Source organism: Arvicola amphibius, chromosome 4 (assembly GCF_903992535.2).
Source record: "Arvicola amphibius chromosome 4, mArvAmp1.2, whole genome shotgun sequence".
In the NCBI taxonomy this organism is placed as follows: domain Eukaryota; kingdom Metazoa; phylum Chordata; class Mammalia; order Rodentia; family Cricetidae; genus Arvicola; species Arvicola amphibius.
In genome coordinates this window covers 111509675-111570622 of record NC_052050.1, presented here as the reverse complement: position 1 = coordinate 111570622, position 60948 = coordinate 111509675, and the positions used below count along the sequence as shown (strand labels likewise).

The 60948-nt window shown below is 43.0% G+C and overlaps 3 protein-coding genes across 3 annotated transcripts; all 3 read right to left on the bottom strand.

Moving 5' to 3' along the window:
- Positions 1-569: 569 nt before the first annotated feature.
- On the bottom strand, positions 570-1964 carry LOC119811591 (tripartite motif-containing protein 60-like). Its single transcript, XM_038325496.1, has one exon. The coding sequence runs from the start codon at positions 1962-1964 to the stop codon at positions 570-572; it is 1395 nt and encodes a 464-aa protein (XP_038181424.1).
- A 21316-nt stretch (positions 1965-23280) lies between these two features.
- On the bottom strand, positions 23281-28676 carry LOC119811590 (tripartite motif-containing protein 60-like). Its single transcript, XM_038325495.2, has 3 exons — positions 27235-28676; positions 26596-26802; positions 23281-23404 (listed from the first exon to the last, which is right to left on the bottom strand). The coding sequence occupies exons 1-3, from the start codon at positions 28674-28676 to the stop codon at positions 23281-23283; spliced, it is 1773 nt and encodes a 590-aa protein (XP_038181423.2).
- Positions 28677-53429: 24753 nt separating this feature from the next.
- Apela (apelin receptor early endogenous ligand) lies at positions 53430-54786 on the bottom strand. Its single transcript, XM_038324934.1, has 2 exons — positions 54711-54786; positions 53430-53518 (listed from the first exon to the last, which is right to left on the bottom strand). Exons 1-2 carry the CDS (start codon positions 54784-54786, stop codon positions 53430-53432), a joined length of 165 nt encoding a protein of 54 aa, XP_038180862.1.
- Positions 54787-60948: the final 6162 nt, after the last annotated feature.

Sequence of the window (60948 nt, the reverse complement as noted above, 5' to 3'; positions counted from 1 at the left end):
AAGGCTGCGGAGATGGTCCCATGAGAAAGGTGATGGCTCTGATTCCCAGGGCCGACGTAGAGCCAGACTTGATGGGAATCTATAATCTGGGAGATAGGAGGCAGGCAGAATTCCCAGAAACTCACAAGCCTGGCATATGCCATGTCAAACAAGAGAACCACTTCAAACAAGGAAGAGGACTATCCTCTACCCTCTCCATGTGCGCTGTAGCAAGCCCTTGCCCATCTACCCACACAAGAGCACGCGCACGTACACACACACACCATCCACACAAACCCAAAATTAAAAAGTGATCTTGTAAAATAAATTTAAAAACACTTGACAACTAAGTCATTCCACAACTTCTATGAAGCTGACAGGGCCTAGGCTGGTCTGTCTTCCTGTTGCTATAGATCTCCCGGGTGCTTGAATGGTCAAGTGTGTGTCATATTTGTGGTAGCACCACGTTTCTCAGAGTTGGCTGAACTTAGATTTGTTTTTGTCTTGTTTTGTGTAATTACAAGCTTCAATGGCCTTGCTAAATTAGCCAAAGAACTAAGGGCTGTGGTCTATAACCGACGTGGTATGGGTTAGGGTGCCAAGATTTTAAGAGGTTCAGGATCTGTTCCTGTACAGAAATAAGGCCAAACGGCGCTGGTAAAGGAATGATTGAACATGTAGAGGAGAGATCTGTCATTCATATTATAGAAGGAGAGCTCACCCAACTCATAATCCAAAAAGACGCCGATCCTGGTGGGCTGCACCACTGGCAGGAACTCTGTTCTTTTGGGCCCACAGGTGACATAGCCACTCTCACTGTATCTCCCAATTGCCCAGAAACCCTCAGCAACTGAGGGCTGATCGCTCCAGCGCCCGGGAAAGCAGCCTTGACATATACCCAATGTCCACAGGGCCTTGTTTCCCACTTTTACTTCCCAGAAGCAACGTCCTGAGTGAAATCTTGTACATCCCAGGAGGGCAGGCCAGCGAAATCTGTGAGGGCTAGCATCAACACTTTGTCTTGCTTCTTTATAAAGTACGCATTTTAAATCCTCAGAGATAACAAGCTGAGGGTGTGCTGTGTAAAGATTAAAATGCATATCTATCTGAAATTTCTTGATGATTCTGTCCAAGCCTGAGTACTGTGGCGGGAGACTGAGACCATATTGCTTTGTCCTGAATGACCAGAGTTGGGGGCGTTTCAGCTTTTCACATTTGTGGTAATCTCTTAGAAGGCTTGCCAGAAATGCAACATCTGTCTGCACATGCTTGGCCTGTGCCCCCTTCAACAGACCTTCTAATGCAGATAAATGCTCTGACAGGGTCCCAACATACTCATTTAGCGTTGATAAACCCACCAGCTCCTCAATGTGTATCTCATTTAGAAGCGCCTCATGCTCATTCTGCAGAAACAGTTTGACTTGCTCAAATTCAAAACAGATCTCTTTTTTCTTATATCCAAACTTCTTCCTCAGCTCAAGAGTTTTTCTGTGCTGCAGGGTCAGTGCTTTCTCACATTGTTTCGCCTCGTCCTCCAGAAGCTCCATGCTGCCTCTTAGCATCCTCCTGTAACGAAAGGCGGCTTTCCTCACACAGGAGACAGCGTGCATATGGTGTTTATCCGTGAACCTGCACCGGGGACACATTAACTCTTGATCCTCCACGCAGAAAAGGGTCTGAATCTGGTTGTGCCTCTGACACACAGTGTAGACTTCCCTCCTCCTCCCTCTGCTCACTCTTGGCAGCTTCCTCACGGTATCAGTCAAGTTACAGATCTGGGGGTTCCTGTGCCAGTGTCGCACGGAGAAGCAAACCTTGCAGACAGGGCAGGGGAAGGCATCCGTTAGATCCTTCCAGAAAATACTGAGGCACTCGTGACAGAAGTTGTGCCCACAGATAATGGTCACTGGGTCTCTGAAGAGAGCCAAGCAAATGGGACAGGTGCATGTTTCCTGCAAGTTTTTCAGGGCTATGGAGAAGTCCATTGGCCCGTGAGCAAAGCCGATGGAGAAGGTTCCTTTGTAGGGCCTGTCTCCTAGGAACTCAAGACACTGTGAGCTGAGGGTGTCCTTCCAAGTCCTTGCAGAATGAGCAGCTATAGGTTTCACTGGCCTTGTGGAGTGGTGGTATTCCCCGACACCTAACCAAATTGCCTGAATGAAGCTCAGTTGAAGAGTTGAAAGCTTGCAGATGTCTCACAGACTGGGTCGTGCACTTTCAGAAAGTACTCACGGGTGTGATGGACTTACATTCCTGTGGATGAGAGAAAAAAATGTTTTACATTTATAATTTTTAATTATGTTCATGTAAACATTAGTGTATTGAATCCCCCTAGAGCTAGAGGCTTCAGTGGTTGTGAGCCCAAGACAGCATGCATAAATAGGAGGACAGCCAACAGGATGGCCACATGAATCGAGGTGCTTGAGGCCAACCATGATGACCTGTTCTGTAGCCCTAGAACTCTATGATGGAAAGAAGGAACAATTCAGTAAACTGTTTTCTGACTGCCACATGTGGGCTATGGTATGTGCTTGAGTATAGGAACAAACCAAAGAACACACACACACACACACACACACACACACACACACACCAAAAAAACTGCTTTAAAATAAAGGTAGGAGGAAGGAAGCAACTCCATAAAGCTGTCCTCTGACCTCCAAATGCACACTGTGGCTCAAACATCCATACACATCAGGCATGTACCAGCATGTAAATATACTATGTGTATGTATATGTATATATATGTGTATAATGTTTAATATATAGCATGTTTTATACACACACACACACACACACACACACATACTGTTTTGGAGAAACCCACACGTGGGAACCCATGTGTGACTCAGTTTCCATCCGGAGTCATTTCTGACTCAAAGAAGTCATTTGAGTTCAAGCTTGCCTGCTCTACTTTTTCCTATAACTTTTAGGGCTACCTGAGACTTTTGATTTAACCCACAAGAAAAGAACACTCTATCTAGTAGACAGTTCACTGCTGACAACAAACCCCAGGAACATCAGGATAGAAAGTAAGGCTGCTTACAGCAGCAAGCACATGCTGGAGAGGAGGCTGCTCACTCAAGGACAGGAATGGTCTTGTGGTTAGATACTGACCAACCATCTGTGCTGTGCTTTGTTCTCCTTTTGTATATAAGTAAGTTCTGAAATAAACTCTGGGCTATTTGGCTGCTTCAGTATGACCAGACAGACCTCCTGATTCTATCTTGTCTTCTGTTTCTTCTGACTTTTCTTTGGTCTCGAGGATCCCCTATCCAGGAACCTAGCTGACCTTTTAGGAGTGGGCTCCTACAGGTGACACCCAGCTATGCGGCCTTCTAGGGAGGGGTGTCTTTGCAGGGACACTGCAGATTCCAAGGGCACTCAGAGATGCGGTAAGTATATCCCGGGAGCATCAGCTGTAAATATAAAAACCTCAGCAGTTCAGTGGTGTAAATACAAAAAACTAAGCAGTTGCATGGTGTAAATACAAAAAGGAGGTTAGCTGCGCAGCATGAAAAAACAAGAAGTAACTCGAGTATAATTGTAAAATAAGTAATTATAAAATAAGAAGTAACTTAAGTAATTTGTACATACGTGTAAAAAAAAGTAAATATGGTCCAAGAAAATAGCAAACGGGTGTCTGTACATTACATATAGATACTTTAAAGGTTAAGGGTACTAAGGAAGGACAACAGCAATTGCTTCAGTCTTTGAAATCTATAAAGGATGCGTGCCCCTGGTTCCCGGCAGAAAGGAGTGTGAGTCTAGAGATTTAAAACGGTGTGTGTGAATGAACGAGCGCCCTTTGTCTTGGTCTGCGTTTAGACTGTTACTATGCTGCTGTTTTGTGTGATCATGTCTTTGAAAAGTTTAAGTGGTACTGGTACCTGTCTGTCTGTCATTACTGTCCATTGTTGTCTGTTGACCTTCTTTGTTATCCTGGAAGAGATGAGGCAGGCAGCCTCTGCCTCTAGCCTCCTGTGCATTTTTATTGGATAGGTTCCAGAACTTTTGGGTCCTGAAAGAAAAACGTCTCTAAGGAGAGGCATGGCAAGGGCCACCTCCCTTCATTGTTCCCTGGCCCCCAGCAAGCCAGCAGCTCCTGTAGAGGGCAGGGGGTGCGCATGCTCAGGTGGACAGAGATACTACAGGAAGATATGCTTGTGTGAGCAGGGCAGCAAGTTGATAACTTGCAGTTGAGATACTGCATGGATGTGAGACAGAGAATCTTTGATTGTGGCCAGAGAAGTTAACAATTTTTTTTCTGGAATACTGGCAGTCAAGGACACTCTGTGCCCACCAGCTCTGCTCCCCATATTCCTTTTTTTAAGCCAAGTCTTTCTGCACTATGATGACACTCAAGGTCTCTCCTGCTGGCCAGCAATTTCTCATCTTAACCCTTCTCTGTCTTGACACTGCTGGAAAAAATGTTGAGTTATAACAACCTGTGTACTTTGGAAAATGTTGACTTTAAAGTAAAAGTTAAAAGATATATAGGTTTTAATCATTTAGATCCAATGGGTAACAAATACTTATCATCTTTAAAGGAAATTGGGTACAAATTATTATTAAGATAAAGAAAACTGCTGCTAGTTTCAAAAGTTTCACATTAGTACAGGTTTTTATATGTTAATGCAAAATTAAATTATTCTTATTGTGATACATACATATATATTGGCTCTTGTTTGAAATGTATCTATGCAATGTTCTAAATTGCTGGAAGAACTCATGAAGGAGACATTGATGGAGATTTATATTTTGTCTGAAGGACAAGGGGGCAAACAAGAGACTGAAATGACAGAAAAAAAATTCATCTGAGAGCAGACCAGAGACAAGGAACTCCACCGGAACAGGTATGCGGGAGCAACCGCTGAGTGAGTGAGCCACAGCAAGAGACTGCTGAGGGTCCAGACGTGAATCTGGGACCTTCAAGGGAGTAGACCTAAGCCAGGACCCCTGTGGGTCTGGGCATGAGTCTAGGATCTCCGAGGAACTAGGCCTAAGCCAGGACCTCTGCCAGTCTGAGCGTGAATCTGGGACCTCCAAGGGCGTAGTAGGCAGGAACCAGAGATCTCTGCAGGGCCAGGCATGAGTCTGGAACCTCAGAGGGGATAGGACTGAGCCAGGACCTCTGCAGTTCTGGGCATTGGTCTGGGACATCAAAGGGACTAGGCAGGAACCTGAAACCTCTGTGGGTCCAAGCATGAGTCTGAGACCTCTGAGGGAGTAAGCCTGAGCCAGGTCCTCTGCGGTTCTGGGCGCACCCAAGACTGGGACATCCGAGGCAGTAGACCAGAGCCAGAGACTTTTGCAGGACCAACTCCAAGCCAGGGACTTCTACAGGAGTGGATCCAGACCAGGATTTACAGAAACAGGTCTGATCTTGTAACCTAGGCCAAAGTAAGCCTGAGACGGCAAACTCCAAGGGAGCAGAGCAAAGCCCTGGAGCATTGAGCTATCTCCAGGAATACAGAGTAACCAACAGGGTAACTAGAACCATGGCACTGACTGTACCATGAGGAACAACCATCTGAGCTTTGGATTTACTGGCACCTAGATTAATCACCAGAATCACAGACATCCCCAACCACACCAATTACAGGAAAACATGAGTAGACAAGGTAAGAACACACTCAACACCACAAAGAACAACATGACACCAATAAAACCTCAAGACTCTATAACAGCAAGACTTGAACAACCAAATATAGATAGATGACGGAAAAGAAAATGACCTAAAAAAAAACTTCAGGAGAATGTTTGAAACTCTTAAAGAGGAAATGAGAAATTCCCTCAAAGAAATGGAGGAAGATACAAACAAAAAATTGGAAGACATCAGCAAATCTTTTAAAGAAAACCAAGAAAAAGCAATCAAACATATCAAAGAGAAACTATTCAAGACTTGAAAACTGAAATAGAAACAATAAAGAAAACACAAGCCGAAGGAATTATAGAAACAGAAATCATGAGAAAACGATCAAGAACCGCAAATGCAAGCATGAACAGCAGAATATAAGAGATGGAAGAGAGAATCTCAAGTGCTGAAGATACAATAGAGGAAATAGACTCATCAAAGAAAACATTAAATCTAGCAAAAGCTTAACCCAAAATATCCAGGAAAAATGGGACACCCGAAAAGGCCAAGTCTAAGAATAATAGGTATAGAAGAAAAAGTTCAACTCAAAACCACAGAAAATATATTTAACAAAACCATAGAAGAAAACTTTTCCAACCTAAAGAAAGATATGCCTATGAAGATACAAGAAGCTTACAGAACACCAAAAAGACTGGATCCAAAAAAAAGTTCCCTTGCCACATAATAAAACACTAAACATACAGAGTACAGAAAGAATATTAAGAGCTGCAAAGGAAAAATGCCAAGTAACATATAAAGGCAGACCTATCAGAATTACACCTGACTTCTCATTGGAGACAATGAAAGCCAGAAGGTCATAGTCAAGCATTATGCAGACATTAAGAGATCACAGATGCCAGCCCAGACTACTATACCCAGCAAAACTTTCAATCACCATAGAAGGACAAAACAAGATATTCCATGACAAAACCAGATTTAACAAATACCTAGCCACAAACCCAGCCCAACACAAAATACTGGAAAAAACCTCCAATTCAAGGAAGTTGGCTACACCAACAAAAACACAGAAAATTGATAGTCTCATAGCAGCAAATTCCGAAGAAGGGAAAAACTCACAAATTAATATCACCGACAATGAAAACTAAATTAACAGGAGATAGCAATCACTGGTCCTTAATATCCCTTAATATAAATGGACTCAACTCACCTATAAAAAGGCACAGGCTAACAGACTGGATACGAAAAACAGAATCCATCCTTCTTCTGCATACAAGAAATACATCTCAACCGCAAGACAGGCATTGTCTCAGAGTAAAAAGTTGGAAAAAATATTCCAAAAAAATAGACAAGCGGGTGTGGCTATCTTAATATCTAACAAAATAGACTTCAAGCTAAAATCAACCTAAAGAGACAAAGAAGGGCATTTCATATTAGTCACAGGAAAAAAATCCATCAAGAGAAAATCTCAATACTGACCATCTATGTCCCAAATACAAGAGCACCCTCATGTGTAAAAGAAACACTTCTAAAGCTTAAATCATACATTAAACTCCACACACTAATAGTGGGAAACGTCAACACTCTCTCTCACCAGTAGACAGGTCAGTCAGACAAAAAATAAGCAAAGAAATAAGGGAACTAACAGATGTTATGTCTCAAATGGACTTAACAGACATCTATAGAATATTCCATCCAAACATAAAAGAATATACCTTCTTCTCAGAACCTCGTGGATTCTTTTAAAAAAATTGACCACATACTTGGTAACAAAACAAACCTCAACAAATAAAAAAGAATTGGAATAACTCCATGTATCTTATCAGATCACATGGCTTAAAACTAGAATTCAACAGCAATACTAATTCCAGAAAGCCCACAAACACATGGAAATTAAACAATGCTCACCTGAATTATCTTTGGTTCAAGGAAGAAATAAAGGGAGAAATTAAAGATTTCCTAAAAAAATCAATAAAAATGACCATACAACATACCCAAATTTATGGGACCCAATGAAATCAGTGTTAAGAGGAAAGGTTTTTTTTTTTTTTTTTTTCGGTTTTTCGAGACAGGGTTTCCCTGTAGTTTCTAGAGCCTGTCCTGGGACTAGCTCTTGTAGACCAGGCTGGCCTCGAACTCAGAGATCCGCCTGCCTCTGCCTCCCGAGTGCTGGGATTAAAGGCATGCGCCACCACCGCCCGGCTAAGAGGAAAGTTTATAGCACTGATTGCCTACATAAAGAAGCTGGAAAAATTCCACACTAGTGAATTAACAGAACATTTGAAAACTTTAGAACAAAAAGAAGCAGTCTCACCTAAGATAACTAGATGGCAGGAAATGATCAAATTGAGAGCTGAAATCAACAAAACAGAAACAAATAAAAAGAATCAATGAGACAAAGAGTTGGTTCTTCGAAAAAAAATCAACAAAATAGGCAAACCTTTATCCAAACTAACCAAAAGGCAGAGAGAATATCCAAATTAACAAAATGAGAAATGCAAAGGGGGGCATAACAACAGACATAGAGAAAATACAGAGGAATATCAGGTCATATTTTAAAAACCTGTACTCCACAAAATTGGAAAACTTAAAGGAAATGGACAACTTTCTGGATAAATATCACTTACCAAAATTAAATAAAGACCAGATAAATAAATTAAACAGACCTATAACTGTTAAAAAAATAGAAACAGTCATCAAAGCTTCCAACCAAATAAAGCCCAGGACCAGATGGTTTCAGCTCAAAATTCTACAAGACTTTCAAAGAAGAATACAAATACTCCTCAAATTATTCCACACAATAGAAACAGAAGAAACATTGCCAAACTCTTTTTATAAGGCTACAATTACCCTGATACCCAAACCACAGAAAGATATTACTAAGAAAGAGAATTACAGACCAATCTCACTCATGAACATTGATACAAAAATACGAAATAAAATATGGGCAAATAGAATCCAAGAACACATCAGAACCATCATTTACCATGATCAAGTTAGCTTCATCCCAGAGATGCAGGGATGGTTCAACATATGAAAATCTATCTACATAATCCACCATGTAAACAAGCTGAAAAATAAAAACCACATGATCATCTCATTAGATGCTGAAAAAGCTTTTGACAAAATACAACATCCCTTCATGATAAAGGTCTTGGAGAGAGCAGGTATACAAGGAACATACCTAAACATAACAAAGGCAATGTACAGCAAGCCTACAGCCAACATCAAACTAAATGGAGAGAAACTCTCAGTGATTCCACTGAAATCAGGAATAAGACAAGGTTGTCTACTCTCTCCATATCTATTCAATATAGTTCTTGAGGTCCTAGCTAGAGCAATATGATCCCTAACGGAGATCAAGGGAATACAAATCAGAAAAGAAGTCAAACTCTCAAAACTGTTTGTTGATGATATGATAGTTTACATAATTGATCCCAAAAATTCTACCAAGGAACTTTTACAACTCAAACACTTTCAGCAATGTAGCAGGATACAAGATTAACTCAAAAAAAAAAAAAAAAAAAAAACCCCAGTAGCCCTCCTGTACACAGATGATAAAAGAGCTGGGGAAGAAATCAGAGAAACAACACCCTTCACAATAGCCACAAATAGCATAAAATATCCAAACAAGTGGAAGACTTGTATGACAAGAAGTTTAAATCTTTGAAGAAAGAAATTAAAGAAGACACCAGAAATGAAAAGATCTCCCATGCTCTTGGGTAGGCAGAATTAACAAAGTAAAAATAGCAATCTTACCAAAAGCAATCTACAGTTTCAATGCAATGCCCATCAAAATCCCAGAAAATTTCTTCACAGACCTCAAAAGAACAGTACTCAACTTCATTTGGAAAAGCAAAAAACCCAGAATAGCCAAAACAATCCTGTACAATAAAAGAACTTCTGGAGGCATCACAATCCCTGACTTCAAATTCTACTACAGAGCTATAGTACTGAAAACAGCCTGGTATTGGGATAAGGACAGGAGGACTAATGGAACTGAATAGAAGACCCAGATATTAATCCACACACCTTTGAGCACCTGATTTTTGACAAAGAAGCAAAAAAATATCAAATGGAGAAAAGACTCGGATTTTAACCCACAAACCTATGAACACTTGATTTTCAATAAAGGAGCTAAAAGTACACAATGGAAGAAAGAAAGCATCTTCAACAAATGGTGCTGGCTTAACTGGATATTAACATGTAGAAGAATGAAAATAGACCCATATCTATCACCATGCACAAAACTCAAGTCCAAATGGATCAAAGACCTCAACATAAAGCCAGCCACATTGAACCTTATAGAAGAGAAAGTGGGAAGTACACTTCAATGCATTGGCATAGGAGACCACTTCCTAAGTATAACCCCAGCAGCACAGACACTGAGAGAAACAATTAATAAATGGGACCTCCTGAAACTGAAAAGCTTCTGTAAAACAAAGGACACGGTCAACAAGACAAAATGACAGCCTACAGAATGGGAAAAGATCTTCACTAACCCCACATTAGACAGAGGTCTGATCTCCAAAATATACAAAGAACTCAAGAAATTTGTCACCAAAAGAACAAATAATCCAATTTAAAAAATGGAATACAGACCTAAACAGAGAACTTTCAACAAAGGAATCTCAAATGGCTGAAAGACACTTAAGAAAATGTTCAATATCCTTAATCATCAGAGAAATGCAAATTGAAACAACTCTGAGATTCCATCTTACACCTGTAAGAATGGCCAAGATCAAAAACACTGATGACAACTTATGCTGGAGAGGTTGTGGGGAAAAGGGAACACTCCTGCATTGCTGGTGGGAACGCAAGGTGATACAGCCCGTTTGGATGTCAGTGTGGTGATTTCTCAGAAAATTAGGAAACAACCTTCCTCAAGACCCAGCAATACCACTTTTGGGTATATATTCAAAGGATGCTCAATCATGCCACAAGAACATGTGCCCAACTATGTTCATAGTGGCATTGTTTGTCATAGTCAGAACTTGGAAACAACCTAAATACCCCTTGACCAAAGAATGGATAAGGAAAATGTGGTTCATTAACACAATGGAGTACTACACAGCAGAAAAAAATAACGACATCTTGAATTTTGCAGGAAAATGGAGCTAGAAAACATCATTGAGTGAGGTAAGCCAGACCCAGAAAGATAATTATCATATGTACTCACTCATAAGTGGTTTTTAATCATAAAGCAAAGAAAACCAGCCTACAAATCAATCCCAGAGAACCTAGACAACAATGAGGACACTAAGAGAGACATACATAGATCTAATCTACATGGGAAGTAGAAAAAAACAAAATCTCCTGAGTAAAATTGGGAGCATGGGGACCTTGGATGAGGGTTGAAGGGGAGGGGGATGGCAGGGAGGGGAGGAGAGAAAAATGTAGAGCTCAATAAAAATCAATAAAATAAAAAAGAACTCATCTATGTACAATGCTGAGTTTATAAGGAAACTATAAAAATGTTGACTATTTAACTATGTTATGCTAATTCTGATTAATTTTCTCCACTAAGGCTAGTGATTCTTCACTGAAGAATATTTATGTTAATTATGTGATCATGTTCATTAAAGGTGAAAGGAAGACTGAGGTCCTAATTACAAGGTAATAAAGGTAATAATTATATCATAGTGCAACCCACTAAGTTATAGAGGTCTATATAATTGGCCTCCTATAAAATAACAAGGCTAAAGCTTTTATCTCTTCAGACTTCCATAGACAAGTCCAAACATGCTCTTAAAAACTTCAACATCGGGCTGGAGAGATGGCTCAGTGGTTAAGAGCACTGGCTTCTCTCTCAGAGGACCCAGGTTCAATTCCCAGCACCCACATGGCAGCTCACAACTGTCTGTAACTCCAGTTTCAGAGGGCCTGATACCCTCATACAGACACACATGTAGTCAAGACACCAATGTGCATAAAATAAAAATAAATCATTTAAAAAAAAACAAACTTCAACATCACATCTCTGGTCGGTAAATGAAAACTGCAGTCTAACTGCTCCTATGATGGTTAGTCATAGGACAAAATGCTCATATTATGAGTCTATATTAATTCTAAGGGTCAAAGAAATAAAGAACTGAGAACATCAATACAGGTTGTAAGGATTTGAAGTCATAAAAGCTTGGAGATTATATGGGTCTGAGAAAATAGTCTAAAAATATAGATAAAATTTATAAGAAATAATGGCTTTATTTTTATATAAAAATTTACAAGATTTCTTTCCCCTTTCATAATATTATTATACTAGGATTTCAAAAGTTCAGAGTTTAGCATTAATAGAGTTCTGACAAGCTAACAGAGCAATGATTGCTTACTGTTTGGGTCATAAGCTCAAGACTTTAAATTTCTTTTGGTTGTCTTCTGGCTATAAGCTTATATGCTGTTTAATCCAAATCATAATTTTTGTTAGGACTCAAAGATATGAGTCTACTCTTGTTATTTTACAAATACATGTTACCTCTTTTTTCTACAATATGGATTTCAGTACAGACTAATAATGCTAATATATCAGAAATTTATGTCCTTTTATACAATGGAGATTCATACAAACCAGAAAATTTAGAAAATTATATACCTTGAATCCACTTCGCACAAGTTAAAATGATTATGATATTTTTTTCTCTCTCCTTGTCTTGGGATTCTTCCTTAATTTTTGAGAATATGAGTAAACAAATTTCAAATGAGTCCATGAATTTAACTTCTGTTCCCAGTTTGTAACTGTTTTACCAGGTTTCCACTTGACTGACAAATGCACACAAGTATCAATTTCTGATAACCTGCTCCAAATGACTACAAGTCCTGACCTTGCTAAAACCTGATGTGGACCAGTCCAGCCAATGTGATTGCTGTGTTTTAAGCTTGTCAATGAACCAGATCCTTCTAAGTTCCCTCATTGCTTTTGACTAACAATCTTGCCTTCCAGGGCCCTGAGAACAACGTCCTAAGGTCAGCAGGAAGTAATTACAGAAATGAACACATTGTCCCTGTCCACTTCTTGGAATGTTAGATTAAAAAAAGGAAATTTCTCTGTCAGTCATCACAGGGATTTTGGTCATTGATTTCTTCAATAAATAATAATTCCTATCTGGGTGCCATTAAACTAATGATGCTAAAACCTCAATATCAGTTTCTGGAACAAACTCAAATCCTTGAGATGATGTACTATGCAGGGGCAAGGAATTTTGAAAGAGCACATGGAAATCTTAATTAAAAATATAACAAAAAAGGGAGAATTAGGGTTATACCCACAGTCACCATATATGTGTTTTAATTTTAAAATTTAAAATTTTAAAATTGGATGTCTGTGAGCAATCTCCCATGAATAGATTTTTGGCATGAAAGCACCACCAGCATGAGAAAACCACCACACAATTTGCTCAAGTTCAGTGGAAAGATCCATCTACTTGTCTATGAAAGGGTCCCAACAATGTTTTGACATTGGGAGAAGGCTTGTTTGTGTCTTTTCACAGGATGAAATTGAAATTCAATTGGTATGGTGTGTGGAACAGAAAGATGCTGATTCTGATGTTCCTGAGTGAGACCGATTGGGCCTATGTTCCTGGCCCACCTATTTTACATCCTGCTGTTTGGGAAGGAAAGGAGATTGTAGTCATAGTCAACGACATGCAACCTTCCATACAAGACTTCCTGATTACTTGAAAATTTTCTCATGTTGGGTATAGTAAAGTAATTCCTGTATGTTTAGCAGAGAATATTGCTTTGGAGGGATGTCTTGTAATGTTTCCAAAGTTAATTATGGGACATGATAATGTAATTATTTTACAGAGTGATTGCTTCCTCAAGGTAACTGGGTAGATGATACTTCACCCCTTCAAAGATTTTCTCCATGCACAAAGGAACTGCGAGAGTCTAATGGAACTTTGTTGTGGAGACAATGCACTGGTATTATCCCATTAAAGTACAACCTTGCAGGCACATCACAGTACATTCTTGACTGGTCTGGAAATCAAGAAGACTACAGTGACTCTTATACTTTGTCTACAGCATAATCTCGGGATCAAGGACTACCAGCTGGAATTTGGTATTCCAGGACAAAATTTCCACAAACTTATATTTGGGAACTTGCTGCTGCCATGGGAAAAGTGACAGTACAATCCAGTTCTTCAATACCCATGCCCCTCACAAGACCCACACCCATGCTCTTGGTGACTTTACTTTCTTCCTGAACATATCTTTCCTTCCCTTAACATAAAAAAATCAATATTTAAAAAAAAATCAAGGCTGGGGCTGAAGCTCAGCAGTTTGAGTGCTTGCTTTGCATGCACCAAGCTCTGGATTTGGTCCCAAGTGTAACATATATATATATATATATATATATATATATATATATATATATATATACATACATACATACATATACATACATATATATATACATACATACATACATATATATACATATATATTAAACACCTGCAACCCCAGCACTTGGGAGGTTGAAATAAGGAGATGGCAAATTAAGGCCAGTTTGGGCTAAATGAAAAGAACTTGTCTCTGAGCAAAACAAAATGCAACTCAACACATTACCAACCAACATTCCAAAGTTCATAGTCATTCTAGACTACATAGGGAATTTGGGACCAGCTTGAGATACATGACACCTTGCCTCCAAAATAAATACATAGCGAGCCAGCCAGATAGGTTGGCATGCTAGCTGGCACTAATGACGCGGGAATGCTAGGCTCTCCTGTGTACTCACAAATTACTGTGCAGCCTTTAAAACTGAATTGAGCTGGGTGGTGATGGCACATGCCTTTAAGTTCAGTACTCGGGAAGCAGAGGCCAGCCTGGTCTACAGAATGAGTTCCAGGATAGTCAGGGATGCACAAAGAAACTCTGTCTCAAAAAAACAAAAATTTAAAAAAAGAAAGAAAAAGAAAAACAAAACAATTTATATTGAAATGCTTCATATAATAGTATGAAATAAGTCTGTAATACTCCATTGATTGGAGTTATCAAAATCCTAAATGCAACTAAAGAGGATTTCACAAGATGAAGTACCATTTTTATACTATCTATGATGATATGAACAGAAACAGCTGAACAGTGGGCTCTAACAGAAGTGTTGCACACCAGACTTCCACTGAATTGGCGACGTGGTATTAATGACCTTGGTTTCTGTGGGCTTTAGTCACTGTTTCAGGAAGTTGGGTGCAATAAATGAAAAGATGATCACCAAGCCGAACTGTAAGGGAGGGCTGTGGGGAGTACCCCGCAATCACTGGGGAAGGAAACTGAGGCAGGGTCCTTGCCAAGATCAAGGGGTGAGCTGCTTTCCCTATGAGAATCTGAATATATTTTAATTTTTTAAAGGGGTGTTTATTAGCTTATATGAGGAAGGGCATGCCATGTCATGGTCTCGGTGTGGACGCCAGATAACAGTTTGTGGGGAAATGGTTCTCTCTTTCCACCATGTGGGCCCTGGGGATCTGCATCAGAATGCCTAGAACTCAAGAAGCTGGGTAGGAGGACAAGTCTGAAGCCATGAAGCCCACCACCTTTCATGCATATCAGTCCCTGATTTTCCTGGGCCCTGATACCCCGTTTATACCCTTCATTCCCTTAGTCTGCCTCTACAGATCCAGGTCCCCTTCAGTCCCAAGTGGACCCTTCGCCCCATTTCAATAGTTTATTAAGATCGAGCTGCCTTAATCACTTCACTCACGGTCTGACTTTCCACCTCCCAATCCATACTCCAGCGCTGTAGTTTTCTAGAGCCGGATCTATACCTCAAGTCTTCCAGAATAACTTCTCAGGACCCCACAATGGCACCAGCATGAGCACCCCATTCTCACAGTTCAGAATATCAGGCGGTGCCCGCTTTTAATTTCAGCACTCAGGGGGCAGAGGCAGGCAGATCGCTGCGAGTTTGAGGCAGCCTGGTCTAGGACAGCCAGGCTACATAAAGACACTCTGTTCTTTTTTTTAAGAAAAAAAAAAAAAGACTACACAGCTACACAGAGAAACCTTGTCTTGAAAAACCAAACCAAAACAAAACCCCAGAATGTCCAGTTGATGGTGTGAATTCTTGTCCGCACCAGTCCAGTGTTTTTACCAGCATCTTTTGCGTTGCAGCACTCTAGATGTGGAGAGGGGCAGATGCCCCTGAGTTCCAGGCCAGCCAGGGCACTAAGTGCCATACGGTCCCGAAACAATCAAGCAACGAAAAAAGGCTGTATTATATTGGACCAGCTGGGCCAACGAGGTGGCTCACAGAGTAAAGGTGATTTCAGTCATGTGACGCGCAGGACCACCTGAATTCAATTCCTAAGACTTACGAAAAGCTGTACAGAGAAACTCCACAAAGTTGTCTTTTGACTCCCCACAAGCACCACGATACATGCCCATGCCCCCCCCCCCCAACTCTCACAGACACAACAATAAAGTGGTTTCGTTTCCTTCTGAAAACTGTACAGGCTGGCCTTGAATTCATTAAGTGTAATTCATCCAGGCCTTAAACATTGGATGCTCCTGCCTCAGCCTCTGGAGAAACTGGGATCTGACTGGCAGGCCTGCACGCCCATCCAGAAGTGATCGTGTCTTTCTTGATTAAATAACAATTAATTTTGAGATCAGGTTTTTTTATGTAGCCCTGGCTGGTCTGAAGCTTATTATGTAGATAGGCTGGCCTCCAACTCCCAGAGATGCCTCTGCCTCTGCCTCCAAGGGTTGGGGTTAAAAGCGTGGGTGACTACATCCGATTTGATTCGGTTTTTCTCAAAAGAGGCTCCAGAATCTAAAGAGCCCACAAAACGCACAATCTGTGCTCCTAAGGTTTCCGCACTTAAAACTCTCATCCATCCTTCCTTCCTCCCTCCCTCCCTCGCTCGCTCTGTCTCTATTTCTCTCTCTGTGTCTCCCTCCCCCTCCCCCTCCCTCTCCCTCTCCCTCTCTCTTTTTGTAGCTTTGGCCCTAGCTCTTATAGACCAGGCTGGCCTTGAATTCACAGCGATTCGCCTGCCTCTGGCTCCCGAGTGCTGGGATTAAAGGCGTGCGCCACCCTCGCCCGGTTTCCCATCCACACTTTCTATGCCCCGCCCACCCTAGTTTACCTGTACTGCGCACGCAGGCAGCCGCGCAGCACCAAGAAAGAGCTCACCACGGACCCCTCGGCTGCAAAGATTAATATCTGGAAGTGGGAGGGGAAAGGACCTACGCATGCCCAAATGGGCCCGGATAAAGAGGTGCACCTGATTTGATGATGAGACCCTTATTTGCATTAACAACCACAACTCCCCTGACCGCCTCAAGCATCGTGGTATGCACATGCCCCCATGCACGTCTCATACAAACACGATAACAAAGTTGGACAGGTTGATGTTGAAATAGTTCTGTAGCTCAGGTAGGCCCTTACCCTTTGGATTTTCCTGCCTCAGCCCACCACCAAGTTGGGATATGTGGCCCTGCAACACAGATCAGAAAATGATCCTGTATTTCTTAATATTTTAAAATTTATCTTTGTGTATGGGCGTTTTCCCTATGTCTGTGCACCATGTATGTGCAGCACTCTGCAGAAGCTAGGGAAGCATATAAGGTCCTCTGGGACTGCAGTTACAGACAGTTTTGAGCTGCCATGTAGACGGTAGAAAATGAGCACTGGTCCTCTGCAAAGATAGCCAGTGCTCTGAATCCGATGATCCATCTCTCCAGCCCTTTCCTATTGTTGTATTTTTATTCCCAGGAGCAACTTGGGAATAAAAGTTAGGCTAAAACATTTCATTGTAGCTGGTTTTACTTACTTTTTTTTTCAGGGTTTTTCTATAGCTTTGAAGCCTGTCCTGGTACTCACTCTGTAGACCAGGCTGACCTGGAACTCATAAAGATCCACCTGCCTCTGCCTCCCGAGAGCTGGGATTAAAGGAGTGTGCCACCACTGCTCGGTGGTTCTACTTACTTCTACCAGGGACAGAGAGATGGCTCGGCAGTTAAAAGAGGGCCTGGGTTCAATTCCTGGCACCCACAGGGCAGCCTACAACTGTCTGTAACTCCAGTCCCAGGAGATTGAGCAAGCCTCTTCTGACCTCTGAGGGCATTGCATGGACGTGGTGCTCTGATACACGTGTAGGCAAGCAACCCACCTATACATATAAAAATAAAGTTTAAGGAAAAAAAGTGTCCTACTTATTACATTCTTTTTCCAGATGTCAAAAGACCAGGGAACCCTCTATTGTGGCTATCCCCTCTCTGCTGGGGTCCCGTGATATAGATGGAAAGGCGGGGTTAGTTTTGACTTCCTAGAAACAACTAGCTCATGGGAAAGAGAATCCCACCCAGAGCAAAGCATTTTCCACAACCTTGGTGCAGACGTAGCCCTCTGAGAGGATGATGGGTATTGTAGTCAGTGAACAAGTGGGTGGGTCTGTGAGGACGCTCAGTAACAGAATCCCTGAAGGAGACTAAAATGTGTTTGTGGGGCATGGGGGTGGAGACAAAATGGCTGATGTGTACACAGTGAAGCTGAATAGCACAAAAGCAATGTGAAAGTGGAAAAGAGAATACTGGGGCAAGGCAATGTGGTAAGGAGGAGGGCCAGGGAGATTGACAGGTTGGTGGGTAAAGGATCATCCATAATTAAGAATGTAGTAAAATGCCCCAAAGGAAGACTCCTAATGTTTGCTTCAGCAGTGCATGCCTTTAGTCTCGACGCTCGGAAACAGAACCATCGGCAGGTGGTTCTCTGTGTGTTGACAGGAGCTTAGTCTACATAGAGAGTTCCAGGCTGTCCAGGGATAAAGAGTGAGATCTTGCCTCAAATATCAACAGCAAACTACGACTAGAGCTCAAAGACCTCACTGAATATTTCAAACCAGCTAGAAGATACAATTCCGAGCGTTCCCAGTATAAACAAATGCTAAGGGTCAGGGATGCAGTTCACATGGTGGAGTGCTTGCCTTGAAGGTATAAAGCTCTGGTTTTGATCCCCATGGGGGGAGGGAGCATGCCTTATGAAATCTGATCCTTACACATTGACACTCAAATGTCATATTGTATACCAAAAATTATGTGCAATTACTACATGTCAATTAAAAATAAAACACTAAGGGCTGGAGAGATGGCCCAATGGCTAAGTACATTTACTACTCAGTTAGGAAGATCAAGACTGCTGGCTGCTTTTCCAGGGGAAACAGAGTTCAATTCCCGATGACCCATGACACGCAGCTCACGAATGCTTGTAACTTAAGCTCCTAGGGATGTAACACCCTCTGGACTCCTAGAGCACCTGAAAACATACACACATATATGTGTGCGTGCACATGCGCGTATGCACACAAACACAAATACAATAAAATCTAAATAAATAAAGCACCAATTTAAAAAGAATGAAAGAGGCAAGCTTGCCACAGCTAGACCTGCAACTGCAGAGGATGTGGGATGAGGCATGTCCGTGATCAACTGTAGTGAGGAGCTGGGGGCAGGCCTGCTTTTCATCCCACCCAGATCCCACATGGCTAGCTTTACACCCGAAATAACAACACACAAATTGTATTCATTTAAACACTGCCTGGCCCATTAGTTTCAGCCTCTTATTAGCTAATTAACCCATATTTAGTAATCTGTGTAGCACCACGAGGGGTGGCTTACCGGGAAGATTCTAGCCTGCATCCATCTCAGAGAGGAGAGTCACGGCGACTGCTTGAGGCATCTGCCTCACTCCCAGCATCCTGTTCTGTCTACTCCACCCACCTATGTTCTAACCTATCAGGCCAAGCAGTTTCTTTATTAAGTAACCAATGAAATCATCAGATAGATAGAAGACACACCTACATCAATCAACATTTTAATGATTTGAAGGGTGATCTTCTGGGTGAGGACTGCTGACTCTTGTCCAAACTAGACACTCCTAACGCATGGAGAACATGGTAGAGGTACAAGCCCCAAAAGGTGAGGTTCCATTGTTGATGACTGTCACTTTCAGCTCTCAACCCAATGGAAAGACACCTGGGAAGAAGGAATCTTAGTTAAAGAATTGCCTCTATCTGATTGGTCTGTTGACATATCTACGGGGCATTTTCTTGATTACTAATTCATGTAGGAGGCATCAATTAGGACTTAGTCAATGACAATGAGACAGTGTCTCAAACAGGGTAGAAGGTTGGAATTGCCACCCCAGGCTGTCTTCTAACCACTGTGGGCAACAGCACTCTCATGTCCACATTCACAGACATTACACACACGGGTACACACAATAAAATAAAATTAAAAACCAAATAAAGGAACTAGAGAGATAGTTCAACGGCTAAGAGTACTTTCTACTCTTGCAGAGGACACAGGTTTGGTTCTTGGAATCTACATAGGGTGGCTCACCACTGCCTGTAAGTCCAATATCTGGGGATCTAACACATCTTATGGCCTCTACAGGCTTCTGCATTCATGTGGTGCACGTAAACTCTTAAAGACACATACACATAAATGAAAAAATCTTAAAAAGAAAAAAGACAGCGAGGTCAAAACAAGATCGTTCCATGGATAAGGTGCTGGCTGCCAGTCTGATATACGAGTTCGGTCACCAGGACCCAGGTAGTGGAACCAATGCCTTCAAGCTGCTCTCTGACCTCCACAGCAGACTGTGGCACTAACCTACAGGCTCAAATAAACAAATGGAAATGGAAATTTTACATTTCAGAATTAATTTGGCAGGGCAATAAGACAAAGAGTTCCAGTCTAATACCAGAGGTGTCTAAGCATGGGTTTCCATTTGTTTTGGGGACAGGGTCTCCCTACATTGCCTAGGCAGGTCTTGAACACAAGATCCTCTTGGCTGAGATTATAAGAGCATTTCATGGTACTGAGCTCTTTGATCAGATGTTTCAAATGGAAATTGAAGCTTTGAAACGAGGTGGAACTCCCAGAGTCAGAAACATGAACAGCATTACATAGCACTGATAAAAGCCGCGAGAATTATTTCTGCCAGCTTCCAGTTATGGAAATTACCATTCCAGCCTTACACAAAGACTTGAGAAGACACTTCTAGCTGAGATCCAAACGTAGTAGTATGAGGGGATCTGCAGGAAGTGATTTAGGACCTCCCACCAATATTCAAATCCAGGGATACACTCAAGGCTCTTATATAAAGTGACAGTGGCTGGGGCTGGTGGTACCCCAGAAGTCCTGTCATTCTTGAGGCAGAGACAGGTGGATCTGGATCTTTGTGAGTTCAAGATCTGCTTTGGCTGCATATTGCCATTTCACACCAGCCAGAGCTACATGAGACTTTGTCTAAAAATTAATAAGAGTGTCTTAGACATGATAGCTCATGTTTATCAGCTAGATTTAATTAAAGTATTTTTAGGGTTCCGGTGACATGTGGATGTGTTGTTATTGAGTGTGTAGTTCAGGAAATAATTGTTCAGACCAGAGGCTCCTGGTGTCTGTTGCAAGCCTTTTATTATTCCTTGAGTTGGAGACGAACTGAGAACAACCACAGCTGTTTGGTATTACCACCATGGACTTGTCCTACTAGCCAGCAAATAGCAGTTGCCCTTAGAGTTCTAAAACTGTTGGGGAGTAAACAACAAAGGATTATATGGTGTGTACTCAAATTTTATTAATATTCAGTTAATAATATTAGGAGGAGATCATGAATCAACCTACCTCGATCTTAGGCTTAAGCCATCTTTTTATAAAGATAAACTAGATTCGTTCCTGTTTATGGTTAAACCTCTGTTTCTCAAGGATTGGGCTATGTCCCACCTGTAACCTTAACTACAAATGGTTCTGGACTACTGTTCCAGGAAATGGCAACTATGTCTTCGGTTCACCATCTTGCAACCCTATCTTTGTTTCAAAAGGTTGTTAAACCTACCTTGTTGTGACCACCTGTTGTTATGACTACCTGGTTACAATCACCTTGCAATCATGTCTTTGTTTCAGGAGCTCATTATTGGCTACCTTGTTCTGCCTATGTTCTGCACCTGTAACCCCACCTATTTTGCCTGCCAAGTCCCCCATCTCAAAACCCCTACACTCGAGCTATAAAAACCTTGTCTTCCTCACATCCAATGGTGATCTTTTGAACCCCATTTTTAGGGAGCAACAGCCCAATTATATGAATATAAAAAGCATACTTTAATGAATTTAACCCTGATGATTTGGGTTGGAGGTGATCTTTCTCTTCCAGTCTTTGGGATTAACATAGGAAGGGTGTGGGATGAGTGAGGACAAGGATTTAAGGATTTGATCAACTCTAAAGTAGCTAAGAAGGGAAGGCTGAGATATTGTTAGCTGTGGATTCTAAGGATACTTAAAAAGTTATGGAAGGTCATAGTTAAGAAAAAAGGGGAGAAGAAAAGGATGAATGAGAAAAGGCAGGAATTAAGAGGGGTAGGGTATGGAAGGAAAAGTATTGGCCCAGGAACCCCAAGACCAAGTTCTCAGCACCAAGGAGATTTATTTGCCCCAGAGGGAGAGAAGACAGGGAGTAAGAGACGAAGACAAAAGGTAGAGGATGAGGGAGAAGGGGAAGGGATCGAGGAGCGGGGGGGGGGGGGGGATCTGGGGGAAGGTGGGGACACAATGACAAATGTCTGCCTCTGGATAGAGGGGAGACAGATATGACCTATAGTTTAGTTTCAATTGGGCAAGTCGGTTAGGTGAGCCAAAGAGGGTTTTTGATTGCTGGACTTTAATACTTTGATAGCTGGACCTTGACGGTCAGCCTCAGGAGGAGGAAGTGGCCAAATAAGGGAGTAGGCTTTGGTGCCTAGCTTTAGGAACGTAATTTAATAGTTTTTAACAAGGCAGAGGGAAATGGGGAGAAGGGCAAGGCCAGCCAGCCATGCTCAAGTTGGCCAGAGTCCACTCAGGGTATAAGAGATGAGACTAAAGGTAGAGAATGCTTTAAATTGTATCAGATGAAGGAAGAGAAAGAGGCCTAAAATCTAACTGAACAATATGCAAATAAGAAGAAAACACCTTGAGATGCATTCAAGAGTTAAAGGTAAATAGAAAAAGTCAACAGAATACATATGGAATGAGATGCTGGCACAGCAGAGCTGAGTTTAAAGATGAAACTGTCCGACGCCTGTGGCTCTGGTGTGCTCCATTCGGTGTGTGCTGGGGGGAGGGTCATTCATCTCTCAGCCTCAGTGTTCTTGGTCTCTGTAGCTGTGGGAGCTGGAGGCCTGCTTCTCAGGTGCTCTCTTGGATGGAAGCATTCTCTGGTCTTCGGGCGGTTTGTTTTTGTTTTATGTTTTGAGACTATGTCTTATACTGTAGACTAAACTGGCATGGACATCAAGACCAGATTTCTCTCTCTCTCTCTCTCTCTCTCTCTCTCTCTCTCTCTCTCTCTCTCTCTCTCTCTCTCTCTCTCTCTCTCTCTCTCTCTCTGGTCTCTCTGTAGCCTTGGCTGGCTAGGCACACACCTGGCTCTGCCTCCTGAGTACTGAGATTAAAAGTGTGTGTCACCACACCTGACTGCATCTATTTTTTTCCTTTTTAATATATTTTTATTTTTTTAATCTATGTATATATGTAAGTGTGTATGGGTGCTCGTGCAGGCCAACAGTGTTAGATGCCCTGGGAGCTGAGCTACAGGCAGTTGCAGTCTGCCTGATGTGGGTACTGGGAATTGAACTCAGATCCTCTGGAAGAGCAGTACATGCATTTAACCACCGAGATCTCTCCATGGATCCAGCCCGACTGGATCTATTTTTTAAAACAGGTGCTCACTAGTTCCCTCTGAGAGCAAGGGCTCTGATACTCAGGGCCGTAGTGAGAGCCACACAAGGTGCTCCTTGTGGCAGTGAAGTGGATAGTTCCAGGCCAGTCTCAGCATCTTGAACTCTGACCTGGCTATAAGAGGGAACTGTAACCTTCATAGCACTCACTAAAGTGGTTTTGGAGCAGGCAACTTTTATGAGCAAGAGGAAGAGGGGCAACCTATGATATATATCAAGTTGCCCCAAAATGAAAGGAATGGAACTGGATTTAAAGAGTTGAGACAGGAGCCAGTTGTGGTGGCACACACCATTGATCCCAGCACTTGGGAAGCAGAGGCAGGTAGTTCTCTGAGTTCAAGGTTAGCCTGGTCTATAGCGCTATAGAGTTCCAGGCCAGCCAGGAAACCCTCCTTCCATGTAGAAACTGAGGGGGGAGGGACGGGGAGTAGAAACAGACTGGAACAGATGACCATATTTTTATCTGATCGGAAGCCTAAGTTTAACAGATACTACTTTGTGGTGCCTGACTGTGGTACTGACACTTGGAGGGGGGGGGGGATTGTGTGGAGGCAGGAGGACCAGAACTTCAAGGTTATTCTGGCTACACAAATGCTCAGTAGTTGGAGTTAATCTCAGACCTGCACAAGACTGGGTCCCTGGGTCACTGAGGAAAGAAGGGGCTCGCCAGGCCTTCTTTCTGTGTAAGAGGATAAAGGACTGCTGCCAAGTTGAGATGTTGAGGCTCCAACCTGTGGGTGCTCCAAGAGGCACGCTCTTCTGTACACTCCTGTACGGAACTCCAGTTAAGTTCATGGGGTGCAATCTTTTCTTTGTTCTGTCTAGGGTGAAAAGACGTTTGCTTCCATCTTCCACGAAAGGCCTGGTGTGGTGGCAAAGGCCTTTCAACCAAGCAGAGGCAGAGGTGGATGGGTCTCTATGAGGTAGAGGCCGGCCTGGTCTTCATGGTAAGTTCTAGTTCAGCCAGGACTGCTTTGAGAAACCCTGACTATGAAACAGGAAATCAGACTGGGGAGGCAGCGCAGTGGTTATGAAGACTTCCTGGGGAGCAATGAAGACCAGAGTTGAGCATCTATAATCCATATCATGGCCCACGTGGTCAGCCTACAGCTGAACCTGTGGCACCCCAGTCCAGGTGGAGCAGAGACAGCAGGATGCAAAATTGGAGGTAAAGAGAACAGGCCTGAGAGGAAGAAAGAATGGCAGAGATGTCCAGTGCCCTCTTCAGAGCCCCCGACCAGACACTCCCATAAGATACTTTTTAAAAAACAAAGAGGATGCTGCTTGGCTGTGTAACTCTACAATTGGCATGATTCCACAACTTTAAACATGGTACCCCCTCTATAATAGTGGCTACTGAACCTAAGATGGACCTTATGAACCCACACCGCTTGTGCTGGGAATCACACCCAAGAGTTCACAGATGCCAGGCAATTGCTCTAAGTCTAAACTCTATCCACACCTCTTTGATGTGTCTTCCATCAGAGCTATCTGGAGCAGACTGTGTGGGAGCTCCCCTTAGGGTGGTGACTCTTGCCTATGGTTCTTTGAGACCTGGAACCTCGGCCTGCAGAGCCTGTTTTCTTCACAGGAGCTCAGACTGGAAACAGACCAAACCCCTAGGATAGAACAATGCCAGGATAACTCCAAGGTATTTCAATTATATTTTCGTTATTATAAGAGGCAAACTCACGAAACAGGAATGAGAAGTCCAACCTCAGCTGCGTGGCCTGGGAACCACAGAGAGAGTGAACCTTGGGCCACCAGTTGAGGGTTTTCTCCCAGTACCCAAAAGGTCACACCCTAACCTGGTACAACCTCCTAAAGATCATTGGCTGACAGAGATTTCACATCACAAACTGGCCTCTAGCTCAAGACATTCATTCTTAGACGCCGCATATCTGCCATCAAGCAGAGCCAACAGAAACAGGGCATTCAAAATCTAAAGTCTATTCTTGAAGAGAAAGTAGGTGGTACTGGGAATTGAACCCAGAACCTTATACATACTAGGCGAGAGTGTTACTTCTCACATACACTCCTGACCAAAACCCATTTATACTATGGGTGGTTATCACAACAGCCTTTTGTTTTTTAGAGGTATAAGAGTTTTGGGTCAGGGTCTCACTATGTACCCCAGCCTTTCAAGCACTAGAGATTTCAGGACTATGCCACTGATGCCCAACAACTTCCAAAGTTTCTTTCCTGGCCTTACTGTTGCCTAGGCTGGCATCTAACGTGAGCTACTGCTTTCTTAGCCCCTGGAGTAGCTGCGACTGTGAAGTCCCTACCTGCAAAGAAGATTTTAGTGTATAAATACTGGAATAGATGTAAGTGGTGAAGAACTTCTTCCTTCCATAGCAGAGTCAATACAACAGACAGACTCAGTTCTCAGCACTCCAGGAAACTGGGTACTCTGGATTAGCTCCCTGAGTTCAAGACCAGCCTAGTTTACAGTGATATCTCAAAATAAAAGCAAAACAAAAACAGAACAATAAGGTGGTACACAATTTTTGGTGAAAAGTACTAAGGCAAACTGATGACTGTTGAAAATTCCCACTTTCAAATGCCAGCATACACCTCTAAACACAGTATGTCAAAGACTAATACAGGAGGTCACAAGTTCCAGACCAGCCTGGATTGCATAACAAGAACTTTAAAAACCAAAGAGTGACCACAAAAGAACACACGTGCTTGACATTAGAGAAGTTTTTTCTTTTTACATTAAAACCAAAAACCAAACTTAAAATTTTATGTTTAATTATATGTGGCAATGTGGGCTGTCGGGCATTGTCTCAAACACATATAAATGCAGCAATTTCATAGACCAAGGGGAGAAAAAAAGAAACCCATGTTTGGCCCTTTTAGCTGTCTCGTATAAATCTGTCACTTATAATACAACCAGGTACATACAAGCAAGTGATTGCGATGCTTGGGATACAATTTTTTGTTGTGTTTTTAAGAGAATTGTTTTCTCCACCTCTGAGGTTATAATGAACACAGTCACCACAAGTAAAGTCAGAAGCAGGACAGAGAACCCTCTCTGGTTTGGTTACTGGTCATCACTAAAATTAAATTCAAATAAGAACATAAATTTTCTTTTAAAAGGGGGTGGGCAGGGCCTTGCACATTTGGGCTCTCCTCGCCTCCCTTGCTGCAGATTCCCTCTGTGGCTTTGGTGGTGTAATGAATAGCTCATGTCATTGTGGGTGGTACTGTCCCCTGAGAGCGGGCGAGAAAGGGGACCACATGGAGCATCTAGGACAGGAAGTGCCTGGATCACAGTTGCTGCTCTCTGGACATCCTCACCAGTCCTTCGCCTTCTGTATGAACACCCCCTCACCACCTCCAGCTGCCTGCTTGCCCACAGCCGCCTCGTTCGCTGTACGCATCTTCTCCATCCTCCTCTTCGTCTCTGTCAACTGCTGGTCCCCGTTTCTCTCATTAGCATCCCGCTTGGCAGGGGCTTCTCTGCCATCCTGGGCCTTCTTCCTGTCGTTGGTGGTGGCCTCAGCACTGGTGTCCACAGCCGTGTCTGACCATAAATGGGTCAAAGTTCAACATCATTGGTAAAAAAAAAGCAGCAGAGGAGACAGGTGGTCTGTGGCGGCAGGGAGTGGGGAGCCAGGACCACGGAACGATGTAAAATGATAAGTTTTCAATCAGTGAAGGGCTTGGTTTTTATTAAAAAAGAAAGACGTAGGTGGTTTACGAGGACTGGCATCTATGAATTTTTGTTGGCAACTACTGGAAGAACATTTACTTTAAGGATCATTAAAGGTCCAATGGTTTATAAAGCAGGTATTCTGACTCCTTTCGAACTCCTTGAAGCAGATTAAACCAAAACAACTATTGTGATTGTTAGAATGAAAACTGGAAAAAAAAAAAACATAACAAAACGAAATGCCAGGCCTGCTGACTAGATTCGCTGGTTGTCTGGCCTCTCACCACTCAGGATTTTTGAGTGTGCAGATCTTCAGGGGCCTGACATCTTCCCCAGTGTAGAAATAAGGCCAAAGTGCACCACTAGGACAGTCCCTAAACCTGTACAGAAGGGACTTATCAGGCAAATTGTAGAACGAAACCTCATGCATTTCGGAGTCTAAAAAAATTCCAACCCTATTGGGTTTTACCTTTGGCAGAAGACGGATTTTCTTATGGCCCAACGCGACGTAACTTATCCCATTGTGTAGCCCAACTCCCCGTAACCTGTCGTGCACTGAGAACTGTTGATTTTTATCGCTCTTGACCCTGCTCCTGGGGAAGGGCTCTTGGCAAATCCCCAGGAGCCACTGATACTTGTTCTCCACATCTACCTCCCAGTACTGTCTGCCGGAACTGTACCCCTCAGACCCCAGAACAACGGGGTACCTGCAAAACCTTCTGCGGCTCTGCGGTACCTTTTGCACGCTCTCATATCGTGCAGTTTTTTTATCTTTTGAGATCTTAAGTTTACAGTTCGCTGTTTCAGGATCCAGAAGTACATCCACGTGAAATCGCTTAATAATTCTGTCCAAGCCTGAATACTGTGGAGGAAACTGGTAGCCATACTCTGTCAGCTGAAGCGAGAAGACCGCAGGGCATTTTAAGGCTTTGTATCTCCCGTAGGAGTCTTTAACACTTGCCAGCAAGTCCAGTTCCGACTTTACACAGTTGCGCGTTATCTCCTCCAGCAGATGCTTCAATGAAGCGATGTGATCTGAGAATTCTTCTATGTTGGCATGCATTTTGGATAATCCAGTTAGCTCTTCACTTTCTAACTCCTCAAGAATGTTCTCTCGTTGCTCCCTAAGAAACAACCAGTATTGTTGGTATTCAGACGTGACCTCTTCTCTTCTGCGCTCGGCCCTTTTCTTCAGTTCTAGCAATCTTTTCCTTTGGGTGGCAAGGACTTTCTCAACCGACTCTACTTTCTCCCTCCAGAGCTTAATGTAATACTCAGTTTGTTTCCTATGATAGAGGGTGGCATCCTCCATGGGCCAAACGAAGTGACATGTGGGACTGGGGGAGCAAACCTCTTGGTCCTTCCCACAGGAAAGGGCTGAAGGCTGCACCTCTCTGGAACGCTCTCCTTTCTGTCTCTGCTTCCGGCCCTTTCTTACCGGGAGCCACTTGGTGACTTCAGTGGATTTGCTCAGCTGCTCATTACTCTGAAAATTCCTTTCTGGACAATTAAAGTGGCAAATAGGGCAGGAGAAATTATCCTTTCGATCCTTCCAGAACGCACTGATGCAGGAGAGGCAGAATTTATGCCCGCACTCGATGGTCACTGGATTCTTGAAGTTCTCCTTACATATGGGACAGTGGGCCTCTGCTGGGAGGTCAGCCTGCCCTGCTTCAAGCTCCCCGGAGCTTGTGCAAGGCTGCACAGAAGTTGTGGGAGAAGACATGTTACTTCTGGAAGGCCTGCTTCTCTGCAGCTTGAAACTAGCAAGCTCTGGTCCTCCCTGAGATCTAAAGAACGAGCAGCTTTTAGGCTCACTGCCTCCTTGACTCCGGCTTCTGCAAACTTGGTTAACCCTATATACCTTACAGCAGAGAGGGCTGACAGAGTTCAGAGCCCAGGACTACTGTGTATTAGATGTTGTTGCTTTCCCTGCTCAAGGAAGGTTTCTTGTTCAAGAAAGTTGTTTCACATCCAAGAAAATAAATCCTTCCTATGGGTAAAATAAGGGAGGAGATTAAAAATCAGACTGTGTTATCAGCACTGTATCTAAACAGCCACACGAGAACCCTATGTACACCGGGACCCAAGTTCAATCCATGAGCCCCACATTGTAGGAGGAACCAACTCTTGAATCTTGCCTTTTGACCTCCACGCTCTTGCTGTATGGACACATAACCCATTTGAGAGCACACACATGCACTGAATAAATGTGAAAGAATTTAGGAGCATAAAAATCATTAGGTGAAAATACAGGACATTTATGCTGCAGATTTAATTCACAAATCAATTATAAGCAAACAGCAACATGAGCTGGTAGGACTGACCAGTGGTCAGAGCACTGCCTGCTCTGGCAAAGGGCCATGGTTCAGTTCCCGGCACCCACATAGAGGCTTACAACCATGCATAATTCCATTTCCAGGGGATCAGAGACCTTCTGAATCTGGGGTGGGGAGAAAGCACAGACACACATGTGATACACATACCTACATGCAAGCAAACCACTTATACACATAAATAAATCTAACACAACATCAAACAAAACAAAAACATAAAATCTGGCACTATAAGCCAGGCTTAGTGGTATATTCCTGTAAACCCAAAACTTGGGAGGTAGAGACAAGAGGATTAGGGATTAGGCCTACTAGACTATCCGGTCAGCCTGGGTTGTTTCAAAAAGTAAAATAAATAAAAAAGTTAACAATAAAAACAATGGGTGTGATCTGAAACATCTATATTTACATCACTAAGGAGGTAGAGGCAGGGAAGGAGGCATTCAAGACAGCCTGGCTACACAGGGAGTCCCAGGACAGGCTTAGGTATATGAGGTCAAGAAAACAATAAAAATTATAAACAAAAAATACTAGCAGGACATAGTGGTGCACGCCTTTAAACCCAGCACTGGGGAGGCAGAGGCAGGTCGATCTCGGTGAGTTCAAGGTCAGCCTGGTCTACAAATCAAGTTCTAGGACAGCCAGAGCGCTCTTGAAACCCTGTCTCTAAAAACAGGAAAAAAAATAAACAACCACAAAAACACCTATCAGGGCTGGAGAGATGACTCAGTTATTTGAACTCAGGTTCCATTCCCAACACCCAAATGTCACAACTCACGGCTCACAACTGGCTGTAACTCCAGTGGGTTTCAGATACTTTCACACCGGCATATATGCAGGCATACACACGAGCGCGCGTGTGCGCACGCACACACACACACACACACACACACACACACACAAAAGTGAGTATCTGAGCTCCTGGCTGGACAGCCCCACTCTCTGGGCCCCAGTCACCGGGGTCACATTTCCTGCCCCTCCCCTACCCATCACAGCCCCAGCATCAGCAGATCCCTAGGCACAGACTAGACCTGCACGGATTAGAGGAGGACAGCAGTGTAAGAACACATTCAACAACATCAAGAGCAATATGGCTCGCCTCCAGAACCTAGCAGTTCTACAACAGCAAGACCCAAACAATCCAATGCAGGTGAAGCAGAATAAACAACCTTAAAAATAACTTTATGAAGATGATAAAGGCCCTTAAAGAGGAAATGAACAATTCCTCTAAAGAACTGGAGGAAAAGACAAACAAAAAATGGGAGAAATCAGTACATCCCTTAAAGACCACCAAGGAAGCCAAGAAAAACAATCATATTTGTGAAGGAAACAGTTTAAGACTTGAAAATTGAAGTAACTGCAAATAAAGAAAACACAAACCAAGGGAATGCTGGAAATGGAAAATCTGGGTAAATGGACAGGAACTACATATGCAAGCATAATCAACAGAATATAAAAGATGGAAGAGAGAATCTCAGATAGTGAAGATAGAATAGAGGAAATAGATTCATTGGTCAAAGAAATGTTAAATTCAACAAATTCCTCACACAAATCATCCAGGAAATCTGGGACACCATGACAAGACCAAATAATAGGTATAGGAGAAGGAGAAGAATTACAGCTCAAAGGCAGAAATATATTCAACAAAATCATAGAAGAAAACTTTCCCAACCTAAAGAAGGATATGCTTATAAAGGCACAAGAAGCTTGAGAACACCAAATACATTGGACAAAAAACAAAAACAAAAAAAATTTCCTCGTCAAAAAATAATCGAAACACTAAACATGCAGAATAAAGAAAAACTATTATAAGCTTCAAAGGAAAAAAGGCCAAGTAACATATAAAGGCAAAGATATCAGAATTATACCTGAATTCTCAATGGAGACTCTGAAAGACAGAAGAACCTGGACAGACATTTTCAGACACTAAGACTCTATGGACGCCAGCCCAGACTGCTATACCCAGCAAAGCTTTCAATCACCATAAATGGAGAAAACAAGATATTCCATGACAAAATCAGATTTAAATAATACCTATTCACAAATCTAGCCACAGAAAGGATTAGAAGGAAAACTCTAACCCAAGGAAGTTAGCTGTACCCAAGAAAGCACAGGTAATAGATAACCTCATACCAGCAAATCACAAAGAAGGGAAACATCCCCCCCCCCCCACACACACACACATACACTATCACCACCACCAAAACCAAATATCCCAGAAATTAGCAATCACTGGTCATTAATATCTCTTAGTATTAACAGAATTAATTCACCTATAAAAAGACACAAACTAATGAAAAGAATATGAAAACAGGACCCATCCTTCTGCTGCCTACAAGAAACACACCTCAGCCTCGAAGACAGACATTACCTCAGAGAAAAGGGTTGGGAAAAAGACTTTCCAATCAAATGGACCTAAGAAACAAGCTGGTCCAGTTATACTAATATCTAACAAAATAGACTTCAAACTAAAGTTAATCAAAAGAGATGGAGAAGGCATTTCATATTCATCGCAGAGAAAATCCATCAAGATAAAGTCTAATTTCTGAACATTTATGCCCTAAATACAAGGGTACCTACATTTGTAAAAAGAAACATCACTAAAACTTATATCACACATCAAACCCCATCCACTAATAGTGGGAAACTTCAACACCCCACTCTCACCAATGGACAGGTCTGCAAAACAGAAATAGAACAGAGAGGGGCTGGAGAGATGGCTTAGTGGTTAAGAGCATTGCCTGCTCTTCCAAAGGTCCTGAGTTCAATTCCCAGCAACCACATGGTGGCTCACAACCATCTGTAATGGGGTCTGGCCTGCAGGCACACATGGGGACAGAATATCGTATACATAATAAATAAATAAATATTTAAAAAAAATAAAAATAAAAAAATAAATAAAAAAAGAAATAGAACAGAGAAATAAGGGAACTAACAGATGATATGACTCAAATGAACTTAACAGATATCTATAGAATATTTTGCCCAAACACAATAGAATATACCTTCTACTCAGCACCTCATGGAACCTTCTCTAAAACTGGCCACATACTTGTTAACAAAGCAAACCACCACAGAAACAAAAATATTGAAATAACGCCTGGTATCTTATTGGATCATCATGACGTCAACAACAATACAAATTGCAGAAAGTCTACAAACCCATGAAAACTGAGCAATGCTCAAAGGAATCACGAATAGGTCAAGGAAGAAATAAGGAAATTAAAGACTTCTGAGAATGCAATGAAAATAAATGCACAAAATACCCAAACTCATGGGACCCCATGAAAACAGTGCTAAGAGGGAAGTTCACAGCACTAACTGCCTACATAAAGAAAGTGGAGAAATCTCACACTAGCGACTTAACAGCACACCTGAAAGCTCTAGAACAAAAAGAAGTAAACTCACCCAGGAGGAGGAGACAACAGAAAATAATCAAATAAATCAATAAAACAGAAACAAAGAGAACAATACAAAACAATAATGAAACACAGTTGGTTCATTGAGAAAATCGACAAGATAGACAAACCCTGATCCAAAGTAAGCAAAGGGAAGAGAGAGAATATCCAAATTTATAAAATCAGAATTGAAAAGGGGGACATAACAGATAGTGAGGATATCCAGAGGACCACTATTAGGTCACACTTCAAAAACCTGTACTCCACACGATTGGGAAAATTAAAAGAAACAATTTTCTTGCTAGGTACCACATATCAAAGTTAAATCAAGACCAGATAAACAATTTAAATAGACCTATAGTCCCTAAGGAAATAGAAGCAGTCATTAAAGTCTTCTAAGAGAGAAAAGCTCTGGGCCGGATGGTCTCAGCTCAGAATTCTACCAGTGCATCAGAGAAGAGCTAACACCAACACTGCTCAAAGTGTTCCACACACTAGAAACAGAAGGAGCATTGTCAGCCTTTTTGAGGCTACAGTTACTCTGATATCCAAACCACACAAAACGGAGCAAAGAAAGAGAATTGCTCTCCCTCGTAAACATTGACACAAAAATACTCAATAAAATACTGGCAAGCCGAATCCAAGAAAACATAAAAAGAAAAAATCAAAACATCCACCATGATCAAGAAGGCTTTATCCCAGAGATGCAGGGATGGTTCAAGATAAGAATATCTATCAATATAATCCTCCATATAAACAAACTAAGAAAACATACACACACACACACACACACACACACACATTATCCTCTCATAAGATGCTGAAAAAGCTTTTGACAAAACCCAGTACCCCTTCATGATAAAGGTTTTGGAGAGATCAGGGATACAAGGACCATACCTAAACATAATAAAGGCAATAAACAGCAAGCTGACAGCCAGCATCAAACAAAATGGAGAAAAACTCAAAAGTGATTCCACTAAAATCAGGAATAAGACAAAGCTGTCCACTCTTTCCATATCTCTGCAATATAACACCTGAAGTTCTAGCTAGAACAGTAAAACACCAAAAGATCAAGGGGATACAAATTGGGAAGGCAGATGTCAAATTTTGCTATTTGCAGTTGATATGATAGAATACATAAGTGACTCCAAAAATTGAACCAGGGAACTCCTACAACTAATAAACACCTTTAGTAATGTGGCAGCATACAAGACTAACTCAAAAAAAACCATTAGTCCTCCTATAGGCAAATAGGCTGAGAAAGAAATCAGAGAAACATCACTCTTTACAATAGCCACAAATAACATAAAATATCTTGGGGTAACTCTAACCAAACAAATGAAAGACCGGTAGGACTATAAATTTTTGAAGAAAGAAATTGAAGAAGATATCAGAAAATGGATGTCCCACTTTCTTGGATAGGTGGGATAAACACAGTCAAAATAAAAATCTTACCAAAAGCAATCTACAGATTCAAAGCAATGCCCATCAAAATCCCAACACAATTCTTTACATGTAGAAGGAGTGATGGGCTGCGTTCCTGCCCAGCTCCCGGCCACCTGGCTAGCTTATGCCCTGAAATAACAACACACAAATTATATTCATTTAAACACTGCTTGGCCCATTTGTTTCAGCCTCTTATTGGCTAGCTCTCACATCTTGCTTTAACCCATATTTAGTAATCTGTGTAGCACCACGAGGTGGTGGCTTACCGGGAAAGTTCTTAACCTGCATCCATCTCAGACAGGAGAGCTATAGCGTCTGCCTGAGGCCTCCACCTGACTCTGCTTTCTTTTTCCCACAATTCTGTTCTGTCTACTCCACCTACCTAATTTTCTGTCCTATTATAAAGGGCCAAGGCAGTTTCTTTATTAACCAGTGAAAGTAACACATAGACAGATGACCCTCCTCCATCATTTACAGACCTTGAAAAAACAATACCCAACTTCATATGGAAAAGCAAAAAAACCTAGGATAGCCAAAACAATCCTATACTATAAAGAAACTTCCAAAGGCATCACTATCTCTGACTTCAAGCTTGACTATAGAGTTATAGTAGTAAAAACAGGTTGTTATTGGCATAAAAACAGACACATTGATTAATGGGATCGAACTGAAGACCCTGACATCAATCCATACACCCATGAACACCTGATTTTTAACAAAGAAGTTGAAATTGTACAATGGAAAAATGAAAGAATTTGAAACATAACAAAAAGAAAGAAATCATTAAAAATAAATTAAATGCCAATCAGATGGGGAGATGGCTCCATGGGTGAAAGTGCCTGTATTACAAGCCTGACAACGGGAGTTCAGTCCCTAGGATACATGCCACAGCCAGATGGAGTGTCTTGACACATACAGTCCTCGTCCCAGGGAGATGGAAGGTGAAAACAAGCCGCACTGGCCAGAGTCGAAGAGTCAGCACATCTGGAGTGCACTGTGCAGCTGGGGGAAAGAGAGACCCTCCCTAAAACAACCAGGTGGGGGTGGGTTTGGGAGGGTGAGGGGTTGGGGGAGGGAGGGCGGGCGGACAGGACTGCAGGGATGGGGGAGGCTAGAGAGAAGGCTCAACAGTGAAGAACACTTACTGCTCTTGCAGAGGTTTCAGCCCAAGGACCTATGGGGCAGCAAAGAAAACAAAACCGAACCAAAACAAACAAACAAACAAATAAACAAACAAAAACCGAAGTCTTTCACCCCAGTTCTATCCCTAGAACCAACCCCTTCTTCTGGCCTCTGCAGGCACCAGGTATGCATATGGTGCAAATATATTCTTACAAGTGGGCAAATTACTTCCACATATAAACTAAACAACAAAACACAAACAACCACGGGGGCAGCGAGCTGGCAAGACGGTTTAGCAGGTCAAAGCATTTGCTGTCAGACAGGACAACCTGAGTTTAATCCCACGTGCTGGAAGAAGAGGATTGACACCTGCAAGTTGTCCTTTGACATCCACACCTGCGCCATGGCATGCAGTCACCCACACACGTACACATAAATAAATATATATTTTTTAGAGGTGGAAGGCAGAGCTGGCTGTGGTGGCCACTTTTAATCCCAGCAGTGAGGAGGCAGAAGCAGATGGATCTCTGAGTTCAAGGTCAGCCAGGTTTACAGAGTTCCACGACAGCCGGTGCTACACAGAGAAACCCTGTCTCAAAAAAACCACAACAAAACAAAACAAAAAACAAAAACAAAACAAACACAAAAACAAAAACCAACCAAATAAAAAAAAGTGGAAGGCAGTCAGGCGTAGTGGTGCACACCCAAAATCCCTGCATTGGGGGTGAGGGGGTGGCAGAGGCAGCCTGACCTCTGCGTAGTGCTGGCTGGCCTCAGATCCACAATGACTTTCAGGGCAGCCAGGCCCTGTCTCAAAACAAAACCAAACAACATCAAAAAGCTGGAAGGTAAGAACCAACTTCCACAAGCTGTCCTCTTACCTTCACATACCCTCCTGCCTCGACAAAGACACGAAACCAGAGTGAACATGAACAAGAAACGGGTTGGAGCCTACAAATCCTCAAGGTCTGCCCCAGTGAACCAATCTCGCCCTGGGACTCCACCTTCGCCGATAGCATCCGAAGAGTCCAAACTCAGGAGCCTGTGGGCGACACTCACATCCAAACCACAACTGCCTATAATAATGTGTTTGTGGAAAACATCTCATCTCAACCCAGTCATAAGTTCTGTCACTCGCGTGTCACAGATGCCCTGCTCTTTACCTCTTAAAGATGGTCTTACACCAGACACTACACGAAGCGGAGGGAGATGTGTAGAACAAACAACCTCCGCGGGCGGAGCAGTCCTGCTTGGGGAAGGGGGAGGGGGCGGCGGGGCTGGTCCTGCCTTTACGGTGATTGGCGGCTCCAGTGGAAGTGGACAAAGATCGGTACTGCGCATGCCGGATACCTCTCATCTGCCCTCAGCTGGCTATGAGCCTAAAGAACCGCAGCTGATTGCCCTGATGGGCCAAGCCAACGAAGCAATCATTAAATTCCTCTCTGAGTTTTGCTGCAGTGTTTTTGTTGCTTTGAGGGCAGCTCGAGGACCACAGTAAGGCTGCCGGCTGATTTAGAGACTTACTTTGGTCTAGAACGTCCGTTTTCATTATTTTATTATTTATTCGTTTGTTTGTTTGTTTACTTTAAAGGCAAGCACAGAGGGAAAGGTGTTTTCTAGGCCTTTTAGAAAACACGGAGTTGTTCGTTTGACCACTCATGAGACGGTTCAAGAGAAACGCCCGTGAATATCACCATGCCAAACTGGAAGGGTCTAAATAGGCTAATGTCTCTTCAAGATCTTCGAGCTGCATATTTCGCAGTTTCCTAAAACAGGTGAAGGAAAGCAATGAGAAAAAGAAGGAAGCCAAAGAGAAAGGTGACTGGGCTCAGCTGCATCGCGTCAACCCCGGCTTGCTGGAGCCTGGCTATCGCCTTACGACATAACTCGATGGAAAGGACAAAACAGACAGCCGAAGAAAACCCAGACTGTGAAATCAAAAGGCTAGACCTCCTTCTCGCATAAATGAGAGGAGTCCTGCAGCTACGCTGCTTCTCACAGGCGGAAGGGCAAGTAAGGTGTGGGACAGGAACCAGTACCTCGTTGGGTAAAGTTTCCACCTCCACGGGCCAGCGTTGTGCGGCATTCTGCTCCTTTGTGGAATTTTGGCCCGTTTCACATTGAGAATCACCAGAGTTATGAAGTGGTTGGAGAAATTTGAGGATAACGGTTTTCAAGACCCAGTAGAGCCTGTTTAAAAAAAAGAAAAGCCTTTTGCCTTCAAATAATTTGATTCCAAAGGGCTGAGAGAGGTCCTTCGGCCACACTATCAGGAAGTAGGGAGATGCTTCACATAGAAAATGTGAAGATTGTGAGATGGGCAAGTCACTGCTGAGGCTCTTCGGGATTTTTTTTTTTTTTTAAACAAGTGGTAGGGAAAGACAGTGAAATAATTTAAATGTGCTGTGATATTCGGGTCTGAGAGATGAGTCGGCGCTTGGCTATTTGTTGCTCTTGCAGAGGATCCACATTGGGTTCCCGTCTCCCACATGGTGGCTTTCACTATCCCGTAACTCCAGTTCCGGGTACATTTGGACCCGGAAAACAAATGGTACAGACATATACACAGCCTAAACACTCATACATATAAAATAAATCATTAATAAAAAACAAACCTGGCATAATATTTGTTTTGGCTTTTTTTAATTGTTTTTTTTTTTTCTTGAGACAAGGTCTCACTGTGTATCCATGGGTGTCTTGGAACTTTATATATATCAGGCTGGCCTTGAACTCAGAGATCTGTGTGCCTATGCCTCCTGAGTGCTGGGATTTAAGGCACTTACCATACCTGGGAATATTTGCATCTTGAAAGGACATCTAGGAAGAGTTGGAAGATATCTTTCAATACTTTTAAAAGCTCCAAGAAGGGGAGGCAGAGGCAGGTAGAGCTCTGAGAATTCAAGACCAGCCTGGTCTACATAGTGTGAGTTCTTGGACAGCCAGGGCTACACAAAGAAACCCTGTGTCAAAGAACCAATAAAATAAAATAAAATAAAATAGAAGCTCCAAGAAGGATGGGCAGTGAGCAGTTAGACGGGAGGATGTGTGAGCGAGAGAAACAATGACCCTGATAAAGTCCTAGCTGTTCATGTGTGGAAGTGTGTGGGTTTGCATGACGTGGGTGTGGAAGTCAGAGTACAGCTTGCGGCAGTCCATTCTCGCCACCCACCATGTATGTCCTGGGGACTTGGCAGCAGGTGCCCTACCAGTCACCCCTCATGCACATTTTCAGATTTTAGAGGAGACAGGGTCTCATGATATAGCAGTGGCCGGCATGGACCTTGCTGTGTAGAAGAACTGGCTTCCAACTCACAGAGATCTTGATTTTGCTTCTTAGGAAATGGGATTAAAGGCATATGCCATCATGACTAGCCCAGTTCCTATCTTAAGATATATATAATAAATAATAAATCATTACACATAATAAATTAGATATAATAAATTATGTATCACATATAATAAATTATACATACTAAATTATATATAATAAATTATATAATATACAAGAATTATGTGATATATAAATTACATATTTTATACACACACACATATGCCAGAAATGCCTTTGGGGATGTTTTTTGTGTTTTGAGACTTAGTCTCATTATGTAGCCCAGGCTAGCCTCAAACTTATTTTCTTAAATTTAGGTTTTTTTATTTTAAGATCTTATTTATTTTTGTTTTGTGTGTGGAGGTGATTTGCCTACCTTTATGTCTATGCATCATGTGTCCATGCAGTGCTTATGGCGTCCAGAAGAGGGTACCAGATTCCTTGAAACTGGAGTTACAGTTGTGAGCCATGCTGAGACTTGAACCGTGGTCCTATGGAAAAGCAGCAAGTGCTCTTAACCACTGAACTAGCCCCCAACTTTTATCCTCTTGCCTTAGTCTTCCAGGTCCTATGATTATAAGCCTACAGTGCTGCACCTGACTGAGACTCAAATTGTCAATTGGGCTATTTAAACTAAAGCATTTCTCCATCCCCGATCAAAAAGCCCGAGGCTGAGACCTCCATGTGTGCCGTGCTTTGCACGTGCCCATAAACATTCATATACATGCAAAAATAAGTGTAATTTTTATTTTAAGTTTGAAAAATTGCTCCAGGTAAAGCCCCACCAGCATGACAATGAATACAGAGGTGACCATGCTTTTTAGAAACTGCAGCAGGATGAGTCCAGTCTATATGGTAAATGCTCGTTAACCTAAGAGCTAATGGTTAGGCTTTCATATATTCTCTTGGACCAAGTGTTCTTACCCTTTTCTGAGAAAAGATCTCATGCGGTATAGGCTGGATATGTTTTTGAGCCTCCTGCTCCACCTCCTACATGCGAAGGATTTGGTGTGTGCCATCAAGCCTTGTTATGTGTTACTGGGATCTAATCCAGAGTGTTGTACACACTAGCCCTCTACTGAAAGAGCAAAGTCCCCACCCTCTAGACCAGTTGCTTTTTGTAACTAACGCTTCCTTCCTTGCCAGCACAGGACTGCAGCAGTCTGACTGGCAGCCTTACTCCTTTACTGAGCCTGCAAATGATCAGAATATGAAGTAGCTTCTCAGTCAAGAAATACTCTTCATGCCTGTTACTCTGCGATGCTCTGTGGCCTTCTCTCTGATGGTTCACCCGATTGTAGGGGCGTCCACTTGGTCTCCTTGCAAGGACACATGGCAAACCTTTTACATGTAGTATGAAGCAGATGCCTATAAGGAAGCATGACACGGTATGTCCATGCATTTTATACTGTAGTTGTGGTTTAGCCCTGCTATTAGAACCAGGTTTCCCGGAGTTTGAATCCAAGCCTGCCTGGTTTGAACTTTGTTATACTGCTCCCTCCCTCCGCCCCTCCTTCCATCCTTCCGTCCTTCTCTCAGCGTTCTTCCCTCTCTCCTTCTTTCCTACCTTTCTCATCAGGCTTTCACTATGCATCCCAGGCTGGTCTTGAGCTCATTATGTATCCCAGGCTGACCATGAACTCATTATGTATCCCAGGCTGACCATGAACTCATTATGTACCCCAGGCTGACCATGAACTCATTATGTAATCCAGGCTGTCCATGAAATCACTATGTATCCCAGGCTGTCCATGAACTCACTATGTATCCCAAACTGGCCTTGAACTCATTATGTATCCCAGGCTGTCCAGGAACTCATTAGGTACCCTAGGCTGGCCTTGAACTGTCCCAGCCTCCCAAGGGCTTCCCAGCACTTCCCAGCAGGAGAGTTCCCAGACCCGGCTATGAGAACATCTTATCTCTAACAAGAGAAATATATGCTTCTCTTTCAGATTACAAACGTAGAAGGTCTTTTTATTGTTTGCTTTCCAAAATCATCTCTGATTTTAGCAAATCTGGAGACTTACAACCATTTCTGTTTTGGCTTATGTGCATTTCTCCAGTTCTGGTAGAGGACTGGGTTTTGACCTCCAACCCCCATGTTGGGTGGTTCACAGCCACCTGTAACTCCAGCTCCAGGGGATCTGATGTCCTCTTCTAGCCTTGGTGGGCATCTGCACTCATCACACACACACACACACACACACACACACACACACACACACACACACGCATGCACACACGCACACGATTAAAAATAAACATAAAAATACAATAATGACTGAGGATATTTTCTAGACATTTTTTGTATGTAAATTTAATGGAAATGTTCTATATAATCTTCCATCCTAAAAGACAGGTTTTGCTTGGTTGGCTGGTTTAGTTTTGTTCTTTTGGAGGGGGCGTTTGGTCCTATCCATCCACCCATCTGTCTGTCTGTCTGTCTGTCTGTCTGTCTGTCTGTCTGTATATCTACCTACCTACTTACCTACTTATGTATTTTGGAGGCACAGTCTTATCTGTAGCCCCGACAGGCCTAGAACTTATCATGTTGCTCGAGCTAACTTCAAGCTCATGCCCCTCCTCCTGCCTCAGCTTCCCAAACTCTGGGGTTACAGGCAGGAGCCACCACACCCAGCCCCAAGTCTTCTAGTAAGCTCTAACTGCAAGACAAAAAACCCATGGTCGTGCCAGATTTGTTATTTTCAAGTTTTTTTCTTTTCTGGTGGTGTTGAGAATGGTCAAATTCTTTTTTTAAAGAATGGAATATCTTCTATTTATTCTTTTATGATTCAAACATGAAAACAACGTATCTTTATTGTAGGTGTAGCCCAGGTTGGTCTTGCTTTAGACTCATGATCCTCCTGCCTCTGCCTCTTGGGCACATCCTGCAAACATGAACCACTACAACCTGCCAAATTCTTTAATAACCTCAAAATTCTTTTTTTAAAAATTAAGGATGGACAGTTGGTGGTGGTGCATACCTTTAATTCCAACACTCAGGAGACAGAGGCAAGCAGATCTCTGAGTTTGAAGCCTAGTCTACAGAGTTCCAGGATAACCAGGGCTACACAGAGAAACCCTGTCTCAGAAAAAAAGCAAAAGACAAAAACACAGACAGGAAAAAGCTGAGAAAAAGGTGCTTGTGTCCAAGCACATAGTGGAAGGAAGACAGACTCTAGCAAGTTCTTTAACTTCTGCATGAGTCTGGTAACACGTGTGTCTCATACACATACACGTGAACATACACCATCACACACACACACGTGAACACATACCATCATACACACACGTGTACACACACACACGTGAACACACACCATCATACACACACATGTGAACACACACAAAATAGACATATTAAAAACTATTCTTTAGGTTCATACATGCATATGATATTATTTCAATTATATAATTTCAATAATATTTTCCCTCTATGCTATCGGCTTAAAATTGCATGATTGCGAAATAGATGAACATTTCCATTTTGAAATAAAATAACCTACAATTAGTATTTTACATTTGCTTTTATAACCTTAAATGGATATTGCTCATAAAAACATACTTATATTTATTAGCCTTAAATTAAAACGGCATACAATGATAGCAATTAATAGTTTATAGGTTTTTTCCCCTTTACTCTGAAAAGCTAGTCAATGCAATTGATCTTCTTTTTTTTTTTTTTTTTTTTAAAGACAGGGTTTCTAAACCAGACTAGAATCAATCATAGACATCCTTCTGCTTCTGCCTCCTGAGTGCTGGGATTAGAGGAGTGTGCCACCATGCCTTCTTCTTTCCTTCCCCCCACCCCAAGACAGGGTGTACTATAGCCCAGACTGGTCTTAAGTTTCCAATTCTCCTGCCTCAGCATCTACAGTGCTAGGATTAAAAGTATGTTCATTGCAGTCAGCCAGATTTCCAGTAGTATTTACTTGAGACAGGTCTCTTGTAGTGCAGGGTGTCCTCAAACTGTGTAGCCTCAAGCAACCTTGAACTTTTTCATCTTCCTGCCTCTCCTGTTCCACTTGAGTCTGATAGTGTGTGTGTGTGATGGCATGTGTGTATGATGGCATGTGTGTATGTATGATGGTATGCGTGTGTGATGGCATGTGTGTGTGATAGCATGTGTGTATGTATGATGGTATGCGTGTGTGATGGCATGTGTGTGATAGCATGTGTGTATGTATGATGGTATGCGTGTGTGATGGCATGTGTGTGATAGCATGTGTGTATGTATGATGGTATGCGTGTGTGATGGCGCGCGTGTGATGGTATGCATGTGTGATGGCATGTGTGTATGTATGACGGTATGCATGTGTGATGGCATGTGTGTATGTATGATGGTATGCGTGTGTGATGGTGTGTGTGATGGCATGTGTGTATGTATGATGGTATGCATGTGTGATGGCATGTGTGTATATATGATGGTATGCGTGTGATGGCGTGTGTGTATGACAGCATGTGTGTGCAATGGCACGCGTGGACATGTACCAGTGTTGCGGTGTTAGGTGTTTTGCTATCATTTCTCATCTTACTCAGAGTTGGTGATCAGCCTAGAGCTTTGTTCACAACAGGCAAGCTCTCTACTAACTGAGCCGCGTCCTCAGTCCTTAAAGAAGCAGTTTCCTGGGGCCTGGAGCAACAGCTCACAGGTTACGAGGCTGTTCTTCCAGAGGCCCTGAGTTTTTCTAATTCCCAGCAACTACCTGGTGGCTCACAACCATCTGTAATAAGATCCGGTGCCCTCTTCTGGCCTGCAGGCAAACATTCAGGTAAAACACATAAAAATTAATAATAATAAAAAACCAATACATTTTAAAAGAAAGTAGTTTTCTTGAGCCAGTGAGATGGTTAGCAGGTAGGGGAGCTGTTGCCAAGCCTGACAGCCTTGCTTTTTGATTCCTAGGCCCCACATGGTAGGAAGAAAGGTGGCTTTTGGAAGTTGTCCTCTGAGCTCCCCAGACTACCATCACAAAGAGAAACCTGTCCACACTCAATAAACACATAAATATAATATTAAAGAAGTCATTTTCTTTTTAATACATGTAAGAAGAATAATGTGCAATAAAGTCACTCACTTGTACATGTCATTAAAACAGAATCAAAATTGAGTATATGAAAGGGAAGGTGAAGGGAAAGAGAGGAGACTACATGTGCAAATAAAGTCAATTCATGTAATGTACATGTATGAAAATATAGTGACTGTACATGACGTACATATGTGTAAATATAATCAAGGTACACAATATGTTTGTGTGTAAATATCTTTATGAAACCCATCACCATGTATAATGAATATTATGACAATAAAATAACATGTAGAGAAAGGTGGGAGACTGTTATATAGACGGGCTCATGTGCTTCAACACCGTTTCCATTTATATTACTTTCTTGTCAAAGAATACAGGAAGAACAGTTTCGAGTGCCTAACAGCCATCCAAGGCACGTTGCGACAACTCCTGCTTGCGTAGTGACGCCCAGCTGCCACACTACCGCCATGCTGAGGCTGTTTTAGGGTGGTTGGGCATCTCAGCTTTCACTCTTCTTCCAGTAGAACCAACGAAATCAGAATTTTCTATTCGGGAGAAACAAACACAGTATAGTAAAAATACTATTCCACACATCAATTTATCTATGCTGAAGTTTTATTTATTTTTTCTAAGTTATTCTCAATTTTATTTTGTGTTTTATGTGTGGGGGTGCTTTACCAGTATGCATGTCTGTGCACATGTGTGCAGTGCCTATGCAGGCCAGAGTAGGGCATTACATCCCCCGGGAGTGAGGTTACAGATGGTTCTGTGCCAGCTTGGTCCTTGCGAGAGCAGCCAGTTCTCATAACTCCTGAGCCGTCTCCCTAGCCTCTACCAATGTTAACTTAGCAAGCAGTAATCAAAGTTTATTTCAACAGGGGAGAAGGTGAAAGAGCAGAAGGTGAGGGAGGATGGTCCCCAGAGCAGAGGGTGGGCTGGGTCCGATGCTAAGGCCTCACATTTAAATTTTCCTCTGCTCCTCTTCCCTTATCTTCTTCTAAGTCATGAGTCGGGTATTGTGACCCACACCTTAATCCCAGTAGGAATTTATAACCCTAGGTACCCTGATGCCAAGAAGGCAATGCTGGACCAGGAGTCTTCTTCCCTAATTTACCTTCTGACTTCTGCCTCTCATGCCAAGCACACTCTTTCTCCCTCCAGCAACAGGCTGCTCATTTCATTCCATGGTTGTCCCCACAGACCATGAGAGCACTGGGTACTGTGGTGGACACTTATACCCAGCACTGAGAAATGGGAACTGGAGGATTATAGGGGCTTCTGTCAGCCAATCTAACCCAACTGATGACCTCCAAGCCAGTGAGCACCCATCTCAGCATCTCAAAGGAGTTTCAGTGCCCCCGAAGATGACATTCATGGGTGTTCTCCAGCCTCCACATGCACATGTAGGAATGTGCTTGTGCACGCACATACACAAACACAAACATACACATCACATGTATACATACACACTTATTTTTAATTTTTGTTTTGTTTTTTCAAGATAGGGTTTCTCTGTGTGTTTCTCTTTGAACTCACAGAGATCTGCCTACCTCTGCCTCGAGTGCTGGGATTAAAGGTGTGCGCCACTATTGCCCAGCTACTTACATTTTTTTAAAAGCCTAATCAAGATACAGTAGTAATGTGGCTGGCATTGTGACACCTTTTATCTCCCAGTCCGGAAGCCAAGGCAGGCAGATTTCTGTGAGCTGGAGGCCAGCCTGGTCCAAATAGTGAGTTCCAGGACAGCCAGGGCTGTCTATGTAGAGAGATCCTGTCTCAATAGGAAGAAGGAAGAGAAGGAAGAAAAGGCAGGCAGGCAGGCAGGCAGACAGCAGACAGGCAGGCAGGCAGGCAGGCAGACAGCAGACAGGCAGGCAGGCAGGCAGGCAGGCAGGCAGGCAGCAGGCAGATAAGCAGGCAGGCAGGCAGCAGGCAGATAAGCAGGCAGGCAGCAGACAGGCGGCAGGTAGGCAGGAAGGCCTGGTGAAAATGTGACTGCTTCTCAGTTCCCAGAGCACTTTATCATTGCTTATTTTATCAGCACAGTTCCTATGTCTCTTCAAAAGTATGAAGTTAAACTACTAAGAACATTTCTTAATTTAATAATCTTAATTTGCTTTTATCAATCTCAATTATTTCTTTTAATGTTTTAGAGATAGATTTGTTTTGTTCTGTTTTGTTTTTATCATCCAAAATAGGTATTTACTGCAGACCAACAGAAAATTATCAGAATAAAAGTGTTAATCTTTTTAAAAAATTATTTTTTATATGTGTGTGTGTGTGTGTGTGTGTGTGTGTGTGTGAGAGAGAGAGAGAGAGAGAGAGAGAGAGAGAGAGAGAGAGAGAGAGAGAGGGAGAGAGAGAGAGAGAGAGATCAAGTGTCTGGAGAGGCGGGAGGACTTCAGATGCCCTGGAGCTTGAGCTCACGTGATGCTGAGGCTGGGTGAGGAACAGGGGTCTGACAACAACATTGACTGTTCTCAGCCCTGAGCAGCCGATTCTCCAGTTCCTAAAAATGTTAATTTTGAACAAGACAAAAATGGTCTCTCAGTATCTTTTGTTTTTAAAAAAGTTACATTTATCTTTTATTTGAAATTTATAGTGGATATGTGCACAGGTGGGGAGGTCAGGGGACAGCCTGTGGGAGTCTGTTCTCTCCTTCCACCACATGGGTCCCAGGGCTGGCAGCATAATAAGCCTTTACCCGCTGAGCCATCTCCAGGGCAGGAAGTGTACAGATACACTTTAGCTTGCAAGGCAGAGAGCCCCTGCTCAGGGACCAGAGGACCAGAGAAAATGGGGGGGGGGGTGTTTTGTTCTGGTATCTGGGAAGGGGCTTTGTGTTTGTTTGTTTTAGACTGACTCTCCCTATTTCACTAGGTAGCCTAGGCTGACGGGGAAACTCTCGGTCCTGTCTTAGCCTCTGGAGGAAGAATCACCACGTCTGGTTTAGGTTTGTTTGTTTTTGTTGTTTTGAGATAGGTCTTGAACTCTCCATATAGATCTCAAAGTCAACCTGGCCTTTTTTTTTTTTTTAAGGTTTTTGCTTGCTTGCTTCTCTCTCTTTCTACTTGATATATCTTTTGTAGCCCAGCTGCCCTTGAATTCCTCATGCACCTAAAGCTGGCCTTGAACTATGGATTTCCACGTCTCTACCCCCCAAATTTGGGATTAAAGGCCCAGGGCACTGCCATGCCCAAAAGGAAGGGATTTTTATAGACTAGTCAATTAACTAAATTCTTCAGTGAAATCAAAGTAAAAGCTTGGTGCGCCACACTTGGTACCTCTAATCCAGCCACACGGAATACAGAGGTGGGACGGAAGCTAGTTCTAGGCCACCTGACCTAGTGAGTTCCAGGCCAACCAGAGCTACGCAAAAAAACGCTGAAACAAAATTCAAAGCAACACAACAAGGAAACATAGGACTGAAACTCGCCAAATTCATTTAGAAAGAAAGATGACTGATGGCCAGGTTAAAAAAACTTTCATTTTGTCTGTTTGGGGCACACATGTAGAGGCCAGAGGACAACCTGAGGGAATGTTTCTCCTTCCACCTGGCGGGTCTTACCCGCTGAGGCGTCTCACCGGCCCAGGTGAGAACCACTTACAGGGAATTAAAGAGATTAGAGGAGGCTGCCAAAGAATGAACCAAAAAGGATGACTGCTGACCAGTCATGGGATGCTGAGAGCACAGAAGCGTGCCAATGCAGTGGTTCAGGATGCCAGCTTGTCAGTGTGTAAACCTCTGCGCTCACATCCAGCCCAAAGAAAGAGAAACAAGGCTGACAAAGGGAGAGGCACCCATGGCAAGACGTCTTCCATGGCACCAAAGAGAGGGTAAGGATGAGCAGGATGCAGGGAACTGGGTGGGATTAAGGTCATCTGATGGCTTTTTTTTCCTCTGAGATAAGATGCAGAAGTAAATCCAAAAGATGTAAGAATTGGAAATTTGAAGGGAACGAGGGGAGGGGAGGAAGTAAGAAACAGTTCTTGTTTGTAGGCAAAGCAGCAGCTGGACCAGGGAAACAAAGCAGCTTGACAAACACAACAGATTAGAGATGAACTGAAGTGTTTCAATCTGACTTTGTGGAATTCTCCAGCTGCAGTAACATTCCATACGTTTGTGCCTGGTACTTACACAGCTCACCTGTTTTCAATAGGTGACTAATTAAAAAATGACTAACACACATAGGAGTTGGATACAATGCTGCAGACAACCTGAGCCTGAGGCGGGAGCATCGCCAGAACCCAGGAACTCAAGATCAGCTGAGCAACAAAGAAGAGAAACAGAAGGAGCAGTGGGTGAATGCGTGTAAACCCTGGCTGGCACTTGCGGACTGAAGTACTGAGAAGCTAGACAAGAAAATCACAAGTTCAAGGCCATCCTCAGTTCTATAATGAGTGTGAGACCACCCAGGAGACACTGCTGCTCCCCCCTTCCACACACACATTCACATACCTCAGAGCAAAATGAGAAACCAGGGGTGGTGGCTCAAGCCTGAATTCCCGCAACACTGTGAGTTTAAGGCATGCTGGGTCTACCAAGTAAGACTGGAGGGCTAAATAGGCAAGGGAGCCTGTCTTGTAAAAAGCACTCATTATTTGCTTTAATGATAGATATTTTGTGTATACATAAGTTCTCTCTATATACAAATACAAAAGAGTGGCATGTATATTATAATCATGCATTATAGTTAGCTATCTATATAAATCTGTTGTCTGGCAAAAAGTTTTATTCCAACTATAGACTAGGTGTGTTAAGGATTTTCTCTGCGTATGAAGATTGGACTGTGAAATTAGTCATTTTCCAGCTGTGTGTAGTGGGACATGCCCATTACCTCAGCACTCAGGAGGCTGAGGCAGGTGGATTTCTGTGAGCCGAAGGCCAGCTTGGTCTACACAGTGAGTGCCAGGCCTCCCAGGGCTGCGTCTTGAGACCCTGTTTCAAACAACAGCAGAAACAACAACAGAGTCTGTTTTCTGCGTTTGGCTCCCTCCTAACCAGTGTGGAACTGCTGCAGATCTTAAAGTGCCCACAGGAACCGGAACCCCTGTGGGCACTCTCAGGCTGTTACGTTAAGAACAAGTTTGTACCCCTTCATGAAAGTGACAAATGTTGTCTTCAAGGGGCTTCTAACTTAATACCGATAAAAACCTAAAGAAACCTGAAGAAGAATGTGATAAATCTCTTTAAACATCTAATAAAATTCTGTGAGATGGTGGTAGATCTAGCACTTGAGAGAAGCAGGCAGGAGGATCAGGAGTTCAAAGCCAACATGAACTACTTGAAACCTACCTCTCTCTCTCTCTCTCTCTCTCTCTCTCTCTCTCTCTCTCTCTCTCTCTCTCTCTCTCTCTCTCTCTCTCTCTCTCTCTCTGTCTCTCTCTCCCTGAAACCTTGGTTTTAAAAGAATAGTAATAAGGGCCTGGAGACGTGGCTCAGCGGCTAAGAGCTAAGAGCATTGGCTGTTCTTCCAGATTCAATCCCAGCACCCACGTGGCAGCTCACAACAGTCTGTAACTCCTGTTCCAGGGGACCCGACACCCTCACAAACATCCAGGCAAAACACAAATGCACATAAAAAATAAATTAAAAAAAATAACAAAATCAGATGCCGAAGAAATGATTCGGATGTAAGGACGTGTTGTTTTTTCCAAGGAACTAAGTTCGGTTCCCAGCACCCGCAGCAGGAAGCTCACAATTGCCTTAGGTTCAGCCGCAGCTCGTATGCACAAGCCAGTTTTACTCACTCATTAATGTGCATGAGTGCGCACACACACACACACACACACACACACACACAATTCCAACTAAAACTTAGTGGCTATGAGGCTGCTTTTCCAGACTGCCTGAGTTCAATCCTCAGCATCCACACGGCGGCTCACAAACGACTGTAACTCCAGTTACAGATCTGATATTACACATGCTCATATTCCTCTGAGCCATCTCTCCAGTCTCCATATGAGACCTCAGTGAATCATGAAAGCAAACAGAAAAATAGGACTCAGGCATTTAACTTGGTGATGCAGCATTTGGTTAGCAAGTACAAGGTCCTGGCTCCTGCAGAGAGGGTGGGAGCGAAGGAAAATGAACTGGACCTGTAGCTCAGCTGAATTCTTGCCTCACAGGCTTAGGATCCTGGTTTCCATCCACTCCAAGACACCACACACCCATGGCACACCTCCCACACAACACACACAGAAAACTGAAAGTGACATAAAGGTGTGACACATTGTTTTCCCCACAGAAATCCTCCCAACATCACTTGCTGCTCTAAGTGGATTAGCCTAGAAGATTAGTCAGGAAGAGTGAGTAACTGAGGATGCAGACGGGCGGGAGGGGCACAGGATTCCACTGACTTCCTCCTTCCACATCGCTGCTGAATGAGGCTACTCGAATCGTTCTTCCCAGAGAAGCCCTAAGTGTGGAGGAAGAAGTGGCCTCCTAAAGAGAGTTTCTGCATGATGGACAGTGGACACAGCAGTTTGGAAGGGATTCTGTGTCAAAGGTGGAGCTGGATTTCAGATAAAGGCAGAATGGAATGAGGAAGACTGGGACCAATGTGGATGGGGGAAGGGAGCAGCCTGGTCAGGCGAGGCAGAATACCACCATCTGCATTATTGTTATATTATATATATTTGCATTGGTATCCTGGAAAAGGTCTCCCTGTGCAGACCAGGGTGGCCTGGCCCTCTCAGAGATCCACCTGCCTCTGCTTCTTCAGTGTTGGGGTTAATCGAATGCATCCCCACACCTGGCAGAATACCATGCTCATTTGAAGAGAAGAAAAGAGAGGGTGAAAGCAACTTTTGAGGGTGGATCTCTGGAAACACAGGCTTCAGATCTTCCTGCCTCCAACTCACGGGTGCTGGGTTATAGACATGCACATAGATATCCTATCTGGTTTAGAAGCATATTTTAAATGCTAAGGGTGATTTATTATTAATCACCCTTACTAAATGCTGAATAATTTATTACTTATATTTTATATTCATTTGCTTATTATTTTTTGTTTATGTTGAGGCAGGGTCTCATGTAGCCCAGGTTGGCTCTGATCTCCTTACTTCATTGTCCAGCGCCTGGGATTATTATGGAGGCTACCACAGTTGACTTAGAAGCACATTTTGAATAAGATTAATGAGAATTATTTATTTAATCATTTAATAGATAGGGTTTTATGTAGCCCAGATTAGTCCTGGCCCTCTTACCTTACCTCCTAAGTGCTATGATTAGAGGTGTGTGCCACAACATCTGGCTGACAAGAAGGCAACTTAAAAAATCTTTTCATAGCCACTGTCTCTGAGAAGGGAAAATGGGCCGTAGGGTGGGGTATGGGTGGGGTTTTTGCTTTTAATATCGTTTATATTCTTAGAAATAAATTCTATACATCAAACGTGTGTCACACTTGTCATTGAGAAGTCTGTCTTAAGGGCGCATGGTTCCAGAGTGACTGCTCAGTACAGAGATAGGGCGATGTGGAAGGGGGAAGTCCTGTCTCCCCCTCCCATCTGCATCCTCATCAGTGGAATCCTGTACCCCGTCTGCATCCTCACGTTATTCTCGGCTCACACTTCCTGAAGCCCCTTCTGCCTTCCTGCAGGCTAATCCACATAGAGCAGCAAGTGATGTTGTTGGGGGATTTCTGTGGGGAAAACAATATACATCAAGGCAATGTGCTGCATACAGCACATTTAACTGAGCCGGTCTTCAAGGCTCAGAGTTGTGCTGAGGGTCAGCGGAGCATAGTAGGAAGTGACAATCTGAGTGGAATAAAGATGACTGGCATGCTATTAGTCGAGCTAAGTCGATGCCAAGGGTTGATCTGCAATATTTCTGGGATCAGTTTGTTTACCTTATCAACCCCTTTGTGTCCTTCCTGGATCGTGAGTCAAATGACCGCAGTGATTTCATCTAAAGCATGCGGAGAATGTGAAGAAATCAAAGTCTCCCTGTGATAGGGGCTACCTGTCCGGGGGGCCATCTTTACCCAACAGTCAGCATAGTTTTGTTACAAAATATAAAGGAATTGGGACAGCTTAGGTCCCTGAGAATTGCCCTCGAATCGAAGTTGGAACTTGCGATAGGTACTGGCTGAGCAGAACCTTGGGAAGTTATCTTAATGTTTATCTTACATAGGCTCTTATAATAATTACTGGATTCCACCAGGTGACGTTTGTGTACCTGATGTAGGGCTAGTGTAAACGCCAAGAAAATGGATGCTGTAACACGAGCAGGCTATAGAGCCACCAGCCCACTTTCAGAAAGGTCCTTGCTATTAGGAGGCTTATATTGGTTTTATTCAAATTTCCCTGGGTTTGTAAACTTGGCTTCCGGGTCAAACTTTCCCTTAACTTTGACCAGTCAAATTGCACTGCTTTATCAAGCTTACTTATTTACGACCCTGATTTTTATAGTAGGGCCTTTGTGCAGAAAACCAAGATAAAGGGTGGCTAACTAAGGACTTGTGTTTGCATTTTGGGGGGCATCTTCTTTGTGTATACAGGGATCCTTTTGCTACTGTGAAAAGCGCCCCCTTTGCCTTTGTTATTTATGGAGGAATGCTGGGGGGTGGGGGAGAGGGGGGAATCTGCAATTCCTCCAGTCCTCCTAAAGGCATTTTACTGCTGTCTTACAAGGTGAGGCTGATCAACACACACCAAAGGCCACTTTAACATAGCAAATCCTTCCACAGCCCATTCCAGTCGCTCGGTAGCTCTGGAGAAGCCTCCTATCGTACTCTCCTAGGTTCCTCTACCAGACATGCCTTCCAGAACTCTGATGGGAAAGAGGAGTAATGCGTCACAGATCCGTGCACAGAAACCTTGGCTTTCTGTCTTCTCCTCTGATAAATGTTTATTACTGACTTGCTCTTTCTTCGTTTCCTCTCCGGAGCTTTCACAGGGTTTGAAAAGCATGTATTAAACAATAGACATAGCAACCATTCTTTACACCAGATGAATAGGCCCATAAAAGCTACAGTCTACAGACCAACTGAATAAGCTAATTTAGCAAATGCCTATGTGCCTTACCCAGCTGGGGGTATCGCTGAGATAGGTTTTTTTTTTCTTAAGACTACTTTAAATGAACCAAAAAGCTAAAGTTAATTACAAATGAGTGTCAAAATATCTTCCTTCCTTCCTTCCTTCCTTCCTTCCTTCCTTCCTTCCTTCCATCCATCCTTTCTTTCTTTCCTTCTTTCCTTTTGTCTGAAATGACTTAAACTTGGGCAGCATTTGAGACTAATTGAGCTAGTAGTGTTCATAGAGGTGTGCTGGAAAAGTCATTGGCCTTTTGGTGAGTGAAAAACGCAATGGGGATGGGCAAAGTTCGACACAGGACTTATCCTTAAAACTACAGCCATCAAGACCAGCTCTGTGAAGGAGGCTGGAAGCTGTTGATTTTACACATTAAGCATGAAGCATTGCGGCTGCTCTGTCTCTGTTAAAGGGTTGGGTCCAAACGTTTCTAAACCCCCACTGATCTAATAAGAAGCCTGCACTAGGAGCTTTCAGTGTTTCCTAAATACACATTTAAAGATCCTTTTAGGATTGCTTTCTCCCAGTGCTAGATTTTCTAAATTGTTAAAATGTTCAAACACACGCAATGCGTTAGCCTCATAACCACTCAGACTCAGCAACCGTGAGCATCTTCCCATTAACCATCCCGTTGTCTTCCTGAACGACAAGAGTGGTTTCCAGAGGCCACATCCTCTCGTTCTCGCATGCACAACGTGTCTCTCAAATTTTTGCACCACTGTGAAATCACGATCCCATTACAGACTAGGACTAAAAGGTAGACAGTTGGGGACAAAGCTACCTACCTCAGGGGAAGGGCACGCGGGCGTGGAGTGAAACGCATCTCCTCCGGAAGCAGTGGTGTCTGTGTAATTTTCTTTTCCTGGGGAAATTAACTGAAGGAAAGAGAAATAAGAACAATTAAAAAAAAAAAACCACACAGACACACACAAAGATCACGGTATCTGGAGAACACGACAGCATTCACAGTCAAACTGCTCTGTGGTTATGTTCATATGAGGTTAAGCTGTAAACAGATTATTGGGGCGCACAGACACACTGGTACATCCTTGACACCCCGGGTTAGCCGGAAGACCTCTATGGGGACATCCTCCTGGCGTAGTTTTTCCCACAGCATCCTTGGACTTCTCACCTCATTTAGGAAACTCATGCTTTATAAAGTCATTGTCCAGGACAGTCTGTGTTTTAGAAAACTTGAAATCAAATTTTTGTATTTGGGATTGAGTAGCAATTGCTACTGGCAGTACAAAAGGACCGGCTACCTTGTAACCTTTTCCTTGTGTATGTAAAAGAGATGATGTGGGGGAGGTGTCTTCATTTGAATAACCTCGGAGCAACCAGAGTTCTAATTCAAAGGCAGTATCTGACTTTTCAGCCCAGGGCGCACCAAATTCCATCTAGCCAATCAGCTCTGTGGAGACAGCCGTGCGTGTGACTATTGTCATCTTTCTGTTGAAATTTGAGGCTGCGGCTTTATGTGTCGGAAAACTTATAACTGATACTGTCCTTGAAAAAAACTGACGGCATTTGGACCACAAACACCGTTTACGTCTCTCCTTCCTGAAGTTCCTCGTGATAAAGATGCAGAGGCGGCAGCCAATGGGCCAGTTTATCAGCTTACATTGTAGCATACTGATTTCACACTGCACCAACCCAGTTCACATTGCCTGCCTCCAATCAACATGCATGCTCTCTTAATACCCTGATTTGGACCTGCCTTTTACCTAAATCTAGGTTTATTGATAGACCAGCATTCTCAGTTCTTTGTATTTGTAAGGACAGCATACAACAGTTTCAAGATTGATTTTCTTAGAAAAATTGTAAACTATATATATATCAATATTTTAAAAGGCAGCTACTTAGAAAAAAAATACCCAAATTGTATCCCCCCCCTCCGCCCTCCCCATGAGATAACTAACGTGGTTCAGAAATTCTTAGTTATTTCCCTCAGCACTTTTAATTGCTAGTGCACCTAAATCATTCTCATTATAAACAGGAGGCTTAGAGACCCAGAAGTACAAACAGGCAACAAACAAGCTCCCCAGGCAAATTGGTTCAAAGACCTACCTGGCTTCTGTTCGGTGATAAAAAGAAGACTCATTGCAAAGATAAAAAATACCAACAAATAATGCTGAAATCTCATTTTTTTTCTTCCGTTTGTCCCCCCTCACACACAAGTGAACAATAGCTCTCCAAGTAAAGAAGCGGTCTGTAAATACTCTGAGCAGTATCTGTCCGGCTCACCCCGCATCCTACAGCCAGACTTCAGAGGGCTGCCAGCGGCTTTTTCCAGAGGAGGTTAATGATCACATCAGACAAGGTTACTGGTGCCCTGGGCTGTGGTCGGAGCTCCCGAGCCTCAAGCCCCTCCTCCGTTCCTCTCTGCTTCTCCCGTCACTCCCCTTTATTTCCATAAGCAAATATTGGTGAAGTGGACCATTCAGGCCTGCAGCAACTTCAGTGGGAAGTCTCCCCTGCAAAATCTCGAAGGAGAGTGACTCCCAGTCAATCTGTTTATGAAGGAAAATGTAAAACGAGGCACGGCCGGCCTCTTCTCTCTGCATTTGCATCTGTTTAAACTTTGCATTGCCCATATTGGTCCCACATGCAGAAACCGGTGGAAATGACAGGAAGTTTCTCTTTTGTCCTCTCGCAGAAGGAATGCAGAGCTTTCATTTAAGATTCCCAAACGCTTGGTGCCAACTCTGTGTTGTAGTGCTTTCCCTTTGCCAAGCCTACTACAAAGTGGTGCCTATTTATATTAAATCTAAAATTGGCTTAATTTGTGTGGGCTTCCATCATCAGAGAGTCCCGGAGTTTAGAGTGTTCAGAAGAAAATCTGCGAAATGTTTATCTTTTTATTTAAGTGCAATTTAAAAAGTAATGGAGATCATTTTCATCTGCAGACATCTGAGAGTTTTCAGAAGTTCAGGCAAGGAGGGCCCAGACACAGAATCAGTCTCTGTTGTAAATGTGTGCGTGGTTGAGTGTCAGGTAACCACAGGCACACAGATTATATCCATATTATAGATGACGAGAGAATTTCTAGTTCATCTCCAAAGAAACAAAAGGAGTCTAGTTTTGTCTTGCACACATACCAAGAGTTCCCGTGTAAGGGCTTTCTTACCTGTAATAAAAAGCTCTTATATGTGAGAATTATTATAATTATTTTAAGCCAGGACACGTAGCTCTACTCTGAAATATAAACAGACCCAAGATATTAAATCTAGAGTGCATGTGAGTGGTTGTGAACTCTTATATTTTGTTATATTTGTTATATTTGGTGTCTTTAGAGTCAGGTGGTGGGCACACACAACCTTGGGCTTCTTAAGGTATGAAATTCATGCGAAATTTGCTTTGATCTTACAAATCAATCTGTAAAATTCCATCTTTGCCTAGTTATGCATTGCAGTTTATACAGAATGTTTTCTAAAACTCTTTAAAACATTTTTTTTTAGAAATTATTTAAGGCCCACTGTGTCAGAAGGCAGAGGCGGGCAGATCTCTGTGAGTTCTAAGACATCCTGGTCTACATACTGACTTCCAGTACATCTAGGGCTACACAGCAGAGAGAAATAATAATAATAATAATAATAATAATAATGGGTATTTAGTATGTATGGGTGTTTTGTCTGCATGTATGTCTGTGCACCATGTATGTGCGGTGCCCACAGAGGCCAGAAGAGGGCATCAGATCTCCTGGAGCTGGAGTTACAGACAGTAGTGAGCCCTGGAATGAACCCACGTTCTTTTTTTTTTTTTTTGGTTTTTCGAGACAGGGTTTCCCCATAGTTTCTAGACCACGTTCTTTGCTATAGCAGGTCCTCCTCTCAATTGCTGAGCCAACTCTCCAGACTTGTTTTACGTTTTTTGAGTTTGTTTTGTTTTAAGGATGTTTAATCCAGGAGCGGTGGTGATGCATGCCTTTAATCCCAGCATTTGGGAGGCAGAGGAAGGTGGATCTCTGCGTTGGAGGCCAGCCAGGTCCATAGAGTAAGTTCCAGGGCAGTCAGGGATACACACAAAAACCTTGTCTCAAAAAGCAAAACGACGACAACAACAAACTCTTTGAATGTTTGCTCTGTGTGTGTTTGCCCAAGGAGGGCAGAAGAGGACGTTGGATAACCTGGAGTCCAAGTTACAGGCAATTGTGAGCCCCAATGCTGGTGCTGAGAACCCAGTTCAGGCCTTCTGAAAAAGTAGCAAGGGCTCCTAACTTCTGAACTGACTCTTCTACCCGAATACACAGTCTTTTTATGAATGAAATAATGATCTAATCCAGACATCAAACATTGATTTGAAAATAACTCCCAGGTGGGATGGCACTCACTGTTAATCCCCATAGTTAGGAGACAGTGTGCAGGCAGGTTTCTCCGAGTTTAAAGCATTTCTGGCCTACACATGGAGTTTAAGGCCAGCTTGGGTTGCAGAACGAGACCCTGTTCTTACTGGAGAAACTGGGGTTCCCTTTCATGAATTCTTAACCTGGATTAATAAAAGAGTTTTAAAACAGAATTGAAAGGAAGGTCAGGATAGTTTTATTAGAGTTTGATGGATGAAAAGGACAGGGAAAGCCAGATGTAAATCTTGGCAGCTGCCCAGAAGAGAAAGACGAAGAGGAAGAGAGGAAGCCATGACTCTTGTATGTGGCCTCATAATGGATGATGGAAGCAGCTTCAGAGAAAGCAGAAAAGCCTAGAGTGTCACAGAGATCATGTACAGAGAGGTTGGGAACATTTTAGAAAGAAAAAAGAATAGATGAAGAAAAAGGGAAAGTTAGAGTTTTCTGAGTTCAAGGCCATAGTGAGCAGCTCAGAACAGAGGATGGTGGCATTACTACGCGACAGCGCTGGCCTGGTTATCTCCCATATCGAACTAATTCGCAGCAGGACAGTAAGGGCATACTTTTTAATCCTTACACGTGGCAGGCACAGGCAGGCAGATCTCTAAGTTTGAGGCTAGCCTGATCTACAGAGTGAGTTCCACCTGTCCCAAAAAACCAAAAGGAAAAAGAAAAAATGGTGTGTCACCACACCTGGCTTCACAGTTATTTTTTACAAGTACAGTAACAAATGATTATAGAGCTGATGACAACCGAAACGCCAGGCACAGAAACGCCAGGCACCAAGCAACAGTGCCATATGGTCAGCGTTTCTGTGAACGAGAGGCAGCAGTCATGGTCAGTCATTCATCTTGGCACTAAAGAAGGAGGTGTGGAGAAGTCTTGGCCAGAAGCAGAGTCAGAATGATGGTAGCGGCTCTACAGAGAGCACCCAGCATGCCGCTGGGTGAAATGATGATTTAATCCTGGCACTCAGGAGGGAGAAGGAGTTCAAGGCCATTCTGGACTACGTAGAAGTTCTAGGCTAGCCAGAGCTACTTATAGATCCTGTCTCAGACAAAGAAAAGGAAGATATCCAAACTGTCTTCTCAGTTTTCATCTCACCATAGCTTTGTGTAGCTCTTGCCCTGCATCAGAGAATATCAGAGAAGTTTCCTTTGCAGTGGACTATGGTAGTTAGTACAGAGTTGCCACTGGCCAAAGGGTGGAGAATAAGACCATGGTGTGCTGGGCCCTCAATGGGACATGAGTGTCACACCCAACCCTAAGACTCAGGGAATATGGTACGAGAGGACTGGGAAGAACGTAAGAGCCAGAGGTTGGGGGAGAGTCTTCTGGACATAACCTGGCTGATGAACTCATGAACTCACTGCAACTGTGGTTATCCGCACAAGACCTACAGAAGATGGCCTCCACCATCACTTCATCATGGGAGGGGGAAGGGCTCCTTGGGTCCCACCCCTCCTTGAGGGACCATTAGCAGTTACTGGAGAAAGGAGCACCCCTTTTCCTCAGTGGTCTAGCCATTTAGAAGTTGTCCATGCTCCGGCAAGTAAACCCCCACCCGTCTCACTCAGCAACCCAGTTAAACTCAGTAGTGAGACGCAAAGGCACAGAAGCCGGAGGCTGGGGAGGGAGAACTTGTTGGGAAGAAATGTTTCCTTGGGAGAAGGAGGGGGTAGGACAAGTCAGTGGTGGCATAAAGGACTAAAATTCACTATGTACTTGTATGATGACATCGAAGAGTACCTTCTCTCTTTTTTGTTGTGTGTTTTGTTTTTCGAGACACGATTTCTCTGTAGCTTTGGAGCCTGTCCTGGAACTAGCTCTTGTAGACTAGGCTGGCCTCAAACTCACAGAGATCCACTTGCCTCTGCCTTCTGAGTGCTGGGATTAAAGGCGTGCGCCACCACTGCCTGACTAATGAGTATTTTTTAAAAATTAATTTCAGTCTGGAACTCAGGGTGTGGTGGGTGGGATAGGAACGGCCTCCATAGACTCTTGCATTTGAATACTTGGTCACCAGGGAATGGCACTATCAGGAAGTGTGGCCTTCTTGGAGGAAGTATGTCACCCAAGCCAAGTCCAGTGTCTGTCTCTTCTTGCTGCCAGCTGGTCAGGATGTAGAATTCTCAGCTCCTTCTCCGGCATCATGTCTGCCTGTGTCCTGTCATGCTTCCTGTGATGACAATAATGGACTAAACCTCTGGATTTGTCAGCAAGCCCCTATTAAATTCTCATATAAGAGTTGCTGTGGTCTTGGTGTCTCTTCACAGCAGTAACCCCTAGCTAGGATCGAGAGTGTGACCCTCTGTGGAAATGAGGTCATTGCTTGTTTGGGTGGTGTTGGGGATTGAGCGTAGGGCCTTGTACATGTTAGGCAACTGACCTATCACTTAGCTATATCCCCATGAGATCTTTGCAGTGTAATTAACATTGAAGCCACACTACTGTAGGGTGACTGTAACACCTGCGCTACGGGACGGTTCGTGAGCCAGGCAAGGGCCTGGAGATTAAGCAACACAAGAGACATGGGTCATCCGTGAAGTGAGAATGCAGAATGCCGTTTATTCAAGCTTAGAGAAGGCTTTATATACCTAACTGCTACACAGTGAAAATCCCCCAGGCAGGTGGGAAATTACCAGGCTCAAGACTGAGCAAACAACTCCCCTGTAGCTAACCACCAGGGTGTGCAGAGCGAACACCGGAACAAACAAGATGTTTTGCCAGAAACTTCAAGCTATCTTCAATATGAACCCTGGGAAGAGGGGTAGACCTGTGAGCCCTACAGATGACTTCTAAATCTGCCATGATATCTGTTCTATAGGAAAAAGAAGATAGTTAGATGTATGGGCGTATGCCTTTAATCTCACCACTCAGGAGGCAGAGGCAGGAAGATCTCTGTGTGTTTGAAGCCAGTCAGTCTGGTGTACAGACATAGTGAGTTTCAGGACAGCTAGGGCTACATAGTGAGAGATGTTTTTTGTGGAAAACCCTGTAGAGTTGAAGAAACAGTTGGAGGAAAAGGAGGAAGAAGAGGAGGAAGAGGATGAGGATGAGGAGGAGGAGGAAGAGGAAGAGGAGGAGGAGGAGGAGGAGGAGAAGGCAATACTCAATCGTAAACAAAGAGAACACCAGGCAACAGAGGTGGAAATTAGAGCTGAGTGTATTGTCTCATACTGTAATACTAGAACCTGGGAGACAGAGGCAGGAGGATCAGGAGTTCAGAACCAGCTTCTGCTACAAAGCCAGTTAAAGGCCAGCCTGGGCTACATTGGTCTATGTCTTAGAAACAAACACAGATGAGATTTGAAGCTGTTGCCACCAGCCAAGACGTGAATGTCAAGATGCTTAGAGACAACTAGAGTAGGTCTGTTGTTTGACACCTGCCCCCCAACCCCCCAAAAATCAGTTCTACTGACCTTGATTGTGAACTTTTGGTCTCTTGAAATACAACAACAAAATGAATAAACAATTTCTGTTGTTTTTAAGCCACCGAGTTTGTGATACTTTGTTATATCAATCCTAGAAACCACTAAAATTCAATGTATACATATATCCTCTATATCTGTGGAGTCTCAATATAATTTGCTTTTATTTATTTTTATTTTCTGTACAGGCTCTCCTTGTGTAGCCCAGGCTAGTCCTGAGCTTGCCATTGTTCTCTCTCTGTCTTTGAAGGCTGGGATCACAAACACACTCTACCACATGACCTAGCTTCTATTTATTTTAATAAAATACACTTGTTTTATGGTCCGTGCCAGACCATGATCTTATAATAGTTTTTAATCTCCATTTTATACAGGAAATAACAAACTCAGAAAATTTAGTGACTTGCCATGTATTGAGTAAGCAAATGCAAAGTCAACATGAGGTCTTGGTTCCTCCAGCCTTCTGACCCCGTGAGCCTTGTGGTTTTCTTTTTTCTTTTTCTTTTCTTCTCTTTTTTACATTTTATGTCTT

Bases quoted from the DNA above. Each gene is read 5' to 3' on its own strand.
- LOC119811590 (XM_038325495.2), bottom strand. From the start codon at position 28,676: ATGTCTTCTCCCACAACTTCTGTGCAGCCTTGCACAAGCTCCGGGGAG. The intron at 26,803-27,234 runs GTGAGAGGCCAG...TGTGGACACCAG, and splicing joins ACACTCAAAAATCCTGAGTG to TGCTGAGGCCACCACCAACG. The intron at 23,405-26,595 runs GTGAGGATGTCC...TCCCTCTTATAG, and splicing joins ATACAGAAGGCGAAGGACTG to CCAGGTCAGAGTTCAAGATG.
- LOC119811591 (XM_038325496.1), bottom strand. From the start codon at position 1,964: ATGGACTTCTCCATAGCCCTGAAAAACTTGCAGGAAACATGCACCTGT.
- Apela (XM_038324934.1), bottom strand. From the start codon at position 54,786: ATGAGATTTCAGCATTATTTGTTGGTATTTTTTATCTTTGCAATGAGT. The intron at 53,519-54,710 runs GTAGGTCTTTGA...TCTTTCCTTCAG, and splicing joins TATCACCGAACAGAAGCCAG to TTAATTTCCCCAGGAAAAGA.